This window comes from Saccoglossus kowalevskii, chromosome 12 (genome assembly GCF_978046115.1).
Source record: "Saccoglossus kowalevskii chromosome 12, keSacKowa6.1, whole genome shotgun sequence".
Taxonomy (NCBI): Eukaryota; Metazoa; Hemichordata; class Enteropneusta; family Harrimaniidae; genus Saccoglossus; species Saccoglossus kowalevskii.
The window spans coordinates 25,162,209-25,234,297 of record NC_140652.1 but is presented as its reverse complement, the minus strand read 5'-3'; the positions used below and the strand labels follow the sequence as shown (position 1 = coordinate 25,234,297).

The 72,089-nt window shown below is 41.6% G+C and overlaps 1 protein-coding gene across 2 annotated transcripts; it reads left to right on the top strand.

Annotated features, from left to right (window-relative positions):
* Positions 1-21,540: 21,540 nt before the first annotated feature.
* LOC102803234 (uncharacterized) lies at positions 21,541-48,765 on the top strand. Of its 2 annotated transcripts, XM_006821535.3 has the most exons (3): positions 21,541-22,245; positions 35,934-35,996; positions 47,043-48,765. In XM_006821535.3, the coding sequence occupies exons 2-3, from the start codon at positions 35,955-35,957 to the stop codon at positions 47,790-47,792; spliced, it is 792 nt and encodes a 263-aa protein (XP_006821598.1). In that variant the 5' UTR covers positions 21,541-22,245; positions 35,934-35,954; the 3' UTR covers positions 47,793-48,765. The 2 variants fall into 2 exon arrangements, with proteins under 2 accessions (XP_006821598.1, XP_085362660.1); XM_085506534.1 differs by lacking the exons at positions 21,541-22,245; positions 35,934-35,996 and adding an exon at positions 41,968-42,061.
* The last annotated feature ends 23,324 nt before the right edge of the window (positions 48,766-72,089 follow it).

Below are 72,089 nucleotides of genomic sequence, written 5' to 3'. Positions count from 1 at the left end.
GCAAACACCCTTTGTTATGCAAATCACATGCACACCTGGTATATTCCAACTGTCTTTTCAAAGTTGAAAACAAGTATGACCTGTCAATCACCTTTCACACAGTTGAAATTGATGAGTAAATATGTTGTTACTGTTACAGAAAGTAAGTAAAAATGTATTACTGCAAAAGTGAGAGAGTAGTTATGTTACTGCAGGAGCGAGTGAGTAGTTGTGTTACTGCAGAAGCGAGTGAGTAGTTGTGTTACAGCTGAAGCGAGTGAGTAGTTGTGTTACTGCAGGAGCGAGTGAGTAGTTGTGTTACTGCAGAAGCGAGTGAGTAGTTGTGTTACAGCTGAAACGATTGAGTAGTTATGTTACTGCAGGAGCGAGTGAGTAGTTGTGTTACTGCCGAAGCGAGTGAGTAGTTGTGTCACTGCAGAAGCGAGTGAGTAGTTGTGTTACTGCTAAAGCTAGTGCGTAGTTGTGTTTCTGTAGAAGCGAGTGAGTAGTTGTGTTACTACAGAAGCGAGTGAGTAGTTGTGTTACTGTTGAAGCAAGTGAGTAGTTGTGTTACTGTTGAAGAAAGTGAGTAGTTGTGTTACTGCTGAAGCGAGTGAGTAGTTGTGTTACTGCTTAAGCGGTTGTGTTACTGCAGAAACGAGTGAGTAGTTGAATTACTGCAGAAGCGATTGTGTAGTGTAACTGCAGAAGCGAATGAGTAGTTGTGGTAGTACAGAAGCGAGTGAGTAGTTGCGTTTCTGTAGAAGCGATTGAGTAGTTGTATTACTGCTGAGGCTAGTGAATATTTGTGCTACTTATGAAAAGTGTGAGTAGTTGTCTTTCTGCAAAAGCAAGTGAGTAGTATTGTTACTGCAGAAGCGAGTGAGTAGCTGTGTTGCTCCCCGAGTGAGTGAGTAGTTGTGTTACCCCTGAAGCGAGTGAGTGGTTGTACTACCGTAGAAGTGATTGAGTAGTTGTGTTACAGCTGAAGTGAGTGAGTATTTTTGTTACTGCTGAAGCGATTGCGTTACTGATTTAGCGTGTGAGTAGTTGTGTAACAGCTGAAGCGTTTTTTTTACTGCAGAAGCGAGTGAGTAGTTATGTTACTACAGAAGCAAATGAGTAGTTGTGTTACTGTTGAAGCAGGTGAGTAGTTCTGCTACTGCTGAAGCGTGTGAGTAGTTGTGTTACTGCTTAAGCAAGTGAGTAGTTGTGTTACTGCAGAAGGGAGTGAGTATTTGTGTTACTGCTGAAGCGAGCAAGTAGTTGTGTTTGTACAGAAGCGAGTGAGTAGTTGCGTTACTGCTGAAGCGTGTGAGTAGTTGTGTTACTGCTTAAGCAAGTGAGTAGTTGTGTTACTGCAGAAGCGAGTGAGTATTTGTGTTACTGCTGAAGCGAGCAAGTAGTTGTGTTTGTACAGAAGCGAGTGAGTAGTTGTGTTACTGCTGAAACGAGTGAGCAGTTTTGTTACTGTAGAAGTGAGTGAGTATTTGTGTTGCTGCTGAAGCGAGTGAGTAGTTGCGTTACTGCTGAAACGATTGAGTAGTTATGTTACTGCAGGAGCGAGTGAGTAGTTGTGTTACTGCAGAAGCGAGTGAGTAGTTGTGTTACAGCTGAAACGATTGGGTAGTTATGTTACTGCAGGAGCGAATGAGTAGTTGTGTTACTGCTGAAGCTAGTGAGTACTTGTGTTACTGTAGAAGCGAGTGAGTATTTGTGTTGCTGCTGAAGCGAGTGAGTAGTTGCGTTACTGCTGAAACGATGGAGTAGTTATGTTACTGCAGGAGCGAGTGAGTAGTTGTGTTACTGCTGAAGCGAGTGAGTAGTTGCGTTACTGCTGAAACGATTGAGTAGTTATGTTACTGCAGGAGCGAGTGAGTAGTTGTGTTACTGCAGAAGCGAGTGAGTAGTTGTGTCACTGCAGAAGAGAGTGAGTAGTTGTGTTACTGCTAAAGCTAGTGAGTATTTGTATTACTGCTGAAGCGAGCAAGTAGTTGTGTTTGTACAGAAGCGAGTGAGTAGTTGCGTTACTGCTGAAGCGTGTGAGTAGTTGTGTTACTGCTTAAGCAAGTGAGTAGTTGTGTTACTGCAGAAGCGAGTGAGTATTTGTGTTACTGCTGAAGCGAGCAAGTAGTTGTGTTTGTACAGAAGCGAGTGAGTAGTTGTGTTACTGCTGAAACGAGTGAGCAGTTTTGTTACTGTAGAAGTGAGTGAGTATTTGTGTTGCTGCTGAAGCGAGTGAGTAGTTGCGTTACTGCTGAAACGATTGAGTAGTTATGTTACTGCAGGAGCGAGTGAGTAGTTGTGTTACTGCAGAAGCGAGTGAGTAGTTGTGTTACAGCTGAAACGATTGAGTAGTTATGTTACTGCAGGAGCGAGTGAGTAGTTGTGTTACTGCAGAAGCGAGTGAGTAGTTGTGTCACTGCAGAAGCGAGTGAGTAGTTGTGTTACTGCTAAAGCTAGTGAGTATTTGTGTTACTGCTGAAGCGAGCAAGTAGTTGTGTTTGTACAGAAGCGAGTGAGTAGTTGCGTTACTGCTGAAGCGTGTGAGTAGTTGTGTTACTGCTTAAGCAAGTGAGTAGTTGTGTTACTGCAGAAGCGAGTGAGTATTTGTGTTACTGCTGAAGCGAGCAAGTAGTTGTGTTTGTACAGAAGCGAGTGAGTAGTTGTGTTACTGCTGAAACGTGTGAGCAGTTTTGTTACTGTAGAAGTGAGTGAGTATTTGTGTTGCTGCTGAAGCGAGTGAGTAGTTGCGTTACTGCTGAAACGATTGAGTAGTTATGTTACTGCAGGAGCGAGTGAGTAGTTGTGTTACTGCAGAAGCGAGTGAGTAGTTGTGTTACAGCTGAAACGATTGGGTAGTTATGTTACTGCAGGAGCGAATGAGTAGTTGTGTTACTGCTGAAGCTAGTGAGTACTTGTGTTACTGTAGAAGCGAGTGAGTATTTGTGTTGCTGCTGAAGCGAGTGAGTAGTTGCGTTACTGCTGAAACGATGGAGTAGTTATGTTACTGCAGGAGCGAGTGAGTAGTTGTGTTACTGCTGAAGCGAGTGAGTAGTTGCGTTACTGCTGAAACGATTGAGTAGTTATGTTACTGCAGGAGCGAGTGAGTAGTTGTGTTACTGCAGAAGCGAGTGAGTAGTTGTGTCACTGCAGAAGCGAGTGAGTAGTTGTGTTACTGCTAAAGCTAGTGCGTAGTTGCCTTACTGCTGAAACGATGGAGTAGTTATGTTACTGCAGGAGCGAGTGAGTAGTTGTGTTACTGCTGAAGCGAGTGAGTAGTTGCGTTACTGCTGAAACGATTGAGTAGTTATGTTACTGCAGGAGCGAGTGAGTAGTTGTGTTACTGCAGAAGCGAGTGAGTAGTTGTGTCACTGCAGAAGCGAGTGAGTAGTTGTGTTACTGCTAAAGCTAGTGAGTATTTGTGTTACTGCTGAAGCGAGCAAGTAGTTGTGTTTGTACAGAAGCGAGTGAGTAGTTGCGTTACTGCTGAAGCGTGTGAGTAGTTGTGTTACTGCTTAAGCAAGTGAGTAGTTGTGTTACTGCAGAAGCGAGTGAGTATTTGTGTTACTGCTGAAGCGAGCAAGTAGTTGTGTTTGTACAGAAGCGAGTGAGTAGTTGTGTTACTGCTGAAACGAGTGAGAAGTTTTGTTACTGTAGAAGTGAGTGAGTATTTGTGTTGCTGCTGAAGCGAGTGAGTAGTTGCGTTACTGCTGAAACGATTGAGTAGTTATGTTACTGCAGGAGCGAGTGAGTAGTTGTGTTACTGCAGAAGCGAGTGAGTAGTTGTGTTACAGCTGAAACGATTGGGTAGTTATGTTACTGCAGGAGCGAATGAGTAGTTGTGTTACTGCTGAAGCTAGTGAGTACTTGTGTTACTGTAGAAGCGAGTGAGTATTTGTGTTGCTGCTGAAGCGAGTGAGTAGTTGCGTTACTGCTGAAACGATGGAGTAGTTATGTTACTGCAGGAGCGAGTGAGTAGTTGTGTTACTGCTGAAGCGAGTGAGTAGTTGCGTTACTGCTGAAACGATTGAGTAGTTATGTTACTGCAGGAGCGAGTGAGTAGTTGTGTTACTGCAGAAGCGAGTGAGTAGTTGTGTCACTGCAGAAGCGAGTGAGTAGTTGTGTTACTGCTAAAGCTAGTGCGTAGTTGCCTTACTGCTGAAACGATGGAGTAGTTATGTTACTGCAGGAGCGAGTGAGTAGTTGTGTTACTGCTGAAGCGAGTGAGTAGTTGCGTTACTGCTGAAACGATTGAGTAGTTATGTTACTGCAGGAGCGAGTGAGTAGTTGTGTTACTGCAGAAGCGAGTGAGTAGTTGTGTCACTGCAGAAGCGAGTGAGTAGTTGTGTTACTGCTAAAGCTAGTGCGTAGTTGCCTTACTGCTGAAACGATGGAGTAGTTATGTTACTGCAGGAGCGAGTGAGTAGTTGTGTTACTGCAGGAGCGAGTGAGTAGTTGTGTTACTGCAAAATCGAGTGAGCAATTGTGTTACTGCAGGAGGGAGTGAGTGAGTAGTGTTACTGCTGAAGAGAGTGACTACTACTTGTGCTGCTGTAGAAGCGAGTTAGTGATTTTTAATAAGCAGTTTGACAAGGACAAGTAACGTAAATAAGAGTTAAAAAAAAACGAAAAAAAAAAACCCACACAACATTAACTTTGGGACCCTGCAAGTAGGCCAGTCTCACTGATTCTCACCACAAGGGGTTACGACCCCCCCTACCAGTCCCAAAACAGAAATAAAACACACAACAAAGTTTAAAAACTACGTGATAATACTACCAGTTGATTTATTCGTGATGAAAAGTGGACATGATATAAAATGACAGTAGGCGGGTTCAGTGTGTGAAAAAACAATGTTTTATTTGAGATTTGACAGTCACCCGTGACACGACGTGGCGGAGCGTACTCAGGCCACCCAACGTAGCTAACTGGAAGCTTGGTGTTTATAGCACCGTACCAGCAAAATGTGTGCAGAGAATAAAAAAAATAAACACTGTGAAAACCATCATTGCCACCTAAAGGTGTGAACTAGTCACGTGACATTAGAACAGCGAAACAAGACGGCCAGCCTTAGGATATCAAAATATCCGATTATGCATTCATGTTTGTTAGACAAGTGAGTTAGTAGTTGTGCTACTGCAGAAGCGTGTTATTATTTTATTACTGATGAAACGAGTGAGTAGTTCTGTTACTGCAGAAGCGAGTGAGTAGTTCTGTTACTGCTGAAACGATTGAGTAGTTGCATTGCCGCTGAGGCTAGTGAGTATTTGTGCTACTGATGAAGCGAGTGAATAATTGTGTTATTGTAGAAGCGAGTGAGTAGCTGTGTTACTGTTGAAGCGAGTGAGTAGTTGTATTACTGCAGAAGCGAGTGAGCAGTTTTGTTACTGCTGAAGCGAGTGAGTAGTAGTTTTACTGCTGAAGCGAGTGAGTAGTTGTGTTACTGCAGAAGCGAGTGAGTAGTTGTGTTACTGCAGGAGCGAGTGAGTATTTGTATTGCTGCTGAAGCGAGTGAGTAGTTGCGTTACTGCTGAAACGATTGAATAGATATGTTACTGCTGGAGCGAGTGAGTAATTGTATTTCTGTTGAAGCGATTGAGTAGTTGTATTACCGCTGAGGCTAGTGAGTATTTGTGCTACTGATGAAGCGAGTGAGTAGTTGTGTTACTGTAGAGGCGAGTGAGTATTTGCGTTACTACAGAAGCGAGTGAGTATTTGTGTTATTGTAGAAGCGAGTGAGTATTTGTGTTACTGCAGAAACGAGTGAGTAGTTGTGTTACAGCTGAAACGATTGAGTAGTTATGTTACTGCAGGAGCGAGTGAGTAGTTGTGTTACTGCAGGAGCGAGTGAATGAGTAATGTTACTGCTGAAGAGAGCGACTACTTGTACTTGCTACTGTACAAGCGAGTTAGTAGTTGTGCTACTGCAGAAGCGAGTGATTATTTTATTACTGATAAAGCGAGTGAGTAGTTCTGTTACTGCTGAAACGAGTGAGTAGTTGTGTTAGTGCTGAAACGAGTGAGTAGTTGTGTTACTGCTGAAGCGAGTGAGTAGTTGTGTTACTGCTGAAGCAAGTGAGTAGTTGTGTTACTGCTGAAGCGGGTGAGTAGTAGTTTTACTGCTGAAGCGAGTGAGTAGTTGTGTTACTGTAGAAGCGAGTGAGTATTTGTGTTGCTGCAGAAGCGAGTGAGTATTTGCGTTACTGCTGAAACGATTGAGTAGTTATGTTACTGCAGGAGCGAGTGAGTAGTTGTGTTACTGCAGGAACGAGTGAGTAGTTGTGTTACTGCTGAAGCGAGTGAGTAGTTGCGTTACTGCGGAAACGATTGAGTAGTTATGTTACTGCAGGAGCGAGTGAGTAGTTGTGTTACTGCAGGAGCGAGTGAGTATCTGTGTTGCTGCTAAAGCGAGTGAGTAGTTGCGTTACTGCTGAAACGATTGAGTAGTCATGTTACTGCAGGAGCGAGTGAATAATTGTGTTACTGCAGGAGCGAGTGAGTATTTGTGTTGCTGCTGAAGCGACTGAGTAGTTGCGTTACTGCTGAAACGATTGAATAGATGTGTTACTGCTGGAGCGAGTGAGTAATTGTATTTCTGTTGAAGCGATTGAATAGTTGTATTACCGCTGAGGCTAGTGAGTATTTGTGCTACTGATGAAGCGAGTGAGTAGTTGTGTTACTGTAGAGGCGAGTGAGTATTTGCGTTACTACAGAAGCGAGTGAGTATTTGTGTTATTGTAGAAGCGAGTGAGTATTTGTGTTACTGCAGAAACGAGTGAGTAGTTGTGTTACAGCTGAAACGATTGAGTAGTTATGTTACTGCAGGAGCGAGTGAGTAGTTGTGTTACTGCAGGAGCGAGTGAATGAGTAGTGTTACTGCTGAAGAGAACGACTACTTGTGCTACTGTAGAAGCGAGTTAGTAGTTGTGCTACTGCAGAAGCGAGTGATTATTTTATTACTGATAAAGCGAGTGAGTAGTTGTGTTACTGCTGAAGCCAGTGGGTAGTTGTGTTACTGCTGAAGCGAGTGAGTAGTTGCGTTACTGCTGAAGCGAGTGAGTAGTAGTTTTACTGCTGAAGCGACTGAGTAGTTGTGTTACAGCTGAAACGATTGAGTAGTTATGTTACTGCAGAAGCGAGTGAGTAGTTGTGTTACTGCAGGAACGAGTGAGTAGTTGTGTTACTTCTGAAGCTAGTGAGTACTTGTGTTACTGTAGAAGCGAGTGAGTATTTGTGTTGCTGCTGAAGCGAGTGAGTAGTTGCGTTACTGCTGAATCGATTGAGTAGTTATGTTACTGCAGGAGCGAGTGAGTAGTTGTGTTACTGCAGGAGCGAGTGAGTAGTTGTGTTACTGCTGAAGCGAGTGAGTATTTGAGTTACTGCTGAAACGATTGAGTAGTTATGTTACCGCAGGAGCGAGTGAGTAGTTGCGTTACTGCAGGAGCGAGTGAGTAGTTGTGTTACTGCAGGAGCGAGTATTTGTGTTACTGCTTAAGCGAGTGAGTAGTTGCGTTACTACTGTAACAATTGAGTAGTTATGTTACTGCAGGAGCGAGTGAGTAGTTCTGTTACTGCTGAAACGATTGAGTAGATGTGTTACTGCTGGAGCGAGTGAGTAATTGTGTTTTTGTTGAGGCGATTGAGTAGTTGCATTGCCGCTGAGGCTAGTGAGTATTTGTGCTACTGATGAAGCGAGTGAGTAGTTGTGTTACTGTAGAGGCGAGTGAGTATTTGAGTTACTACAGAAGCGAGTGAGTATTTGTGTTATTGTAGAAGCGAGTGAATAGTTGTGTTACTGTTGAAGCGAGTGAGTAGTTGTATTACTGCAGAAACGAGTGAGCAGTTGTGTTACTGCATGAGCGAGTGAGTGAGTAGTGTTACTGCTGAAGAGAGTGATTACTTGTGCTACTGTAGAAGCGAGTTAGTAGTTGTGCTACTGCAGAAGCGAGTGATTATTTTATTACTGATAAAGCGAGTGAGTAGTTCTGTTACTGCTTAAGCGAGTGAGTAGTTGTGTTAGTGTTGGAGCAAGTGAGTAGTTGTGTTACTGCTGAAGCCAGTGGGTAGTTGTGTTACTGCTGAAGCGAGTGAGTAGTTGTGTTACTGCTGAAGCAAGTGAATAGTTGTGTTACTGCTGAAGCGAATGAGTAGTTGTGTTACTGCTAAAACGAGTGAGTAGTTGTGCTACTGCAGAAGAGAGTGAGTAGTTGTGTTACTGCTAAAGCAAGTGCGTAGTTGTGTTACTGCTGAAGCGAGTGAGTAGTTGTGTTCAGAATGTGATGAGTAGACATCTTGTTACTGTTACAGAAAGTAAGTAGACATGTATTACTGCAGGAGCGAGTGAGTAGTTGTGTTACTGCAGGAGCGAGTATTTGTGTTACTGCTTAAGCGAGTGAGTAGTTGCGTTACTACTGTAACAATTGAGTAGTTATGTTACTGCAGGAGCGAGTGAGTAGTTCTGTTACTGCTGAAACGATTGAGTAGATGTGTTACTGCTGGAGCGAGTGAGTAATTGTGTTTTTGTTGAGGCGATTGAGTAGTTGCATTGCCGCTGAGGCTAGTGAGTATTTGTGCTACTGATGAAGCGAGTGAGTAGTTGTGTTACTGTAGAGGCGAGTGAGTATTTGAGTTACTACAGAAGCGAGTGAGTATTTGTGTTATTGTAGAAGCGAGTGAATAGTTGTGTTACTGTTGAAGCGAGTGAGTAGTTGTATTACTGCAGAAACGAGTGAGCAGTTGTGTTACTGCATGAGCGAGTGAGTGAGTAGTGTTACTGCTGAAGAGAGTGATTACTTGTGCTACTGTAGAAGCGAGTTAGTAGTTGTGCTACTGCAGAAGCGAGTGATTATTTTATTACTGATAAAGCGAGTGAGTAGTTCTGTTACTGCTTAAGCGAGTGAGTAGTTGTGTTAGTGTTGGAGCAAGTGAGTAGTTGTGTTACTGCTGAAGCCAGTGGGTAGTTGTGTTACTGCTGAAGCGAGTGAGTAGTTGTGTTACTGCTGAAGCAAGTGAATAGTTGTGTTACTGCTGAAGCGAATGAGTAGTTGTGTTACTGCTAAAACGAGTGAGTAGTTGTGCTACTGCAGAAGAGAGTGAGTAGTTGTGTTACTGCTAAAGCAAGTGCGTAGTTGTGTTACTGCTGAAGCGAGTGAGTAGTTGTGTTCAGAATGTGATGAGTAGACATCTTGTTACTGTTACAGAAAGTAAGTAGACATGTATTACTGCAGGAGCGAGTGAGTAGTTGTGTTACTGCAGGAGCGAGTATTTGTGTTACTGCTTAAGCGAGTGAGTAGTTGCGTTACTACTGTAACAATTGAGTAGTTATGTTACTGCAGGAGCGAGTGAGTAGTTCTGTTACTGCTGAAACGATTGGCGATTGAGTAGTTGCATTGCCGCTGAGGCTAGTGAGTATTTGTGCTACTGATGAAGCGAGTGAGTAGTTGTGTTACTGTAGAGGCGAGTGAGTATTTGAGTTACTACAGAAGCGAGTGAGTATTTGTGTTATTGTAGAAACGAGTGAATAGTTGTGTTACTGTTGAAGCGAGTGAGTAGTTGTATTACTGCAGAAACGAGTGAGCAGTTGTGTTACTGCATGAGCGAGTGAGTGAGTAGTGTTACTGCTGAAGAGAGTGATTACTTGTGCTACTGTAGAAGCGAGTTAGTAGTTGTGCTACTGCAGAAGCGAGTGATTATTTTATTACTGATAAAGCGAGTGAGTAGTTCTGTTACTGCTTAAGCGAGTGAGTAGTTGTGTTAGTGTTGGAGCAAGTGAGTAGTTGTGTTACTGCTGAAGCCAGTGGGTAGTTGTGTTACTGCTGAAGCGAGTGAGTAGTTGTGTTACTGCTGAAGCAAGTGAATAGTTGTGTTACTGCTGAAGCGAATGAGTAGTTGTGTTACTGCTAAAGCGAGTGAGTAGTTGTGCTACTGCAGAAGAGAGTGAGTAGTTGTGTTACTGCTAAAGCAAGTGCGTAGTTGTGTTACTGCTGAAGCGAGTGAGTAGTTGTGTTCAGAATGTGATGAGTAGACATCTTGTTACTGTTACAGAAAGTAAGTAGACATGTATTACTGCAGAAGTGAGTGAGTAGGTGCGTTACTGCAGAAGTTAGTGAGTAGTTGTGTTACTGCAGAAGCGAGTTAGTAGTTGTGTTACTGCAGAAGCGAGTGAGTAGCTGTGTTACTATTGAAGCGAGCAAGTAGTTGTGTTAGTGCTGAAACGAGTGAGTAGTTGTGTTACTGCTGAAGTGAGTGAGTAGTTGCGTTACTGCTGAAACGAGTGAGTAGTTGTGTTACAGCTGAAAGGATTGAGTAGTTATGATACTGCAGAAGCGAGTGAGTAGTTGTGTTACAGCTGAAACGATTGAGTAGTTATGATACTGCAGAAGTGAGTGAGTAGTTGTGTTACAGCTGAAACGATTGAGTAGTTATGATACTGCAGAAGTGAGCGAGTGAGTGAGTAGTTGTGTTACTGCAGAGGATAGTGAATATAGGTGTCGCTGCTGAAGCAAATAAATAGACATGTCACTGTTGGAGATAACGAGTAGTGATTTGTTGTTGTTGATTGTGGAGGGGGTAAATTAAGAGTTCACGCAGTGTATTTTAGAATACTGATTAGCCTTACCCGATTTTAAAGCTAAATATATTAATACAATGGGCAGACATTATCGTTTCAATGTAACGCTTCATTTCGGTCGAGATATTTGCAATTACTGCATGCTATGGTCACTTACCCACTTAATTCCTAGCATGCTTTTCAAAGATTCATCTCACCAATATCAAAAGGAAAACATATTATCATGATAATTGTTGAAAATATATAAATCAGCGAATATTTAAAGGTTTTTCGTGGCTAACCCGGCGATAACGCGTGGTATTGTTGGAAGAAGTGCTGATATTGTTCCAGCGCGTTGCTTTACTTTTTTATGTTATGCGAACTACGAGAATCACGTGAGAAATAGAGTAGGCGAGAAAAGTGAACATAGTGGCAGCGCAGCGGTAGAGTACCAAGTCAGCGAACTTCGGAACGTGCACTCGTTATTTTTGTCGAATAGCCAACGCATATGCATGTTAAATTTGTAAACAATTTTAATTTGAATGCGCATATAGATAGAATATCCGCATTAGGAAATGGAATCATATCACTGACTCCACGTTTAGTGTTGGTTCTTTGCCGAAAACGAATGAAATATGCCGAATATTGCAGAAGAATGTTGTTTTTTTTTTTTAATTTGGTTTGCCGTTGTTAAAAAAAAAATAACACTGGGATAGATATCTCGTGGACTGGAATATATTATTGAGATATTACCTCTAGTCAGTTCAAGGGCGTGGCGCCACGCATGCGCGAGATATGAGACTTATATAAACAAAGATGGCTACTGTGTCTGTTGTGCAGATCAACAAATACAAACTGGGAAGTTATCAAGCTTAATTAGAAAATTAATTAGGCGATTGGAAGGTATCAAATGAGTCACTGGCGGTAATAAGTGCGCGTCGCGCCCATTGGCAAAACTCAATTTCCATTAGAAGAGCCCATTGAACTTTGAGCGCATCGACACAAATGTCGCACATGCGCGGCGCAACGACCACTACCCTTTAAAACAACAGGAACACGCTCATATCATAAGGATTTATATACATTTGTGATGGTGTAGGTAGATAACAATCTGTTAACAGGGCGGTATGATTCGGGGAAAACAAATTCAAGGGTAAGTGATCTCAAGGCGACGGTCACGTGATCATTAAAGTGTGTGATTCGATTGTCAGTTTACTGGTTCTCGGCGTTGTTTTCGAAGACGACGTTTCATTTCGCTCACAAGCAGCGAACGAACGGATCTCACTAGTAGACGGAAAAACAACGTATTGTACACGCGTCGAAGAAGTCACACGGGACTCATATCAACACGCGTTGTGAGTTTTTCAGTACAAATGGAATTCATGTCAACGAAAATAAATCGTCCTCGCGAACATTTTGAATTCGCGATATTCAAATATACCATAATATGAAATACTTCGACCTCAAGAAAGCAATTAATGGTCTCGTACCTGTAAACGAAAAATGGCTACTCCTAACAGTTCAGGAAAAGTGAAGGTAATAACGATACAACGTTACGTGAGATTTAAAGTCGCTGAAATTAAACCATATACAAATATAATTCAATCAGTTTCCTCATTCTATGTATAATCGTCTGGGACACACTGAAATGCCCGTGGCAGTATGCTAATCTTCGTCGGCGAGGGCGCAATAACCATAGTGAGGGGGAGCCAACGAAAATTGGAACGATGATAAAATAACCAGAATGCTTGACGAATTTGTTACCGTCTGTGAAGATTGTCATAACGTATTCAACATATATGTAAGTAAAATATTCTATGCTATACAGAAAAAAATAACACAGATACCAATTTGAGATAAATTTTAACGCTAGGCATTGAACAAATCCATGTAAGTAAGAAGGTTTTCAATACAGCACACCCTTTTATACACAGCTATAACATGTATGATTTAATACAAACAGCCTGGTATCTAATTTACGTGTCTCTTTTTTTAAGTGAAACAAGTGAAACCAGTGACGTAGTGTATCACGTGGCGTGAAAGCGACTTCGGGCTTCTAAGGAAATTACCCACATTATCAACAGTATTACAGAAATGAAATGTAATTATAAGCATAATATTGTATATGACCGGAACGCCACGGGACGGGCATGAATTAAAATATATCTATCCATAACAACAAAAAGTGACAATTATTTTCTGTTAAAAGTATGAATCAATTTCGAAATGTCAGCCGAGTTTATCGCACGTAGACATGTGCCGTTGATTCATGATTCATTGTGGTAAACACCCGCCGATAGTATATTCTATCGTCCCGGTAGTGTGCTGGGTAATCACCAGAAAAAAAGCAAAAGACAACCGTGGGCGGAAGCAAATAACTCAAGTAAGAAATGATTAAACTCATCATAGTTGACTTATGGTTGACTAATGTTGCAAATTATATGATACGTCGATCGTGACTGGCTGGTAAAAGGCGCGTACAATGGCACGCGTTGTATCACAATAGAGTATAACTTTTACGTTTACCAATTCAAAAAGCGCACCGTGAAAGGAAGATATTGATTGCGTTATAAAGTCAGCTAACAACTGAAAGAATGAGAGGTGTAAATATGACATCACACATAGGACAGGTAGAATGAATGTACTGCAATAAGTACTAAAGTACGGATCGGATGTTAATCCATTTATTTGACAAATATCATCCCTTTTAAGGGCTAATCCCGCCCACGTCACGACCATAGATTCTCTGTAATGTGCATGTTTGTATAAATACAATACTCCGTCTATCTGGTTTCAAATTGCAAGATCTTTCGAATGAAATTATAGCCGACACAATGAAGGAGAGAGATATTCGCATTTAGCATGACGTCACAGGTTAGGACAAGATACAATGATAACGATCATTGCGCGTTATGTTTATTTTCTTATCCAATGGGGGATTGTTATTTGGATTTTTACGGTAAATATGAGCACATATCCAATTTGGTTAGAAGCAAATAATTATTGGCAGGGTTGTCATGGGGATAAGTTTGACAAAGGAATTAAAGAATCAACCTCGTAGTCGGACACCGCACATCGATCATCAATTTCCGAATCTTCATCCGATGAAGTGGGATTAATCATTTTTTTAAAAAGAAATACACCTTTCCCGCGCACATGTTAACATTGATGGACGCACCTCGTGGTACTGACCACATTTCCGGAAAGCTATATGAATAAGCGGAAGTGTGTACAAACACGCGACAGGCGCATATCGCTAATTTACTGGTATTCTCGAAAACTGACTTTTGTTACTTTATTTATGTGTCGTTGGCAGGAAGTGTAATAATCTCGGTCAAGAAGTTCGTATTATTTGTAATTTCAGAGGATTGAGTGCACGTGCTTAGTTGTAGCATGATAACATGTGACTGACTATATGTCTATCGAAAACAAAACCACAAATTAAATAAGGTTTGCTGATTGATCTGAATTGGACAACTTAAAAGTTGTCTCCTAGTTAATTGTGACCTGTGGAGTCTACGTCATGTTGAAGTATGTTTATTTTTGAAATGTGTTTAGGCGAATATTTAAATCCAAACGGTTTGAACGTTGCTGTTTTTCATCTGAATCGGTAATGAGAGTCACCTGCGGCCATTTTTATGTTCCCACTAGCGTACTATTCACAACTGCCTTCGACGCAAATGGCCGCCGAAATCTCGTTGAGAGGGAAGAGTCACGTGACTAATTTCTGCACCTTAAACAGTGTTTCACCCCCCGTCATTTTGTCTACTGTTTTTCGTGGTCTTTGTTACCCTGGTATTGATTTGGAACAGTGGAGGTGATAATGAAAGCGAATGGAATACTACATTTCTGGTTCAAAATTCTCGTGTCTATCTCGTTTTCTACGAGTTCTCGGCAGCCATTTTGCATCTAAGGTCTATTGTCGGCAACTGACACCATTTTGACTCAGTGTGTTGAATCAATGATATTCACCCAAATTAAATTATTCGTCTCTTTCATCCACGCTAACGGACAATGTGTGCAAATTACACGGGCAAACTAATTTTGTTTACCGTTTTTTTTTTGCTTGATAGCTTCTGAAGCAGTAAGTGTGTCGTATATGTGCTTAGAAAGGTACAGAGTACGCTTCCTGCCCACGTGTTGGCCTGCCATTCTTGACATTCTGTTTTGAGGGGGGAAGTAAAGGCGGTAATTTACATAATGTGTATAGGTAATAACATCCTGAAAATTGCTGCGTTGACTTGCCGTTCAATATATGGTCGTCGCTAGCTTTGATAACGATGACTACACACAGGCTGTGTGACTACAGACACGCACACTCAAGCGGCTTGTTGGCCGCCATCAGCGGAGCCACGCTATCACAACGGCCAACTAATCGTGACTAGGTGTTTATATCCTTGAACAAAAAATATTTTAATACTTTCAGACATCAAAAAGTATCTTGTAAGACACTATATACCATATGTCACTGGGCCAAATTTTGATATATATATATTTAAATAGTCAATATTCAATAGTGAAATGTATATGAAATAGACAAAATATGCTATTTCACTGTATTTTATCGACCGATTTTCCCCCAAACTGAGTACGGTGACCCAATATTTTTAATTTATTTTTTTCATCCTTGTAACATGATATTTAAAAAAAATGGACAAGAATGAATGCATTACGATAGTTCAAACAGGGTTATCAAAAAACAATGTCTTCTGGGGAGTGCTTAGTATGATGTACCTCGATATCGGTTTTGTTGTAACTCAACTGGATCTCAGCATCACAGAGAGAGATATGCTATCCGCCTTTATTGTCTTACTACCATTATGGAACACGTGACCTTCAGCGCATGCGATCATCTGATATTCATAAATTTATTCATAACAATATTGCGATTACGTAAATGTGTTTTATTGTTCACTTATTAACATTGTGAATGTCAAATAACACGCGATATTTATTCTCAATACGTAAATACATTCACTAGCATAGAAATGACCCTATATATTTTGTAATTTTTCAACAACCGTAGAATAATAATGATAACAACAAATATATTTTTGTCCAGTACCAAATTAAATATCAACGAGTTTTATCAACAGTGAACTGCCACATATTCGCCATAGCGCCATTTTTGATTGAAGACAACAATGATTTCCTCAACACAACCATATTCCGGCGATTCAGAGAGAATACTGCATTTGCCATAGCGCCATGTTGGGTTGTTCGCCCACACAATCATATTCGACTCGAATAGACTACTGGATTTGAATCTACAATGAATTCCCCAACACAATCATATTCGAATCGAAGAGAATACTAAATTCGCCATAGCGCCATATTGGATTGGAGACAACAGTGAATTCTCCCAGACAATCATATTCGATTCTGAGAGAATTCTGAGTTCGCCATAACGCCATATTGGATTGGTGACAACAGTGAATTCCCACAGACAATCATATTCGATTCTGAGAGAATTCTGAGTTCGCCATAGCGCCATGTTGGATTGGAGACAACAATGAATTCCCCCAGACAATCATATTCGATTCTGAGAGAATTCTGAGTTTGCCATAGCGCCATACTGGATTGGTGACAACAGTGAATTCCCACAGACAATCATATTCGATTCCGAGTTCGCCATAGCGCCATATTGGATTGGATCAACATTGAATTCCCCCAGACAATCATATTTGATTCTAAGAGAATACTAAATTCGCCACAGCGCCATATTGGATTGGAGACAACATTGAATTCCTCCGCACAACCATACTCGATTCTAAGAGAGTACTGAATTCGCAGAGAATAATGAATTCACAATATTCTCGATATTGGGTTTGATCATAAACCTTAGAAATGATTTGATGAGTGTACTTTTCGTCACGGCGCCAGTGACTTGAATTCTCTCACAATTTCCTTCAGAGACAATAAGGAATTTGATTTGGAGTGACCAACTGCACTCACTCGCAACCCCAGTCAGACCGCAACGCACGTAACGCGAACTCGCACACAGAGCCGGCTTGACTAACTTGGTGAACAATCGTTATGAGTGGTTTTAATTGGTTCTGTGTTCATACGTGAATAAAGACTAAACTGAGCAGGCGTTGACGTCATCAATTTTGCGCCCTCAAGCGCTCAGATTCCAAATTATTATGTCTTTGCTTGTTTTCTGTATGTTTTTACAGACCAGACGCTTTCGGCGACGCTAAAATGCTATTTCATCGGGATGAACGTCATTCTCTGACAATATGCCACTGGAATTTCAGTTGCAACGCGAAGCCTCTCCAACTTCAATTTCACTATCGTCACTAGAAATTACACTTTTTTGAACCATTTTTCTATTGGGGTTCACACCAGGGCGATCGCCAAGTATCTCGAGAAGGTCGTTGTAAAAATCCATAGCGATCCGATCATTTCCACTTTGTTTGTTGTGGTCCAAAACGTTTGTTTAAATTGAGCACGTAGTCCTTTCATTTTTCCATGGCATTGGCTCGGCGACCTGTCCAGTCCCATTTCTCTGTCCTTGTTTACTATAATTTCGTGAAAACGTCTGTCTCTCGGCTTGTTGTACCATCCATCAAAGTTGTTGTTTTTCCATTTCTTCAAATTCCTAATAATAACTTCATCTCAAGACCAAGTACTACCACGTTTGTTGTAATTGACCGTCATGTTTCTTTAAAATACTTGAATGAAACTCACGAGCGAGGCTGACATTGAGCGCGTGCCTTTAAGACGGCGTTATAATAATTGTACATAAGTGCTAAAACCGTTTCTGTAAGTACGGGGTGCCGGCTGAGACTTGCCATTTTAGAAAGTCTTAAACTAAATCGACATGGCGCTGGCCTATCTTGTTCATACGTGTTTCAGCGCTGGCTTCAACTATAAAACTGACCAAACCGGGTTTTTGGTACAAGCTATAACACTATATTCCCCACAATACCATTTTGGATTTAGATAATAGTAATTCGAAGACAGACAAGAGCTCCCAATATTTCAATAATGTGCTCGATAATGTCAGTGGCATGGGTTGGGTACTAAATTCAAAGAAATAATAGCAATAATAACAATTTATGCATAAATCACAAAGTCATGTATAATTCTCACTCGTGTGACAATCAATTCGTAGGTGGCATCGTATTTATTTGTTTTCGACGGATAGTTTCGACATTCTGAGCTGGCAGGCGGCTCAAGCAATGCTGACACCTGGATCATTAAAAATAAACCGTCCAGGGGCCAAGAAATGATTCAGCCCGAGGTCCATCCGGTGACCATCTGAGCTCACTGCAAATTAATAAAAATATCCGTGATTCATTTGTGATGAAGATCGTTATAATACATTCACTCAGTTCAATTTTTGAAATAGGCATCCCGCGCTCCCGCCACACCAGCGGAAATATTGCTGTACCAATATAAATCCACAAAAATGAGCATTTATTAATGTTATTAAGCACCCCAAGAGGCACTGAGCATATCCAACCATTCTAGTTAGGCCTAGATACGAAACGAAGTAATCATACACCAGGGTAGGTCACGTGCCTCTGGTGACAGGCAAATGAAAATTGCTACATGACTTTACTGTATTTGATATGATTGGCTAATGATTATAGAATCCAATTATAGCACATCATATACGCTAAAATTAATATTTGTATATACAATTAATGTTGCTTAGTGTCAGCGCGCGGATGAATACAAACACGATATGATGTATATATATATACTTGAATGGCTCTATACTACATGCACCGGAAACACCCACTCACTCCTATACGAATGATACTGAAATGAGTCCGTAGAGTAGCGAGGATGGAAGATCTCACCCTGTCGCGATCTTTTCATGACATTGTGACTCCCAATGCAAGACCCTAAAGGTCACATACCCTGACACTTTCAACCTACCCAAATAACAGATAGCTATCACATTCGACGATCACAAACGACACAGTTGTCGTGCCATGTATCACTTAGTGCACGACGCATATAGCGAACACGATGCGGTATGACGACCGTGGCGCTTAAAGCGTGGTGGTCGTCGCGCAGCGCGTGTTCGAATTTAATGTAAATAAACAATGTATTTTACACGCGTTGTATATGTCGTTATGAATCCCATATCGAACAGGACGCGGCACGACGACTGCCGCCCTTTAAACATTTTCCCATCTTATGATTCAATGACAACTTCTTGCGTTTTCTAAAAGAAACCAGGATGTACGACCTTTAGAGGTCATACATTAAGCCGATTAAGATAAGAGGGGCTGTACATTTATTTCCCGGGAGTACCCCTTTTTCAACTGTTTGGAGATGCTTAATAGCCATTTTTTTGGAATTTTAAAATACTCCATATTCTCGGTCAGACATCCGGGCATTTACACCACCTGGCAACGGGTGAAAACAAAGGTCGAAAACTCTCAGAAAAATATGCTTTGGTATAGTCGTTGACAAAAACTATGCTTTGGTATAGTCGTTGAGACTCTTCAAAAAAGTGTAACAAGAATTTCCTTACATGTGCAATATATATCAATTGACCAAGATTACCGCTCTCTTTCCGACTTTAGCTGTTTCTATCACCAGCTATTTGACCAGCGCTCCACAACAGCTCACACAGAACCAATAGAAACAATACATGTCCAAGCAACATACCAGTAGAACGTTCTGTAACGTACCCCCGCCGACAGAGAATTGATGCATTTCTCTTCCCAGAGACGAAGACTCAACTTGAAATAAATCAATTTCCAGGAAATCCTGCATGCCACGCCGTATGTATAGTTGTAAGTTACTGACCTAAACAATATCCTTTGACCCTAAGTGATGACCCCTTTATACCACGGCACTCCCCAAATCATCATTACCACATCTGCTAATAACATACTTTATATCCGGATTTAACCGCGAATTACCTGCAATAATCCGTGGGATTGTCTCCTAGAAGTATTGTCACGTGGTTCGTTGGATGAAATTCGATTGTTTTTTCTCTTTTTTTTTATATATTAGGTGGAAATAAAGAGTATACGTTTCCATGGAGATACTTTCCATCAAATTGAATGCGAATTCAGCTCATAATGCACATTCCAATAAGTATGCACAGACAAATGCAAAGTTTGAATCCACTTGAAATCACCCACAGCCTGTGTTGAACCAACTACAATTCGAGTAAGAATTTACGTCTAATCTATATAGTTTGGCGATTGTGAGTTAGTGTTCTTCTATATCTCCATGGCATTGAATTTAAAGGGCGGTGGTCGTCGTGCAGCAGCGCGCGTCCGAATTCCATGTAAAAAAGCAATGTATTTACACGCGTTGCGTACGTCGCTATGAGTCCCATATCGAACAGGACGCGGCGCGACGACCACCGCAAGGCAGTGTAGTTCATAGGTTGTACACTATATCGAAAACCACGAGGCTTGTGTGAAACTAAAGTGATGACCCGCAATCATCGACTGGTGTAAACTAAACCATGGACGTTTCTCAATAAACTTGCGGTATGCAGTCGGAAAAGCCTCCCAACCCCTGTACTGTACGTCACTTTTGTTTCTGTTAGGTTAGTTATATACGGAAACTAATGTATAGCGAGGATAATGTTGTGACTCAAGGAGTGCATAAATGATTGACTATTAGTTAAAAATAGTCGTCGTTCAGCGTGCGTACGAATTTGTATACGTACAAACTATGTATACGGTGCATGGGACATGGCGAAAACGATGCGCCGCGACGACTGCCACCACGGAGGGCGCGTCGCGCAGCGAGTGTATACATTTTGTGTAAAAAATAATGTATTTTACGCGTGCTGCTACATTGTATTCGTCGCAAGGGGCGTCTATCGAACACGACGCGTCGCCGCGACGACCACCACCCTTTATCAGCACCCTATACGATGTGTACAAGTTACTATACAGGAGTCGGGATTATCGGGGTTTTCTAATATTAATAGTGTGGCTACTGAATTTGAATACGGAATCTAATCGAAGACATACAACGAAGCTAAGTAACTTTCATAAAAGGACGGGTTTACTAAAAAAATAATCAACGACTAAAAAAAATAAACCATTGACCACAAATTAAACTCTTCATTTTGATTGAAATTGTGAAATCGACAAAAAGACACGTCCTAGCATACGCGTTTTATGTCATACGTTTTACGAGTGCCCCCCCTCTCTCTCGGGTTTTAAAGATTTACACAATTCGTCGGGGCGCGTCAGGTACCGTCATGGTCACGTAACAGTTCCTATTCCTTCCCCGTTTTCCCTGTGCAGTCAACGTATAAGGTGAAATAAATTTATTATTTTATTATCCTACTCAAATGAACACCTCGCGATTCCCGTTATTTGTATTTCTAAACTGGTTGACGCATTGTAAACGCACTCAATGACTCACATTATATTGTTTCTTCTTGTTTTTTGTTTACTGTCTGAGAGTTTTTCTCGCCTCGATAAAAAATAAATAAATTGAAAAATGACAATGGTAAATCATGACATTACTTTAGTGACTATTTGATATCGATCCACTCTGTACTCGCTATCTCTAGAGTGGTATTGTTATTGTTGACACTGTGAAGACGGCATCGTTTGAACTACGTTTTCATATAAACAAACGAGTACACACTACTTTATAGCCACTATACGCGACTCATTCACTCAGCGCAGCGCTCGCGAAACTGTCTGTTCTCCTGAATTTGGCTCAATTAATGCCTGGTCGACCTTGTGTCCAGCCTGATTTATCCTGCACTTGTGGTATTCCCTTCTATCGTGGGTGTGTCATTTTTGGGTCGGCGGATGTGGTTTAGGTGTTTCCCGGTTGTAAAGGAATCGTATTTTGCTACTGGCTTCTGACGCGACGGAATCTGTTAGCGTTTTGGTATTCTCGTTAGCCAAATACCTCTTGCATCTACCTTGAATTATCAATGCGACCCGGAAGCTGAATGCCACCGGGGCGTAACTACTAACGCACGCACGTGGCGGCACGCTTGTTTTAGACTGTTTTAACGCGATGTGATTAGCTGCGTTTGAGAAGTATGGGGATTGAGATGACACAGTGGAATGTGAATTATAACCGTTTCATATGACATGTACGTGCTACTTTCACCGGGTTCAATTGACTTGGCGTAAAGCAAGCATCGGCTGTGAATGCAACCCGAAATCGTGTTTTTGTTTGTACCCCTGTAACCAAGTACCCACAGTATATGTACACCGCGCGTAATCTTGTGGGGAATCGTTTCATTCGTACGTGTTGTTTAATCGCGTTTGGACCAACATACCCAAGAATATTGCACTGCACCTTGCTAGACCGACAAGATACGGATCGAGTATCGGCAGTGCTGTAACTGGTGATAGATAATTGATGCGGAGCCGATATTGTCACGCGTCTTCGACTGGTGCGAGGGATACAGTCTTGGGAAATTTAGTTGCAGATACAAGCACTGAGTTTACGCGAGTATTGCGGAGGCAAGATATGTGTAGGCGGTGCCGACCAATGAAAACATAGCTAGCTGTATTCTACAACCCTGAATGTCGAAGTTGACTTGTATTGCTATCTTAGTATGAGTGAGTAGCGACAGAGACAGTCCGATCCGAACGACTCACGATTAATCTCGCATACCGCACGGTACGATTCCCATAGCTATCATCGTAGTTCCGTACTACAACAGTTCTTGGCATCCATGCATGCGTGTACGTCAGCCGTGGGACGACGACACGGACGGCACTGAAAAACTTCAAAACACGATGAAGGTAAGTCAGTACTCGACTTTTTTTTCAACTCGGCCCCAGTGACATCACTGTGATATAACGTCTACACAAATGCTGACAGACTGGCAATTTATTGTTCTCCGTGTTCGTATTGTTTCGGTTGTGCATGCAATGGGACGAGATATACGCCGTGGCTGTTCTTCCTGGGGGGAGCGGATGGCAGCAATGTCTTAGTAACCTATCACAATCTGTCAAATTTACGCGAACATCTATATTAAGCGTTTCAATTGATTTTCTTCTATTTTTAGTATATACACTAGTATTTTATTGGATTGACGATATACGCAGAATCTATAAACATTCGACCACAGCTATTCCACCCCGCGCAGTGCTTTTACTCAGCACAGAACAAAGCTTAAGAGCCATCCCAAATAGTTTTTAAATCGATTTTGCCGACAAAAAACTAATAGGAGTGTACCATTAGGTTTGTATAAATATCCCCAATCTTTTATTATCACGCAATAACAATCACAGTATCTGCTACCCGTTTTGGAATTTGACGTTTTTTTTTTTTTTTGTTGGAATTTTTCTATTGTGGAATAGCAGTCGTTAAAATTGAACTGCGCGCTTTTGTTTGTCAAACTGTAAACACGTTTACGCCCATGCGGCGAGGCTCTATGAATGGCGAGGCGGACGAGGGCGGCTGGGTACCTGTAAACTGACTCGAATTCACAACAGGGCTTATTAGAAGATAACACGTGTGAGACTATACTATCGCAGCACTGTGCCTTCACAATGGGTAATATTTGGTTCCGAATGGTTTAACACGAATGGCATACCGGTGGATGGTTGACTTTCTACATGACGGGGCAGCTCTAAACGCTGACAGTGAATTTGTCAAATGTATACAGTAATCAGTATGCGAAAAGGACGCACGCGTACAAGCTATCGGAAATACGGCTTTGTCATCGTGTCGGAAACCAAGGACGAACTTTTTGACGAAAAATGAATGGTTCATGGGAAAGAAGATGATGAATCATTTATATCTGAATCATACATGACTTTGCTAATTTCATTTTTTTTATCGAGCGTCATCGTCACAGATCTAGTGTAAATCTATGCCGTTCATAATACGGCCCGGATTGAGTAATTGCATATCTTTGATCACTTGTGATTGGTTTTTCTTTATTACTACCGCATGCCACGAATTCTCGTCTTTGTTTGGGTCTATAGTTTTCTACCAATGGTCCTGTCAAAACGTTTTTCTCATGTGTGGTCTGGCGTGACCCGGCTGAGTTCACTGAGTCCGACCGGGCGTTCCAATCCAAAAACAATGCGGGATCTGCCTCCGTTCGTACAGAGGAGGGTAGAAATCAGACTAGTTTGGCGCCTATATTCTGCCCCAAACAATGTAGTTCATGCCGAATTTCCCAATGACATTGCCGTAAACATGGGGAGCGGAATAATAGTGACAAGATAGGTGTTAGTGCTGTCACGATTTCAGATGGTACACAATGCTGTTGATCAAAACAAGAAGGGCAGTACGTCGTTACACTACAGATATTCAAACTACGCCTCGGGACCGAGACGGAGACATATTTCACCCCTCCACCCCTCCCCCGAAACACGCTTGTACTACACGTATTAGGCATGTGCCAATCAAGTATGGATTTACAAGAATTCTCACGATAAAACGCCGATTTGATAAAAAAAAAAGCAAAAAAAAAAAAAAAAAAAAAAAAAGCACACATACACTTTAAATTAATTTTTGGCGGGAATATTTTAATTAAAGCAACACCAGGTGTAACTTTTGTATCGTGTTTTGTCGCCAACAACAATATGAGTCAGTGTGTCATTGAGTACAGTCAATTTATTATTTCATGTACAACTATAAATAAATTATAAATTAATCGCGATAAAGAAAGCTGTCTTTTTCTGAACATAAAAGATTGTATGATTTAACAGTCCCAGTGCTATTGGTTGAAATCCCACTTGCGGTTACCTGTAATAATTGGTTCACATAGACCTCGTGATGTCGACTGATTTGCGTCGTAAAACGCAGTGGGTAAAACTACTAATGAAATAAAAAAAAAGAAAATACTTTTTTGAGAATCATGACGTCACGAGTAGTAATAACATCATCAGATTACAAAGATGTTCCACTCAATCAGAATCTATAAATTATGACGTCATAATCTTGTGCCTTGTCATTTAATGGAAATACTATATTTTAGATACCTTGCACAATATAATCGAAGAATGTAGCGGTGTTGCCATGGTAATAACAAGGCAAGTATAGTCAATTACCCGAACCTGACTAGTTTAAAGTCACCCGTTGCCATAGTTTTTTTTATCAAGATGACTAAAAATTTGAATATTTGCTTTTTTATTTAAATTTCAGTAAATCATGACTGTTTTGATAATTTTGCTGTTTACATTGATTCACTGTTCTGAAAGCACGGGTGGCATCTGGTATCATGCAAAGGGATTGTTATGAGACAAAGATTCCCCGATATTATAGTATGTATATTAATATCAACCAAGGCCACTGGTGGAGCAGATTCGACCAAGACGCTAGTGGAACTGTACCGTTTGTAGTCATGACAACCCGTGCTTCATTTGAAATTAAAGAAATTATAGCAAATAAAAAACGACTTAACGGCATTCCGTGAATGAACGGAATTCCGTTCTCTTCTTTTTCTCGTTATGTTTTCCAGTACAGCTCTATTTATTCAATTATTCTCAGTGAAAGTGGCAACGTTTCCGATCTGCCAGTTATTTTTAGACCCCCAAGCCACGGTAGTTGTTTAGGTTGGCCAGTTAGCACTCAAATACTACCTGTGACATACAGCGTGAGTGGACGACTCGTTCATTTCAGCTTATGGTCACGTGATTGTCTAACTCCCGCCACCGTACATGGCTATAAGAATCAGTCTGGAATTTCGTCCAGTAGACATTTTGGTGCCAAAAGATAAAACGAGGAAAATCAATCAAGAAAATTCTCTAACCTAGTTTTCCTACTAGAAAACAACCCTTATAGCTTCGATTGTGGCAGCATAAGAAGGACATATAAGGTTCGTTTCTTTAGGGAGAAAAGGAGGCGTTTTTGAAAATACACCCATGGCTAGTGATATTGCATGTTGTGCTTTGATCTGATTGCCTGGACCTAAAGAATATCACAGCGTCAGGACGGTCACTTGGCACTGAATAGATGGTTTTGTAAACCTTTGTCGACAATAGTCAATATAGACCATTGTAGCCTTGAATGAAGGGCCAGCCCAATGGCAACTAAAAGACTTGAACCAAAACAAGCCAGCCCAAAGACAGTGACTAGGACGAACCAGCCCAGGGATAGTTACAAAACTTAAACCAGGGCGGACTAGGCCAGCCATTGTCAGTGACAAAGCTTATACCAAAGACGGACCAGACCAATGGCTGTTACTAAATTCAAACTTTGGTAAACCTGTTAGTACCGCGAATCAGGCTAAACCAAGACTGACTAGCCAGATTTCAGGTGACAGTGGTTATGATTAGGACAGGACGGACTAGCTCAGTGATAGTCGGGTACTCATCAGCCCAGTGACAGTTAATAGGCCTAAACCAGGACGGACCAGTCCAGTGACAGTTAATAGTGCTAAACCAGAACAGACCAGTCCAGTGACAGTTAATAGTGCTAAACCAGAACAGACCAGTCCAGTGACAGTTAATGGGCCTAAACCAGGACGGACCAGTCCAGAGACAGTTAATAGTCCTAAACCAGGACGGACCAGTCCAGTGACAGTTAATAGTCATAAACCAGGACGGACCAGTCCAGTGACAGTTAATAGTCCTAAACCAGGACGAACCAGTCCAGAGACAGTTAATAGTCCTAAACCAGGACGGACCAGTCCAGTGACAGTTAATAGGCCTAAACCAGGACGAACCAGTCCAGAGACAGTTAATAGTCCTAAACCAGGACGGACCAGTCCAGTGACAGTTAATAGTCCTAACCTATAACGGACCAGTCCAGTGGCAGTTAATAGTCCTAAGCCAGGACGGACCAGTCCAGTGAAAGTCAATAGTCCTAAACCACGACGGACCAGCCTAGTAAAAGTTAATAGTCTTAAACCAGGATTGACCAGTCCAGTGAAGTCAATAGTCCCAAACCAGGGCGGACCAGTCCAGTGAAAGTCAATAGTCCCAAACCAGGACGGACCAACTCAGTGACAGTTAATAGTCATAAACCAGGACGGATCAGTCCAGTGACAGTCAAAAGTCCTAAACCAGAACGGACCAGCCCAGTGACTGTTAATAGCTCTAAACCAGGACGGACCAACTCAGTGACAGTTAATAGTCCTAAACCAGGACGGACCAGTCCAGTGAAAGTCAATAGTCCCAAACCAGGGCGGACCAGTCCAGTGAAAGTCAATAGTCCCAAACCAGGGCGGACCAGTCCAGTGAAAGTCAATAGTCCCAAACCAGGACGGACCAACTCATTGGCAGTTAATAGTTCTAAACCAGGACGGACCAGTCCAGTGAAAGTCAATAGTCCTAAACCACGACGGACCAGCCTAGTAAAAGTTAATAGTCCTAAACCAGGACGGACCAGTTCAGTGACAGTTAATAGTCCTATACCAGGATTGACCAGTCAAGTGACAGTTAATAGTCCTAAACCAGGACGGACCAGTCCAGTGAAAGTCAATAGTTCCAAACCAGGGCGGACCAGTCCAGTGAAAGTCAATAGTCCCAAACCAGGACGGACCAACTCAGTGACAGTTAATAGTCCTAAACCAGGACGGAACAGTCCAGTGACAGTCAATAGTCCCAAACCAGAACGGACCAGCCCAGTGACAGTTAATAGTCCTAAACCAGGACGGACCAGTCCAGTGGCAGTCAATAGTCCTAAACCAGAACGGACCAGTCCAGTGAAAGTTAATAGTCCTAAAACAGGACGGACCAGCCCAGTGACAGTTAATAGTCCTAAACCAGAACGGACCAGTCCAGTGACAGTTAATAGTTCCAAACCAGGGCGGACCAGTCCAGTGACAGTTAATAGTCCTAAACCAGGATGGACCAGTCAAGTGACAGTTAATAGTCCTAAACCAGGACGGACCAGTCCAGTAAAAGTTAATAGTCCTAAACGAGAACGGACCAGTCCAGTAAAAGTTAATAGTCCTAAACGAGAACGGACCAGTCCAGTAATAGTTAATAGTCCTAAACGGGAACGGACCAGTCGAGTAAAAGTTAATAGTCCTAAACGAGAACGGACTTGACAATCTTTTATGATGTAATTGTTCTTGTCCAAATATGGTATATAACTTCCGTATTTGAGAATGTTTGACCATCCAATAGACGAGTTTCGATTTATAGCGCCATCAGTCGGTTTCCGTGCGTGAATGGGGGACTTGAAATTTAGCTCGCGCAATGTATTCGCTAGTTTTCCTGGTTTCTGGCGTTCTGATTACGCGGCAAAATAAACCGCTCCGCGCAGACCAAATTGGAGCCAGGGCGCGCAAGTTTCTAAGGTAACAGCGAAACTCGAAACGTGTCTATTGGGTGTGTATGTGTGTTCTATGCCCTTGTACTTAATAGTGAAGGCCATTATTAGCGTTTTAGCAAGTTGCAGAAAACCCCAGAGTTATGAGAAATTAATTTTTTGCTGTGCACAAACATCAAAAAGCAGTGAGATAACAACATTTCGAAATTTCAAGGCTTTCCTGTTAAGCCATAGCCTAGAACGTGTCTACTACCCTGGATATTCAGAGAGAAGCTGCGTCTTTCTTTCGGATATTAAATAGTAATCCTATTACGCCTGCTTCTGGTTTCCATAACTGTTAGTTCATGCCCGTATCCAAATGTTCCCAATTAAGCCTTGTTACGATTAAACTGGTGCCTGGACGAGGAAGATTAATTATTTCTAATATCATTCAGAAACCGTCACTATCCCATCCGAAAGTGCCCATTATGATGCCAGCTTCCCACAGTCGTGAGATTGGCATATCTGCTTTTAGCTGGAAGGTAATCATCCCACGTTTTATTCTAACTGCAACTTTACTTTACTATAGTACGGAAGTCATTGGAAACCTTGAAAATCATTAATAAATAAATGAGTATTCAAATTGTGCGTGGTATCCCACACAACAATGACACGCAGTTTTGCAGAAGCCGTTCCAGATAACGATGTGACGTTCGTGCTTGGATCTGACGACTAGTTTTACATGAATAAAATTTCATGCTATTTTGTTGAACCAAAGATTGGTTAATGCTATCGTAGTGTGCTCAATTTACTCGGTAAATTTATCAGATATATAAATGCACTGAACGCCCCACTGCGTCTGACGCAAAGTGGCTTATTAGACGGGCTGGCATGTGACATATTGCACAATGTTTGGCGGACTATGGAAGCTGCTTTCAGTAATTTAATCATACGAGTGTGTGTGTTTGTTTAACGGACTTCGGTCTCGCCGATTATTAAAGAACGGAGGTATCCGCTGTCCGCGTTCGAATTTCGCGTAAACGCACAATGTATTTTACACGCGTTGTATGCGACCCATGTCGAATACGACGCGCCGCGACGACTTAACGAGCGCCTGTTATGTTAAAATACGTAAATCGCCTTTACGATTCTCAAAATGTATTTTTTTTCTCAATTCAGTCTCCCCCCCCACAAAAAAAACGGCAGAACATTAAAAAAACAGGTCATTCATTCCGGAAGTTGTCCGTCTCATGTAATCAAGCTGAATTTTGGGTAACACGAAACGCCAAATTTGCAAACAACCAACGTTTGTGGCGTATCGGGAATGATTTTAAAACAGAATAACATTACTTAAAAAAAAAACATTGAACCCCACAAGCAATAGGTAATTTTCCAGAGGGGAATATAGCGTTAAGATTACTTACTTCATCAAAACTGACCACCATCAAATATGTATAGCATATTATTAAAGCGCGGTAGTCGTCGCGCAGCGCGTATTCGAATTTCATATAAACATATTTTACACGCGTTGTATACGTCGCTATGAGTCCCATATCGAACAGAACGTGGCATGACGACTGCCGTCCTTTAAGCGTGGAAATAACTTAGTAACTTAGTACTTTTAAAGTGACTGAACAGTGGGCGAGCTAGATTCAGACGATAACCCACGTGGTGGTTATACTTTCTTTGACTAAAATCCACGATAAGCAAACATGTACAGGGATTGAACAACTTTGTAATGGACACGGGTTCATAAAGGACAAAGTGAAAACCATTATCAGTGAACAAAAAGTCGAGCTTAGATGTCTCTGCACATTTGGGCAGCTTCGTGAATTTAGCATTATCAGCTTCTCGTGAGAGAGAGAGAAAAAAACACGAATTCACGTTAAACGGCAAATTGATTTATTGTGTAAAGTGTTGAAATGAGAGCAATAACTAACCATAGCGGTAATTGGACGTTAACGTAGAGCATGCTTATTGACTTAAGAGTGGGTTTTCATTGTGGGAGTTTTCATTGTAAGTTTGGTTTTGCATTACCAAGAATGAACTTGCACTTCAGTTGCGAGAGAGTGAATTCATAATCTGCTACTAAAGCACCTCGGACGTCGCGCTGCGTCGTGTTCGATATGGATATGACGAGAATCGATCACAAGCCAATATGAGTAAGGAGACTAACCTGACTACGACCGGAATGTAATAAACATGCGTGCTCTAGAAATATCGCAATATTGTCAGTTGTCAAACAATATTTGTCATGCGAAGTTATCATGCAAACATGCACGTGGCAAGTCTTATTCCATTGCGCACTCTGCCTTGTGTATTTTTTCTGTTTTTTGTAACATGCTTTTTAGTTGATTCATCGCAAGTAATAAAACACTTAGTTGTAAAATGTAAGTTTCTTCGTCAAATGTTTTTCAAATTGATTCGTGGACAATAATTAGATGTGTCGTTCAAAACGTGAATATGCCTTGATTGTCCGTTCATTCGACAATTGCACCGTGTTCTGCAATACGTAAATCCGTCAAACCGTTGGAAGTTATAACAATTTGGTCAACGACCACGATCAAGTTTCTGGTCTGCAAATAATTTCAAAAGTAATTCGCATTGCCTTTAAAAGGAATAAGTCAATGCCCCGTGAATTGTAAATAATTTAAATCTATTTGAGACCCCTTACGTCTATCACGAAGCTGCGTGAAATTAATGCTTGCCATACGTTTGTAAAGTGAGGCGCGAACGATGGTACTAATTTCTTCCAAATGTCTCCAGAATGCATGTTGACGTCGAGTACGCCGGCGACAGAGACCTCGATGATTTGGAAACTCATTGTTTCTAGCGTGTTCACTCATGCGTAGCCGAATACAACATTCCAGTAATCAAACGGTAGCCAGTCAGCGATTGAAGCGATAAGTGTTTTACGTCGCTAGTAAGCCGGAGACTACGACGTGCAGAAGGCGGTGAAGCGCAGACATACAGGAGACAACGTAAAATTTACTGGCCTTCGTACAATTCGTTGAAATCACGCGCCAATCAGACATTACGTGGTTATAATTTATACAAGTGATTAGTCTGACCGTACCCTGAACGCTACAAACAAGCGACTATGAGTGTCTATTTTGTTGAAACAAAATTACGTGAGCGCTTGCAAAAACGGAAATTCTTCCATAAATGAGACTAATTTGCATAAAATTCAAACTCAATCATCGCGCTAACGCCATTGTGATTGTCATAATAGATATATTTACCAAGGTATTTAGATCGTGAATGTCGTTGCCATAGCAATGCAATGTGTAACACGTGCTTTGTAAATTGCATCTCGGTCACCGACAGAAGAAATAAATAGTATTTCATCGCGAATGGAAATGATTTAAACAGACCGTGAGCATAAACAAGTATCGACAAATCAGTGAATTGTACAACTGACATTGCATTAAAAACTGATAAGACTATTATCACGATGACGTCACATGGACAACGTATATATTTTCTGAGAGGAGTGGGCAATATTTTTCGCATCATGCGATGATTAAAGATACAGTAGACAGAAAGATTACAAAAGTATGTGTAAGCGAAGAACCATTAGAAATTCCGGGCGGATTTTGAAAATAAAAGAAATCTGCAGAGAAAAAAAAAAAGTTTTAAAAGGAAACATTTCAGACAAAAAATATATCTATAAATTAAGTCTCACACTTGATAAAGAAATGCAAACTGAAGAAAAAAAGGTCTCTTATGGTCAATCCAATTTCAATTAGTAGTACGTATCAGAAATTGAAATCGCATGCGCGTTTGCGTAGGTCAGTGTCAGTGTAACCGTTTTCCATTCTGAACGGTCATATTTGCCATGACAATTGAATGCACTATCTCGGCAGTAACCAAGCCAGGTCGAACACGTACTTGCGGAAATTTCGTGTAAACATACAAAATATTTTCCACGTACTTTTCCCATCGTATGGCATTCATATTTAACACGATGCGGTACGACGCCTGGAGCGGTTTAACCAACCATTCTATTTATGTGAGAGGTTTATTCAATTGCGGCTCCACAGTGGTCGATGTGTCAGAAATCTCAATATTGACCACTGATGAACATTGATTTTATGCGCTCCAGATAAAATGTATATCAGCGCATGTATCGACACAATCAGGTCCCTGTTCTACCTTATATTATGGTGTTATTAATAGTTATTTACGCGCTCAATAAATCCTCATCTGTCCTTGTCCACGTGGCACGTAAGAACGCTCGTACCGGAAACGAAGATAAATCGACTGGGTGCGCGACTTCATGCCATCGGATATAGAGAATAAACAAACAAAATATTTAGTGCGAACTTTACCCCTCACTGAAAACCAAAAATCTTAAACATCCCATTTGTGTAATTATTATATATTTTATTGACCCGGTGTATTTACTTTTGTCACGTCCAGACTCAATGCCAACGTACTTTAATCGAGATGTCATCGTTTCCAGGCACCAGAAGTCGATTGCGCCGTCACGTCGGAGGTGGATCGTGTGAAAGGGGTCGATCGAGAAATTGTTGCAATGTCCTTTACAACACGGCTCGTTTTTCATTTACTACTGTGTGGTTGTTTCAAGTTTCAACACAAAGTGCGGTGAGCAAATTACTACACGCTGCGCCGTCCACACTACTAAGAACCCCAGTAGTTTACCGAGGCTAACAGTATCAAGTACGCTTTAATATGAACAGCTTGTCGCTCCAACGCAGTGCACTTACGCGGTGCCCGTAGCTAGATACATCGCTGTTTAACGACGGAATGATAAATCCGTGTTATGAGTTAAAGTTCTTCGTAATTGAGAATACCGCGTAAACAACACTGGCATGATGGGGCTGTAGTGTCATCAGTTCGGCGAGGCGGTGGGCACGGACTACGGAATGTACCGGTCATAATATACGCATAACTTTACATAACACATTGACAGAAATAGTTTGAAGTTCAAAACAATATATTTTATCCGACCCGCGTGTAAGGATGACTTGCGGTTGATTTATTTAAGGCGTGTATATGGCAGATGCCAGTCGTTGACCACGAGGCGACCCGGGGGACGTTCTTACGTGTTCATACAAGATCCTACGTTGTTACAAAAATATAAGTTGAATATTATTAAACAATTGTAACAATTGCGTAAAGAAATTATTTAGTTTGGTAAAATTACAAAGTACCTTCTAGTGTATTTCATCTGTGTTAGAGTATGAAGGGGACCACGTGTTTGTTACTACTAACATTCAGTACTTGTTTGTTGGCGTCATTCCGGAAATTCTTTTTATGTAGGTCACACTCATACCGTAGTACTTTAGCGTAACTGACAATGATGTGGCCACAAATAGCGGCTGCACTGAAGCCATTATCAAGTTGCACCTGGAGCTGGAATTGAACGTCAAGTTCGCTTACGGATGCGACATTGGGGCGAACAATGGTCTAGGTACTAGTAAACGTACGTAAGTGTCTGTGTTCTGTGGTTTTGGGCCCGCATGGCTGACGCCTGAGAGGCGCATTCTATTCAAAGTTGGAATAATGACACTAGGGTGCTAAGATAATCACAGAACTCTGTCACATAGTCTCCAAACATGAAATACGCTTTCAGCGGAAAAGACAAAACCAAAAAACATCCGTTATACTGTATATTGTTAGCACTCGCCTTTTCAACTTGCAAGCCAAGATAGACAACAAAGATACTCAAAAAAAAAAAAAAAAAAAAAAAAAAAAAAAAAAAAAAAAAAAAAAAAAAAAACGTTCAGATTTGGGGGTTACACTGGACCGTGTCCTACCATAACCAACCGAGTAAGATGAGATATACTTAATATAAAAAAAAACTTGGAGATCTTATTATCCAAGATTTTGATGAACGAGCTTCTTTGTATACACGTGAATCGGGGTCCCATTTACGTACGCGGTCCTACACGCGGTATTCCACTGCCGTTAGAATTCTGTATTAAACTGAACATCAACCAATACGCACAATATGAGTTGGCATGTTGGCATTTAGCGATTTAAATTGCTAATAAGGGAAAAGGGTTGCAGTGTGATTTAAAGTGAACGCGTGATTGATGTGGAAACGAATCTTTCACTTTTTTGTGAAGATCTTATTAGTGCGATTACATTCAGAGATTTGTTAAAAGGAATTACTTTTCAGACACGTGCATTCTCACCAGCACCAGAACCAGGTACATAAATCGTGGTCAAATTGACTTTTTTTTTTAGACATGGAGAACTATTTTGCAGTTTTGATTTTAATGAGAACAGAAATTTCACGATACGATATAGACAAGTTTATCACTGTATGGCGCATGCGCAATTCGGGTTCAATTGGCCAGGTAGCCTGGAGCGCACACTTGTTAAAACAGAAAAGGGGAAATGTTTCATGTAGCTGTGCTCTCGCTAGCAATGACAAAATAAATTCAGATATTCACAGCTTTTCAGCGAAATGTTAGCAACATATGTCATCATATATAAATTTATTAATGCTAACAATCACAAAACGAGCATTTTCACGGCTTTTGTGAGATTATTTTTATAATATACGTGCACTAAAATTGAAACGATGCTCACATAATTCAAACTAGACTAGACTATGTAACGAGAGTAATTATACACGACGGAAACGAGGGAGCGTTCAATGATTGGGAACGAGGCTGAATCTACGGAGCCACGAGTTCTCGGATATTTGCCATAGGCACGTTCCGTCAGGTCATTCCGAAAAAAACTGACTATGTAAATTAACGCTGTTACAGAAATCACTGCGTAATTGATTCCATGTCAATAACGTTTATGCGCGCTATTTTATCGTCGACGTTCTGTATTTTCTTACATCAATCCGGTGTGTAAAATGAGTGAAGCGAACACAGTTTCCTCATCTAAATATGAAATGTCACTGTGCACACTGGCATATCATAATAATTCCGATCATTATCCAAATACATCGTGCTTAACCCACGAAGGTCACACATCCGGGCACTGTACTGTAAGTTGATTTATAACAGCAATCGTATATACATCTATAATATTACATATTATACCTATTTTTTTAATTACTAAAATAGCGATTATTTGCATTGTTGCTGAAAAATAATTAGCAATAATAGTGATTTTATACGGTAAAAAGTCATGCACGAATCATGTATAAGATGTCTATGTGAAACGTGAGATCTAATCAACTAGTATATTGATTGATTTCTAATCGTAATACCAGGATATAATAATCGCGTTAATAATACAGTGCGAGCAAACCGATGCGTGGATTCTTGTATTATAACCATGGTTATCCAAGGTTGACTATTGCTTACGAGAACACGTGACAAACGCTCTGCACTAATGCACCTGCGGATATTGTTAGCAAAGACATTAACGGTGTATATAATTGCAATTAGAAAGAATGTGGACATAAATTAAGGGATCACTTGTTTATATTCCAATTGAGTCGATGCCTCATTAGTCCCCAACACGCGACTTTATGCTGAAGGATTCCTACTTAGTTTACTGTTTGTATAATACAACTGTTAAATAACATAACATGTAATGGTTTAAAAAAAAAAATTAAACATTAACATTTAAGATTGGGTTAATCTATACATATGTCATTCCGTCTGTCATTCCGTGTGTCTGTCTGTCTGTCTGTCTGTCTGTCTGTCTGTCTGTCTGTCTGTCTGTCTGTCTGTCTGTCTGTCTGTCTGTCTGTCTGTCAAATTTCAACGAAGATGGATGGTGCGACAATAGTTTCATTTCTTAGTCGTCGAACTTAGTATTAATACTATTGTGTGTAACTAGGCTACTGTAGTCGCAATATTGTTGGTTTATTGTCTTTGCAGGGCACATTGATAAATTTGTTGCCGTTATCATATACACTACATCTCGCGGGAACTCCAACCCTCGCTCGTTCTAGTGTACCCCGTACACTGTATCATAGTGTCTCATATTTCCAGTCTGTTTTCCAGCACAAGACAAAATTCACGCTGTTGTGGACTGGCTCAAAATGGCCCCTGAGACATATTATCAGCCTTAATATGCGCTGAAATACCATTTATTTAAAATTTATTTTAAAGCGAGGAAGTCGTCACCTGCGCATGCGTGTCAAATGCTCTCAGCGTGTCATTGTTTACAAACCATGAGCCTTTGCGTTTTTAGTGTGTGTTATCGTCGCTTGTGACCCAATTCCCGCGCGTGCGCACGTGACGACCCTCTCGCTTTAATATAGCAATTTCTTTGTTTGCCCTGTACCCCGTAATTACGATCATACATAATTAATATGTTTTTAATTCAACAGAAAAAAAGATAATTATTTAAGATGAAGCACTGTTTGGAGATGATGGACGAAGCAACCTATCGGGTAAGGAATGGCTCATTATTCTTCTGGGATGGAATATGTTTTTGTGGTAGATTGTCATTTATTTTATTTTTATCTCAAAGTGAGTGATGTGGGTTTTTCTGTAACAAATTCTAATAAATTTATATTATCTCAAATATGCACTGCTCGTAATAGGACATTTAATAAAATACAGCCATGTAAACCTCAACAACACTCATAAATCCAAATAAATGTATGGTAGAACAAAAATGCGAGCGCGTTTAATTCAGCAGTGTTGTAAATTTATTTCTCATCTATTCACAAGTTTGAATTCCTTTCATTTCCTTCCAGAAACGGGTAATTTCCGCCATATTTTACAACAAAGCGTGAAATGCGACTCATAATTCATGATGCATTTATGTTCTCATTTCGTTGTATTATTAATCACGCGAGTAGTACAGAGGGATAGGAAGAGAGACTAAACAAAGTAATGCACTGGAATCTGAACGCAAAATAAACAAATATGACGATAATAATATTACCAGATAAAAAATAAGCACTCAATAATCACCGCTTCAGGTCATGAATAAGGAAAACAATGAAATCTGTAACTCAACACACCCAGACTCAAATATATAATCTACATACATTTCTTAGGCGATGTGAGTTTCATTGTTTTAAAAAATCATAATATTAATAGATACACTTAAGATTAATTAACTTCAATCTCGTTCAGTTCGATTCACTTCCAGCTAGGTCAATTTGATCCACTTCCATCTAGGTCAATTTGATTCACTTCCGTCTAGGTCAATTTGATTCACTTCCATGTAGGTCAATTTGATTCACTTCCGTCTAGGTCAATTTGATTCACTTCCGTATAGGTCGATTAGATTCACTTACACCTAGGTCGATTTGAGTCACTTCCATCTAGGTCGATTTGATTCACTTCCAACTAGGTCGAATTGATTCACTTCCAACTAGGTCGATTTGATTCACTTCCAACTAGGTCAATTTGATTCACTTCCGTCTAGGTCAATTTGATTCACTTCCGTCTAGGTCAATTTGATTTACTTCCATCTAAGTAGTTTTGATTCACTTCCGCTCAGGTCAATTTGATCCACTTTCATCTAGGTCAATTTGATTCAATTCCATCTAGGTGAATTTGATTCACTTCCATCTAGGTCGATTTGATTCACCTCCAACTAGGTTAATTTGATTCCCTTCCAACTAGGTCGATTTGATTCACTTCAAACAAGGTCGATTTGATTTCCTTTCAACTAGGTCAATTTGATTCACTTCCAACTAGGTCAATTTGATTCACTTCCGTCTAGGTCAAGTTGATTCACTTCTGTCTAGGTCAATTTGATTTACTTCAATCTAAGTCGATTTGATTCACTTCCGCTCAGGTCAATTTGATCCACTTTCATCTAGGTCGATTTGATTCTCCTCCAACTAGGTTAATTTGATTCACTTCCACCTAAGTCAATTTGATTCACTTCCATCTAGGTCGATTTGATTCACTTCCAAGCAGGTCGATTTGATTTACTTCAAACAAGGTCGATTTGATTCCCTTCCAACTAGGTCAATTTGATTCACTTCCAACTAGGTCAATTTGATTTACTTCCGTCTAGGTCAATTTGATTCACTTCCAACTAGGTCAGTTAGAATCACTTCCACCTAGGCCAGTTAGACTCACTTCCACCTAGGCCCGTTAGAATCACTTCCACCTAGGCCTGTTAGAATCACTTCCACCTAGGCTAGTTGGTTAGACTCACTTGCACCTAGGCCCGTTAGAATCACTTCCACCTAGGCCCGTTAGAATCACTTCCACCTAGACCAGTTAGAATCACTTCCACCTAGGCCCGTTAGAATCACTTCCACCTAGGCCCGTTAGAATCACTTCCACCTAGGCCCGTTAGAATCACTTCCACCTAGGCCTGTTAGAACCACTTCCACCTAGGCCCGTTAGAATCACTTCCACCTAGGCCCGTTAGACTCACTTCCACCTAGGCCCGTTAGAATCACTTCCACCTAGGCTAGTTAGTTAGACTCACTTCCACCTAGGCCCGTTAGAATCACTTCCACCTAGGCCCGTTAGACTCACTTCCACCTAGGCCCGTTAGACTCACTTCCACCTAGGCCCGTTAGAATCACTTCCACCTGGGCCCGTTAGAATCACTTCCATCTAGGCCCGTTAGAATCACTTCTACCTAGGTCCGTTAGACTCACTTCCATCTAGGCCTGTTAGAATCACTTCCACCTAGGCCCGTTAGACTCACTTCCACCTAGGCCCGTTAGAATCATTTGCACCTAGGCCCGTTAGAATCACTTCCACCTCGGCTAGTTAGTTAGAATCACTTCCACCTAGGCCCGTTAGACTCACTTCCACCTAGGCCCGTTAGACTTACTTCCACCTAGGCCCGTTAGAATCACTTCCGCCTAGGCCCGTTAGAATCACTTCCACCTAGGCCCGTTAGAATCACTTCCACCTAGGCCAGTTAGACTCACTTCCACCTAGGCCCGTTAGAATCACTTCTACCTAGGCCCGTTAGAATCACTTCCACCTAGGTCAGTTCGATTCACTTTCACTTGTTTCGTTTTGAATCACTTCCGCTCAGGTCAGTTCAATTAATTTATTTTTCCCAGATCAGTTTGATTCACTTCAATCCAATCGCTCCCATTTAGGTCAGTTTGATCCACTTCTATTTAAGCCATCTCGATTAATTTCTTCCTATATCAATTTTATTGACTTTCATCGAGTTCAGTTCGATTCAATTCGACTTACGTATGTTCAAGCTAACCTGAATGTGTCACCGTTATAGACATCGATGCAATTCACTGTATGGTATACACATTTCCGCTGATTTAAAAATACGGACCTGACATCACGATTGTCCAATACCATGGTGAATCATCCCGAGACGTCGATAACTATAAAACTAACTCAAAACATTAAATTGTTAATTTCCCACGACAAGTTGTCGCCCAGACGTTGTGATTTCCTAAAGTGTTGCGCTATCAAGTCACTGAAACAGCCAGGGGAGATACGATAAAATCCATTAAAAATTGCATGTCGGGAAGTGTTAACGATCATGTTTGTAACTAACCTAATTTTATGACAATAACTCAAAACATAGCCTGAAACATTGATATAGATGTTATGATATATTTGTGCGCAACTTTGCTGTACTTGTGCGCATGTAACGCACATGTTTTCATCTCATGTCCAAATACAAGTACGTGTTAAATCCTACTTCACTTGAAAAGCAAACGTGCCGGTGCGAGTGACTGCGAAACCGCCCATCTCCTGTGCGGGGTGTAAATTCCACAGTTTGACTAGAGTAGAGTTAATCGCTAAATAATAAAAATAATATACATAATATTTTATATTTAACAAACTTTTCATTTAATTCCACGAAATCAAGCATCAAATGTCATGCATGCGTAATTACATTTGCATATATCCCCATCATAGACATTATATTGGTTCAGTTTTCGGTCTCCAGAGTCAATGGAAATCACAGTTGAGTTCTACATGACCCTAAAAAAAAAGGGGGGGGGGTTAATTCTACATCATTCTGAAAAAGAGGACTCACAGTTCCGTAAAATGTTTAGAAAAGCACGTCGGAGCCGATATCAGTACTTCTTCTATGCGAGTACTCTCCCCGGAGACGGAGACCATCTTCACCACCGCGATATTGATGAATATATTATTGTGATTGTAATCGAGAAGAGCCATTTACCTATTTTTGTAACAAACGAGAGTAATAAATAAGATAAACGCAAGATTATATGGTTTTAACATTAACAGCTATCGAAGTATGCATATTCATACATCAACTATGATAGCTCTAATAATGAGGAAGGCTTTAGATCTTCGAGCCGCATTTAATGATCCACATTTACATAGTCAATTATACTAAAAGACGGTACAAGGTAAATGTCAGTATTAAGCTAGGCTATATATCAACGTCACTCTGCTAACCATGTGTTTAGATGTGAAACGCCCATGTGTCCTGCCCGTGGGAATACCGTAATGCGTCCTGTATTTTATTCGAAAGGTCATAAATTTGAACTTGTCCAGTTCTTCGCACGTGAACAACTGTTGCTAGGAACAATGCACGTACCTTGACAGGAATAGGGTGGGCTGCATTACAAGTGACGTAGCCCAGACTAGACTTGAATTGGGACCAGGATGCTAACAAATTGGGTGTCTGAGTGAATTTTGGCAACAAATACTTCATTCCCCGTCGCGCCCTCTAGCGATTAAGCACGTCTATTACGTGAATGGAAGTCTATTTAAAACGTCCATATTGTTTTGATCAATGCAGATAGAAAATTATTTTTTTGAAGGATTTACCATAGTCTATGTAACTAACGACTACATAACTACGCTTTGAAGGATTTACCTTTCACAAATTTACGTCATTTTACGTCACTTAAGCGCTTTGTCGCTAGAGGGCGCGACATCTCTTCGACCAATCAGTGAATACGTCAATGATACTTCCAGTATTGTCAGTTAAAAAAAATAAAACACAGTTGTTCACACAATGGTAAGAATTACTTTTAAAAGTGACGCATAATGAATCATGTGTAAACAAACCATGTATTTTACATGCGATGTAATCGTCGCATGGGACCCACATCGAACACGACGCGGCATCGCGACGACTGTGGCGTTTGAATTCGTGAATCCGCATTTGTTTATTTATCTTGAGCACGTTTTCACTTACACAAATATTTTTAATAAACCTGGTAGTCACTTTAAAGCAACATCATGAAAAGTCTAAAATATGTACTTCCCATTAAAATGTTTTACAGCATCGTCGTCAGCCGATCCCTGATTTGTTTTTGTAAATGAAACAACGCCGTCTCCTCCACTATTGGAATTTGTGCAATATTCATATAACCAACACACACTATTTTCTCGTAACTGGGAATATAAAGTCACGTTTTGGGAAAATATCGTACAAGAAGAAAAAAACATATCATGATGGACGGGGATGGGCGACACCATGACGTCATGTAATCGTCATTTCTCACGTGGGATGACGACTTTGTTCTAATTGTCTTACATGCCCAGTAAAAAAAAAAGAAACGAGTACGTTGCTGACAACATGACCCCCAGGCCAAATGATCTCAATTTTACTTCTGTGGTTATTTACTAGCTTTCAAATTAACTTTTAATAGGGTTGAAGTGACTGGAGACAGATTGCGATTAGAACTCGAGCATAGCTACTCTAATTAGGACATTGTAGCAATCTATGTTTGACGCGTTTGCGTTAGACAAAAGTCGGGACGCTACGTCATAGCTGCTTCATTAAATATTCATCAACGTGTAGCAAATCAATTACGCGAATCATGTCTATGATTCGAACTGCGTGTTCTTTTATTAGTAAATGTACATTTGGTCAGAGTTTAAGTCCCATCTACGTCATCAAATAGCAAGGCACTATACAGGTCAATTCAGAAAGACAATCTCGTCAAATTAATGCCTAATTATTTGGGAATTTGAACAAATTGTGATTAAAATGTGATTAAGGGTCCTATAATATATATTCGTTTATAGTATGTCTATCGTATCGTCCAGGACCTGTTGATGTCACAACCAGTACTGGCATGAACCTTGCCATTTTTGTGTGTTAACTGAAGATTACATCTTCGCCCAATGTGGGACAGTCTACATTGTGAGACTTTTATGCGATAAAATAGGTTTTTCGAGCCGTTTTTTCAAACCGCACCCGATTTTCTTTAGGAAATATGTTAGTTAATTGATCGTTTCGAGGTAAACTTGACAGACTATATGTTTTTTGGTAGTTCTCATCAATATTTACATTATTTAATACTGTATACGAAATCGGGACGCCGAGTTAATAGAATTATTTCTGGAAATGGCCTCCTCCGAGTCGGTGTTGTGACTAACACTACTGTCCGAGGCAGTCTGTTGCAACGTACTGGCAGCGTGGGTGGTTGTCAGTGTGCAAATAACATATAAATTGGATTGTGGTTTTGCTGGGATAGTGCTATGCATACATCGACTTTGATGTGTTGGCAACCGACAGTACGGATAGCATGAAGTATTTCGCGGGATAATCTCGAAGGGCTGCGTGAGTGAATATGTTTTTTACATATATATATATTTATATATTCACATTTTATAGATTTTATTTAGTAATATTTAATTGTTCGAATAATTTTTGTTTTTCTTTGTGTATATTTTTTTTATATGTCAGAACAATTTCTTCAAATCAAGTATGTAAATTAGGTAATTAGTATGCAAACTAAGGTTATACATTCAAATACACAGGCGATGTTCATGTGTTTAGTTTCAATAGGGGATTTTCCGTACAATTGCGAGATCTCGCGAGATGTATGAAAAACGCGCGTCGAACGTCTGCCGCAAAAATCGAACGATTTGATTTTGAACTAGAATTTCTTTATTTCGTAACTCACATCGACCGGCCGATCTTCGACAGAGGAATATTGCTTCCGAATACCTTTACTTAATCAAAATTGCTTATCATCAAATGTGGACAGCACATTATTAAGCATGGAAATGTCCCCAAAATACTTCGCGTTTGTCGAATCCCACGCGATGTTTGACGCCACTACGACGCTATGACCTTTGTTTGTCCTGTTTTTACGTTCGATTTCACGCATAACGCGTGATTCTCGCAGTCAACGGAAAATGGTCTATTGATTTGAGCAATTTGTTGTTACGCTACAAATAAACAATTATAAACATATTTAAATATTAGGTTAATTTGCCCAATCAAAATGTAGATATTAATGATAGATACAACTACACAAACACCCATGCGTGTATGTTGTTTTTTTATTGTGAAGCGCGGGACGCAGTCGTTGAGTAGCGCGTTCTAATTACGTGTAAACTATGTATTTGTTTACGCGAGTTGTATACGATGCATGGGGCGCATGTCAAATACGACGCAGTATGACAGCTGTGACACATTAAATACTGGCCCAAGCAATAATATTGAAAACAAATATGTTTAAATAAACCCTCTAAATGCCTGTATAATTGTTTATATATATATATATATATTTAAAATATGTAGCTTATAGAAAATTACGTCTATCTGAGAAAAATATGGAAACATACATCAACTATTGCGCCTACTAGACATTTTGGCGGGAAAAATATGAAATTCTAGTTCGAAATTTGTTATTTATATGACACACTCCATGAGAAGAATGAGGGTTGTGACCTTCTGACAACAATCATGTAGTTTTTATTATAATTCTCATTGTTGCGTTATTAATTTAATTTGTTGGTGATATATTAATAAATTATTCAAAATTATATTTTGCTATTTAAATGGCGTTTGAAGGTCGAAACCGTGTCAGCATAATTATTATCTGTGATATTGGATGATTAGGAACCACACGTTCTATTGTTTGGCGCCTCGCGCGACATGTATAATGCTGAAAAGAACATATCATTTTGATAAGTGCGTTTTATAAGAGTTTTAATATGAATATCGCGTTGATAACAATATTCCATACTTATTCACGGAATCCGTGACAGCTATAGCTTTACGTCTTAGTTATTCTGTCTAATAAAAAGATCATTTACAAGCTACGCTCTCAGATCATTCCTATAGATTTGGGGGTATTTCGAATAGTATTAATGTGTAAATAGCGGGGATTGTATGTATTCAACTTTATATTAAATGATTGTTTTACTTCACATTTCATTTGACAACACCTTTTCCTTAAATCAAATAAAGGTATAGAAATTACTTCAAAATGCAACTTCATAAGACCATAGTTTGCAGCATGAAGAAAAAAATAAATTTATTGGTTATTTATGAAAAATTTCATTAATGAAATATAAAACTGTGTGACGCACAGGCGTACACAATAAGAAAGCCGTGAATCTTTTTTTAGTCCATTCAATAAAGGTGTTTAATAATAGCATCTTATCAATAGTTTCCATTTTTAGAGTATATTCCGTAAACTAGAGGTCGAAGGTCATAATATTTTCAATATCTTCAAATCATAATAACGAGCTGTTGGGGTAAAAGCAAACTGTACCCACTGCGTGCCCTGTCATGAAATACGTTCAGTCAACATGGCAGAGGAAGCAAAAATAGATTGGGTCTTATTTATTGATCGCGTTACTGTTATTGAAAATCCAGTTTCACTAAAATCGCTGAGATTAAAGTAACCTATTGGATTAAACTTATCACACTACTTATTTGCGGGCTCGGGTTATTAGACTCTCGCGCTACTCTGATCATCTGCTTTCAAGTTTGTGGAATCGAATTTCTCGAGTCTGACTTACGACATACAGCTTATCGTACATTGTGCGACATGATTCGTTGTCATTGCCTGCGATTTAGAATCTCACTAACCCAAAATAGAGTCCCCGTTATGGTACCAATAATTCGCGAGACGTAATTACCGCAGCGTCGTTTCTCGGAATGTTTTCGAATTACGACGGTGATCAAACAAACACCGACGAAAACGCAGCAAACCGAACAACACAAATCTCACGCATAGTTGGCAGTCAATTCGCCTTTTGTACCACACACATTGCGTACGGTAGCCTGTTTCCGGTCATGGTACGAAATTAAAGTGAGCGTTTTCATTGCCGCCACCTCAAGCATTAACAATGTCGACCACTGGCAGCGATATCCCCTGCTTCATTGGATTTCGACAAAATCTGTCAGTTTCAAGTATCTTGATCCGTACTTTTTCGATTCTGGCGCCACCTCTACATTGTGGCCAAATAACCGGAAGGTATCGTTTAATTATTTCGTAATTTCCTTATAAAGAGGTATGAAAATATTCATTGTCTGCCGGCCGCCATCTTGAGCATCTCAAATGCCACTGGTTATATTGCATGACGGGATAGGCAAGATCTACTTATGTATACGACAGTTTTGTTATATCGTTACCATAGGGCATTGCGTTTATCTGACTTGTTAAACCTAATTTGTCATTCAGAACAACCACTGCACTTTTCAGGTATTGACTGTTTGACGTACAAACAACGGCAGCTCATAGCCGCTAAAGTTTTATTCACCGAAATGACCGATATGAAGAAGGCCCTTCAGACGCGGTTCTCATCCGAAATCACGTGACCGCTATGCAATTTACTGTGACTTCCGGGCAAATATAGAGAGCCGAGAGTTTATGTGCGTATACGCTAGCCTGAAATAAGCTGTGACGCACATAGTGGTATGGCGCAGCAAATATCAATGTATTAGGTTTTATTAAAGGACTTAACACGAGTAAGCTCCCATCAAGTATCCAAATATGACCGACTCACCCCGTTACTGCCTCCGTCTTTATTAATCATTCATTGACAAATAAATTAATCAATCGATGACGTCATTCTCCATTTCCTGGAAGTCAGAAAAAATAATCCCAGTCATTTTTGTAATCGGCTGGTCACGAAATAACGTCGTGGTTGAATCGGCTTGATCGGGAGCAAGATACCTTAGGGGTAAACATTTGAAATAATGAGCTGTGGCTTGAAGAGTGTGGGCATAGCATTTTTTTTCGTATTTTTTTTAATTAATGTGCTGACATCATTTTCCTTGCAGCACCTGATATGCAATTTACTGTTTCTCTTGGTGTCTCGCTTGCAGTTTTTTTTTTACCAAATCTTCTTTCCTCCCTATGTTTTCATGTGGCCAGCCCCTTACTACAATTTATTAGGTATAGGATTTGGAGACTGGAAGTTCACGGAAAGTCCCGGAACAAACAAATGTCTATGACGTCACCGCGACGACGAAATCGGAAACGTGTAAGTAGCGTGTGTGTAATGTGCGTTAATCCACCGGGGCACCACAGTGATGGGTTAATGTAACTAACCATTGCGAGGCTCCACGTTAAGTGGTAGCGACACCGGTGACCTTTAACCCTTGTGGTTTACCCAAGCGCGTAATGCACGTGACATGTGAGCTTGTTCAAATTGAATAACCGTACACCGGTATGCCTATATTTAGTCTGCGAAGAAATATTGAAATCAATAATTTGCGTCTTAATAAAGCCGGAATATGGATTGTGTGCATTGTTAAACGATGATGCACGTGGCGCTATAATTGGGCTTTGTTTAAATACGGTTATAGTCACAGTTGCCAGCTGCGGCGTTCAAACGGAAGGCGATCGTAGATAATGTTATTTATGTAATCATAACACAATACGTGTTAAAATAACGTTAATGTTTTTATCATGTTGCTGAATACGCCGTGTATGGTCTACGGTTGCCACATTGATGATATGGGTACCCGTGGCTCTTAGCGTAAACTAAGCCAATAACAATGTAATTGTAGTCACCCTGGACCCCACGTAAAAACATAACTACTGTATTCGGGATCCTTCAGCTGAATACATTACCAGGGTTTGTCTATATCTCTCTGTACACCCGTGGTTACATAGAACTCTTTAAAAAAACGTCATTTTTGAAGGTTCCTTCATTCGAATCCTGGAATCAATTTAGTAAATGCATGCTATCAATATTTTATTGACCAACTCAGATCGAGTTTCGGACGGTGGCAGAAACGGATAGTTAGGAAATTTCACAAGACTTTCGATTCAATGTTTCAAAATGTCATGTTTTTTACTTGTGAGATTTAGTATGATTCACACTCAGCACTAACGATATCATTCAACAATTCATTCATTTAGTCTAGAGTACGTATTTCTTTTTTGTAATGAGAATTTATCAACAAATGCATCATTTCATTTTGCCAGGTGGTTATGGAAACATTAAGAACACGAATATCAGGTCGTTCGGTTTTGTCGAAACAGAACTCGCTGCGAAATTCCGTAACCAAATTCATACATCAGACATTAAACCCAATTTCGAAATCTACGGAATGAAGTTGATAAAAGAATTGTTCTCAGAACTGAACAGTGTTAGGAAATTGAGGAACAAGTATATACGAGACTCGCGTCTGCGAACGCTCTGGTAAATCGCCCTTACTGGCCGCCCGACGACTTTCGTTTTCTGAACGAAGCAATGGGATGATTTCTCGTTTGCAAAAGTAGCGGTATTTCTTCAGTGTAGATGTGTAGATGCATAGATAATGATACACTCGTTTTTTTTTCTTACAGAGAATGGTGAAATTATTCTGTAGTTTGCTGATATTGATGTTGATGTGTTTGGAATCAGTGGACACTGCGTCCAGGTCGCCCAGGACATATCGGTATATATTTAACGACAGAAAAGATACGGAAGATGACGATATTCATGTGGGGCATCACATACCCCATACTAACTATGAAAACATTAATGACATTTCAAATCAAAATCCTGCCTTGTTGTCGAACTTAGTGACTTTTTCTACCGCCAGGCCAACAACGCCTCCATGGCACGTAACGTCATTTCCGGATCCGAACACATACGACGACGACACGGAAAAGTCCGAGTCTCATAACCGTGATAAACGACGGGTGATGATACACCCTGAAATGTCGGTCTGTGACAGCAAGAGTGGGTGGGTTACTAAAAAATGGGCTACAGATATTTATGGACAAAATGTTACAGTTTTATCGATGTTTAAAATTAGGGACAACACAACAATTGGGCAATATTTTTATGAAACGTCCTGTAAGACAACGGGCGAAACAGCGCCCCCTGAAAACAACTGTCGAGGAATTGACACGCACGAGTACAGTTCGGTTTGTAAAGAGAAGAAAACGTGGGCATATGCCATGATACAAACAACATATGGAACCGAAGACTGGGACTGGATTGCCATCAAAACGTCGTGTGTTTGTGCACTACAAAGAAGAGAAGAGCCGTTGATACGGTCAACCAGGGATGCCTTATTATTTGCTCTACTTAGAAAGTTGAGAAAATAAATAACGAGCATAAAACACGCTTCTGAAATATGACGAAAAAAACAGAGTTTTGTACAAATAAGAGGTTTTATAAAAAAGAAAGAAAAATACACTTCTTTAATTTGTTCTTTCTAGGTGCGGTGAAAACTAACGGCTGCAGCACGGTCGTGTGGTCAGCTGTCATTTTAGAATCGGGACTCGGAATTCAAGGTTGGCGCGAATGAAGCTTTCACCACTATGGTTCTATCAAGTGTCACTCTCAATTAGCTGAGTGGACCATTTTCACGTTTATCTGTACACCAACGAACTTATGATATATCCTCATTTTGATTAAGATGTTTTGCAAAGCATAGACCGCGTCTGTGCATCTCCTTAATTAGTATTGACGTTTCATCTCATTTGGTTAGTTGGGCAACCAATCACAGAATCTGATACTAGTGCGTCATACTAGTATTTATTACGATTGCATTAATTGGACGTCAAATACATTCCGGTCATGCGCAATCAAATGTATAATTAAAGAAATGTGTGTAATTGCAGTCCAACACTTTACAATACATCTTATCTTAGCAGTTTGACATGAACTCACCTGTTATGACTAAATCACGCGAGAACAGTTGTATATACAAGTTATAATATAATAATTATTTAATGTATTTATATTCTTTTTATCTTATCATTGACGCAAAGTGGAATAGTTTGTGACGTAAATAGCTTTCCATCTGCGCATGTCATATCACTGTGATTCACGCCATATTGACTCAAGATTACGTTATACCTACCCTCATTTGAGTATAGGTATGACGTAACGTGCTTACTGATGTGCCATGGCGTAATGCGTAGACAGGTGTTGAATTTGTGGGCATTTACGATTGTGTACCGAGTACTGTTTATGTTAAACTATTGTATTTTAGCTTTTATCTGGACTATGTAGGATGTGACGTCACGTGCCTATTTTAGAACATTTTATGGAATACACGTGTTTCTGACTATGCGTTTCATTGTGGTCCAGTTTGTCCTAACTCGTACAACTTAAATGCACTTTTCTAATATATCGCGCCCTCTAACGACATATTGTTCATGTAATTTCAAAATGAAGACATAAAAAATTCGGGCGTCGTTCTTGCACCCCAGTCTCACTACTTCCGGAAAAAGTCGCTGTGAAAGGCGCCCCTTATATTAATTAACGTCATAGAAGCGATTCGACGCTAGAGGGCGTGCATTAGAGAGACGGTGTAGTTAGGTTCATTTCTGAATCTATCCTCGGGGCGGACATCCGGGCATTTTCACAGCCTGGCAACCCTCGCGGTGAAAACAAAGGCCAAAAACTCGCAGGAAACGGTATCTTCGAATGGTTTTTGAGACTCCCCTGAACAGTGTAACAAGATTAGCCGTACGTGTGTAACATATATAAATTTGGTTGTTCAGGATTACTTCAAAGTTGAGTTTGTTTTGTTTTCTCGAATTTTCACCGGCTCGACCGGCGTTCCACAGCAGCGCCCACAGAGCCCATAGAAATGCATGTACAGTGGTGTGCGTATTAGCAACGTGGAACGTCTTGTGACGTAGCTCCGCCACCGAGGATACTGTAATACTAGTAATTGGCGAGCGGGTGTGTTTTTGACAGGTTTATCTTATCTCCAAATGAACGGATAACCGAAATATGTTGATTCATATTCTGTTGTCACGTGAGATCTGTCAGCCAATTACGTCGGGTTTCGAGTAAGAGCCAATCAAATTGCCGATAGCATATCGGGGAAAATCACTGTCTCTGTATTGTGGGATATGCTTAATAAGATGCACTTTTATTGCTTGAAGATGGTGAAGATAACGATTGAAATGTAACCGAAAACAAGGTCGCTGGAAACGTCAGTAAATAATATTTTGAAATCAACCAATCATCGCCAATATTCTTTACTGCTGGACATTTTCCTATTATTTTCTCAGCTTGTATAAATAATGGACTCAGTCCTGTCATCCCTATATAAATAATGGATCCAGCCGTGTCACTCCTATATAAATAATGGTTCCAGCCTGCCACATTATGTACATATTGGCCTTAGATCTGTTACCCCTTTACAAATGATCGACCAAGCCACTGCCACTCCTGTATAAATAATGGTCTTAGCCTTGCCACCCCATCACAAATGATGGTACCAGCCACTGCCACCCCTGTATAAATAATGGTCTTAGCCTTGCTAGCCCTTTACAAATGATGATCCTAGCCACTGCCACCCCTGTATAAATAATGGTCTTAGCCCTGCTACCCCTTTACAAATGATGATCCTGGCCACTGCCACCCCTGTATAAATAATGACCATAGTCTTGCTACCACTTTACAAATGATTGTCCTAGCTACTGCCACTTCTGTATAAATAACGGTCTAAGCACTGCTACCCCTGTACAAATAATGGTCTTATCCTTGTTACCCTTTTATAAATAATGGTCCTAGCCCTGCTACCATTTTACAAATGATTTTCCTAGCCACTGCCACTTCTGTATAAATAATGGTCTTAGCCTTGCTACTCCTGTATAAATAATGGCCACAGCCTTGCTACCACTTTACAAATGATTGTCCTAGCCACTGTCATCCCTGTATAAATAATGGTCTTATCCTTGCTATCCCTTTACAAATGATTGTCCTAGACACTGCCACCCCTGTATAAATAATGGTCTTATCCTTGCTATCCCTTTACAAATGATCGACCAAGCCACTGCCACTCCTGTATAAATAATGGTCTTAGCCTTGCCACCCCATCACAAATGATGGTACCAGCCACTGCCACCCCTGTATAAATAATGGTCTTAGCCTTGCTAGCCCTTTACAAATGATGATCCTAGCCACTGCCAACCCTGTATAAATAATGGTCTTAGCCCTGCTACCCCTTTACAAATGATGATCCTGGCCACTGCCACCCCTGTATAAATAATGACCATAGTCTTGCTACCACTTTACAAATGATTGTCCTAGCTACTGCCACTTCTGTATAAATAACGGTCTAAGCACTGCTACCCTGTACAAATAATGGTCTTATCCTTGTTACCCTTTTATAAATAATGGTCCTAGCCCTGCTACCATTTTACAAATGATTGTCCTAGCCACTGCCACTTCTGTATAAATAATGGTCTTAGCCTTGCTACTCCTGTATAAATAATGGCCACAGCCTTGCTACCACTTTACAAATGATTGTCCTAGCCACTGTCATCCCTGTATAAATAATGGTCTTATCCTTGCTATCCCTTTACAAATGATTGTCCTAGCCACTGCCACCCCTGTATAAATAATGGTCTTAGTCTTGCTACCCCTTTATAAATGATTGTCCTAGCTACTGCCACTTCTGTGTAAATAACGGTCTAAGCACTGCTACCCCTGTACAAATAATGGTTTTATCCTTGTTACCCTTTTATAAATAATGGTCCTAGCCCTGCTACCCCTTTACAAATGATGCTCCTAGCCACTGCCACCCCTGTATGAATAATGGTCTTATCCTTGTTACTCCTTTATAAATAATGGTCCTAGCCCTGCTACCCCTTTACAAATGATAGTCACAGCCACTGCCATTCCTGTATAAATAATGGTCTTAGCACTGCTACCCCTTTACAAATGATGGTCCCAGCCACTACCACCCCTGTATAAATAATGGTCTTAGCACTGCTACTCTTTGCAAATGATGGTCCTAGCCACTACCACCCCTGTAAAAAAAATGGTCTTAGCCCTGCTATCCCTTTACAAATGATGGTCCCAGCCACTGCATGCCACCTCTGCACAAATAATGGTCTTAGCACTGCTACCCTTTACAAATGATTGTCCAAGCCACTGCTACCCCTGTATAAATAATGGTCTTATCCTTGCTACCCCTTTACAAATGATGGTCCTAGCCACTGCTACCCCTGTATAAATAATGGTCTTAGCCCTGCTACCCCTTTACAAATGGTGGTCCCAGCCACTACCACCCCTGTATAAATTATGGTCTTAGCACTGCTACCCCTCCACACAAATGATGGTCCCAGCCACTACCACCCCTATATAAATAATGGTCTTAGCCCTACTACCCCTTTACAAATGATTGTCCAAGCCACTGCCACCTCTGTATAAATAATGGTCTCAGCCATGCTACCCCTTCACAAATGATGGTCCTAGCCGCTGACACCCCTGTGTAAATAATGGTCTTATCCTTGCTATCCCTTTACAAATGATGGTCCCAGCCACTTCCAACCCTGTATAAATAATGGCATTATCCTTGCTACCCCTTCACAAATGATGGTCCTTGCCACTGCCATCCCTGTATAAATAATGGTCTTATCCTTGCTACCCCTTCACAAATGATGGTCCTAGCCACTGCCACCCCTGTATAAATAATGGTCTTATCCTTGCTATCCCTTTACAAATGATTGTCCTAGCTACTGCCAGCCCTGTATTAATAATGGTCTTAGTTTTGCTACCCCTTTACAAATGATGATCCTAGCAACTGCCAGCCCTGTATAAATAATGGTCTTATCCTTGCTATCCCTTTACAAATGATTGTCCTAGCTACTGCCACCCCTGTATAAATAATGGTCTTATCCTTGCTACCCCTTTACAAATGATGGTCCTGGCCACTGCTACCCCTGTGTAAATAATGGTCTTAATCCTGCTACCCCTTTACAAACGATGGCCTAAGCCACTGCCTTTCTTATATAAATAATGGTCTTAGTCTTGCTATCCCTTTACAAATGATTGTCCTAGCAACTGCCACCCCTGTATAAATAATGGTCTTATCCTTGCTATCCCTTTAGAAATGATTGTCCTAGCTACTGCCACCCCTGTATAAATAATGGTCTTAGTCTTGCTACCCCTTTAGAATTGATGGTCCTAGCAACTGCCAGCCCTGTATAAATAATGGTCTTATCCTTGCTACCCTTTACAAATGATGGTCCTGGCCACTGCTACCCCTGTATAAATAATAGTCTTAATCCTGCTACCCCTTTACAAATGATGGTCCTGGCCACTGCTACCCCTGTCTAAATAATGGTCTTATCCTTGCTATCCCTTTACAAATGATTGTCCTAGCCACTGCCACCCCTGTATAAATAATGGTCTTATCCTTGCTATCCCTTTACAAATGATGGTCCTAGCAACTGCCAGCCCTGTATAAATAATGGTCTTATCCTTGCTACCCTTTACAAATGATGGTCCTGGCCACTGCTACCCCTGTATAAATAATAGTCTTAATCCTGCTACCCCTTTACAAATGATGGTCCTGGCCACTGCTACCCCTGTCTAAATAATGGTCTTATCCTTGCTATCCCTTTAGAAATGATGGTCCTAGCAACTGCCAGCCCTGTATAAATAATGGTCTTATCCTTGCTACCCCTTTACAAATGATGGTCCTGGCCACTGCTACCCCTGTATAAATAATGGTTTTAATCCTGCTACCGCTTTACAAATGATGGTCCTAGCCACTGCCACCTTTGTATAAATTATGGTCCTAGCCACTGCCACCCCTTTACAAATGATTGTCCAAGCCACTGCCATCTCTGTATAAATAATGGTCTTAGACATGCTACCCCTTTACAAATGGTGGTCCTAGCCACTGCCACCCCTGTATAAATAATGGTCTTATCCTTGCTACCCCTTTACAAATGATGGTCCCAGCCACTACCACCCCTGTACAAATAATGGTCTTAGCCCTGCTATCTCTTTACAAATGATTGTCCTAGTAACTGCCACCCCTGTAAAAATTATGGTCCTAGCCACTGCCACCCCTTTACAAATGATTGTCCTAGCCACTGCCACCTCTGTATAAATTATGGTCCTCGCCACTGCCACCCCTTTACAAATGATTGTCCTAGCCACTGCCACCCTTTTAAAAATGATGGTCCTAGCCACTGCCATCCCTCTATAAATAATGGCATTATCCTTGCTACCCCTTCACAAATGATTGTCCTAGCCACTGCCACCCCTGTATAAATAATGGTCTTAGTCTTGCTACCCCTTTATAAATGATTGTCCTAGCTACTGCCACCCCTGTATTAATAATGGTCTTAGCACTGCTACCCCTTTACAAATTATGGTCCCAGCCACTACCACCCCAGTGCAAATAATGGTCTTAGCCCAGCTATCCCTTTACAAATGATTGTCCTAGCTACTGCCAGCCCTGTATTAATAAAGGTCTTAGTCTTGCTACCCCTTTACAAATGATGATCCTAGCAACTGCCAGCCCTGTATAAATAATGGTCTTATCCTTGCTATCCCTTTACAAATGATTGTCCTAGCTACTGCCACCCCTGTATAAATAATGGTCTTATCCTTGCTACCCCTTTACAAATGATGGTCCTGGCCACTGCTACCCCTGTGTAAATAATGGTCTTAATCCTGCTACCCCTTTACAAATGATGGCCTAAGCCACTGCCTTTCTTGTATAAATAATGGTCTTAGTCTTGCTATCCCTTTACAAATGATTGTCCTAGCCACTGCCACCCCTGTATAAATAATGGTCTTATCCTTGCTATCCCTTTACAAATGATTGTCCTAGCTACTGCCACCCCTGTATAAATAATGGTCTTAATCCTGTCACCCCTTTACAAATGATGGTCCTGGCCACTACCACCCCTGTATAAGTTATGGGCTTAGCACTTCTACCCCTTCACAAATGATGGTCCTAGCCACTGCCACCTCTGTATAAATAATGGTCCTAGCCACTGCCACCTCTGTATAAATAATGGTCTTAGCACTGCTACCCCTTCACAAATGATGGTCACAGCCACTGCCACCCCTGTATAAGTTATGGTCTTAGCACTGCTACCCCTTCACGAATGTTGGTCTTGGCCACTACCACCCCTGTATAAGTTATGGTCTTAGCACTGCTACCCCTTCACAAATGATGGTCACAGCCACTGCCACCCCTGTATAAGTTATGGTCTTAGCACTGCTACCCCTTCACAAATGATGGTCCCAGCCACTACTACCCCTGTATAAGTTATGGTCTTAGCACTGCTACCCCTTCACGAATGATGGTCCAAGCCACTGCCACCCCTGTATAAGTTATGGTCTTAGCACTGCTACCCCTTCACAAATGATGGTCCTGGCCACTGCTACCCCTGTATAAATAACGGTCTTATTCTTGCTACCCCTTTACAAATGAATGTCCTAGCCACTGCCACCCCTGTATAAATAATGGTCTTATCCTTGCTATCCCTTTACAAATGATTGTCCTAGCTACAGCCACCCCTGTATAAATAATGGTCTTATCCTTGCTATCCCTTTACAAATGATTGTCCTAACTACTGCCACCCCTGTATAAATAATGGTCTTATCCTTGCTACCCCTTTACAAATGATGGTCCCAGCCACTGCTACCCCTGTATAAATAATGGTCTTAGTCTTGCTACGCCTTTACAAATGATGGTCCTGGCCACTGCTACCCCTGTATAAATAATGGTCTTATTCTTGCTACCCCTTTACAAATGATTCTCCTAGCCACTGCCACCCCTGTATAAATAACGGTCTTATCCTTGCTACCCCTTTACAAATGATGGTCCTGACCACTGCTACCCCTGTATAAATAATGGTCTTAATCCAGCTACCCCTTCACAAATGATGATCCCAGCCACTACCACCCCTGTACAAATAATGGTCTTAGCCCTGCTACCCCTTTACAAATGATTGTCCTAGCCACTGCCACCTCTATATAAATTATGGTCCTAGCCACTGCCACCCCTTTACAAATGATTGTCTTAGCCACTGCCACCCCTGTATAAATTATGGTCCTAGCCACTGCCACCCCTTTACAAATGATTGTTCAAGCCACTGCCACCTCTGTATAAATACTGGTCTTAGCCATGCTACCCCATTACAAATGGTGGTCCTAGCCACTGCCATCCCTGTATAAATAATGGTCTTATCCTTGCTACCCCTTTACAAATGATGGTCCCAGCCACTACCACCCCTGTATAAATTATGGTCTTAGTACTGGTACCCCTTTAGAAATGATTGTCCTAGCAACTGCCAGCCCTGTATAAATAATGGTCTTATCCTTGCTACCCCTTTACAAATGATGGTCCCAGCCACTACCACCCCTGTATAAATAATGGTCTTAATCCTGCCACCCCTGTACAATTAATGGTCTTAGCCCTGGTACCCCTTTACAAATGATTGTCCTAGCAACTGCCACCCCTGTATAAATAATGGTCTTAGCCATACTACACCTTTACAAATGGTGGTCGTAGCCACTGACACCCCTGTATAAATAATGGTCTTAATCCAGCTACCCCTTCACAAATGATGATCCCAGTCACTACCACCCCTGTACAAATAATGGTCTTAGCCCTGCTACCCCTTTACAAATGATTGTCCTAGCCACTGCCACCTCTATATAAATTATGGTCCTAGCCACTGCCACCCCTTTACAAATGATTGTCCTAGCCACTGCCACCCCTGTATAAATTATGGTCCTAGCCACTGCCACCCCTTTACAAATGATTGTTCAAACCATTGCCACCTCTGTATAAATACTGGTCTTAGCCATGCTACCCCATTACAAATGGTGGTCCTAGCCACTGCCACCCCTGTATAAATAATGGTCTTATCCTTGCTACCCCTTTACAAATGATGGTCCCAGCCACTACCACCCCTGTATAAATTATGGTCTTAGTACTGGTACCCCTTTACAAATGATTGTCCTAGCTACTGCAACCCCTGTATAAATAATGGTCTTAATCCTGCCACCCCTGTACAATTAATGGTCTTAGCCCTGGTACCCCTTTACAAATGATTGTCCTAGCAACTGCCACCCCTGTATAAATAATGGTCTTAGCCATACTACACCTTTACAAATGGTGGTTCTAGCCACTGACACCCCTGTATAAATAATGGTCTTATCCTTGCTACCCCTTTACAAATGATGGTCCCAGCCACTACCACCCCTGTACAAATAATGGTCTTAGCCCTGATACCCCTTTACAAATGATTGTCCTAGTAACTGCCACCCCTGTATAAATTATGGTCTTAGTGTTGCTAACCCTTTAGAAATGATTGTCGTAGCAACTGCCATCCCTGTATAAATAATGGTCTTATCCTTGCTACCCCTTTACAAATGATGGTCCTGGCCACTGACACCCCTGTATAAATAATGGTCTCAATCCTGCTACACCTTTACAAATGGTGGTCCCAGCCACTACCACCCCTGTACAAATAATGGTCTTAGCCCTGATACCCCTTTACAAATGATTGTCCTAGTATCTGCCACCCCTGTATAAATTATGGTCTTAGTCTTGCTACCCCTTTAGAAATGATTGTCCTAGCAACTGCCAGCCCTGTATAAATAATGGTCTTATCCTTGCTACCCCTTTACAAATGATGGTCCTGGCCACTGCTACCCCTGTATAAATAATGGTCTTAATCCTGCTACCCCTTTACAAATGATGGTCCTAGCCACTGCTACCCCTGTATAAATAATGGTCTTAATCATGCTACCCCTTTACAAATGATGGTCCTAGCCACTGCTACCCCTGTATAAATAATGGTCTTAGCCCTGCTACCCCTTTACAAATGGTGGTCCCAGCCACTACCACCCTGTATAAATTATGGTCTTAGCACTGCTACCCCTCCACACAAATGATGGTCCCAGCCACTACCACCCCTATATAAATAATGGTCTTAGCCCTACTACCCCTTTACAAATGATTGTCCAAGCCACTGCCGCCTCTGTATAAATAATGGCCTCAGCCATGCTACCCCTTCACAAATGATGGTTCTAGCCGCTGACACCCCTGTGTAAATAATGGACTTATCCTTGCTACCCCTTTACAAATGATGGTCCCAGCCACTTCCAACCCTGTATAAATAATGGCATTATCCTTGCTACCCCTTCACAAATGATGGTCCTTGCCACTGCCATCCCTGTATAAATAATGGTCTTATCCTTGCTACCCCTTCACAAATGATGGTCCTAGCCACTGCCACCCCTGTATAAATAATGGTCTTATCCTTGCTATCCCTTTACAAATGATTGTCCTAGCTACTGCCAGCCCTGTATAAATAATGGTCTTATCCTTGCTACCCTTTACAAATGATGGTCCTGGCCACTGCTACCCCTGTGTAAATAATGGTCTTAATCCTGCTACCCCTTTACAAATGATGGCCTAAGCCACTGCCTTTCTTGTATAAATAATGGTCTTAGTCTTGCTATCCCTTTACAAATGATTGTCCTAGCCACTGCCACCCCTGTATAAATAATGGTCTTATCCTTGCTATACCTTTACAAATGATTGTCCTAGCTACTGCAACCCCTGTATAAATAATGGTCTTATCCTTGCTACCCCTTTACAAATGATGGTCCCAGCCACTACCACCCCTGTATAAATAATGGTCTTAATCCTGCCACCCCTGTACAATTAATGGTCTTAGCCCTGGTACCCCTTTACAAATGATTGTCCTAGCCACTGCCACCCCTGTATAAATAATGGTCTTATCCTTGCTATCCCTTTACAAATGATTGTCCTAGCTACTGCCACCCCTGTATAAATAATGGTCTTAATCCTGCCACCCCTTTACAAATGATGGTCCTGGCCACTACCACCCCTGTATAAGTTATGGGCTTAGCACTTCTACCCCTTCACAAATGATGGTCCTAGCCACTGCCACCTCTGTATAAATAATGGTCCTAGCCACTGCCACCTCTGTATAAATAATGGTCTTAGCACTGCTACCCCTTCACAAATGATGGTCACAGCCACTGCCACCCCTGTATAAGTTATGGTCTTAGCACTGCTACCCCTTCACGAATGTTGGTCCTGGCCACTACCACCCCTGTATAAGTTATGGTCTTAGCACTGCTACCCCTTCACAAATGATGGTCACAGCCACTGCCACCCCTGTATAAGTTATGGTCTTAGCACTGCCACCCCTTCACAAATGATGGTCCCAGCCACTACTACCCCTGTATAAGTTATGGTCTTAGCACTGCTACCCCTTCACGAATGATGGTCCAAGCCACTGCCACCCCTGTATAAGTTATGGTCTTAGCACTGCTACCCCTTCACAAATGATGGTCCTGGCCACTGCTACCCCTGTATAAATAACGGTCTTATTCTTGCTACCCCTTTACAAATGAATGTCCTAGCCACTGCCACCCCTGTATAAATAATGGTCTTATCCTTGCTATCCCTTTACAAATGATTGTCCTAGCTACAGCCACCCCTGTATAAATAATGGTCTTATCCTTGCTATCCCTTTACAAATGATTGTCCTAACTACTGCCACCCCTGTATAAATAATGGTCTTATCCTTGCTACCCCTTTACAAATGATGGTCCCAGCCACTGCTACCCCTGTATAAATAATGGTCTTAGTCTTGCTACGCCTTTACAAATGATGGTCCTGGCCACTGCTACCCCTGTATAAATAATGGTCTTATTCTTGCTACCCCTTTACAAATGATTCTCCTAGCCACTGCCACCCCTGTATAAATAACGGTCTTATCCTTGCTACCCCTTTACAAATGATGGTCCTGGCCACTGCTACCCCTGTATAAATAATGGTCTTAATCCAGCTACCCCTTCACAAATGATGATCCCAGCCACTACCACCCCTGTACAAATAATGGTCTTAGCCCTGCTACCCCTTTACAAATGATTGTCCTAGCCACTGCCACCTCTATATAAATTATGGTCCTAGCGACTGCCACCCCTTTACAAATGATTGTCTTAGCCACTGCCACCCCTGTATAAATTATGGTCCTAGCCACTGCCACCCCTTTACAAATGATTGTTCAAGCCACTGCCACCTCTGTATAAATACTGGTCTTAGCCATGCTACCCCATTACAAATGGTGGTCCTAGCCACTGCCATCCCTGTATAAATAATGGTCTTATCCTTGCTACCCCTTTACAAATGATGGTCCCAGCCACTACCACCCCTGTATAAATTATGGTCTTAGTACTGGTACCCCTTTACAAATGATTGTCCTAGCTACTGCAACCCCTGTATAAATAATGGTCTTATCCTTGCTACCCCTTTACAAATGATGGTCCCAGCCACTACCACCCCTGTATAAATAATGGTCTTAATCCTGCCACCCCTGTACAATTAATGGTCTTAGCCCTGGTACCCCTTTACAAATGATTGTCCTAGCAACTGCCACCCCTGTATAAATAATGGTCTTAGCCATACTACACCTTTACAAATGGTGGTCGTAGCCACTGACACCCCTGTATAAATAATGGTCTTAATCCAGCTACCCCTTCACAAATGATGATCCCAGTCACTACCACCCCTGTACAAATAATGGTCTTAGCCCTGCTACCCCTTTACAAATGATTGTCCTAGCCACTGCCACCTCTATATAAATTATGGTCCTAGCCACTGCCACCCCTTTACAAATGATTGTCCTAGCCACTGCCACCCCTGTATAAATTATGGTCCTAGCCACTGCCACCCCTTTACAAATGATTGTTCAAACCATTGCCACCTCTGTATAAATACTGGTCTTAGCCATGCTACCCCATTACAAATGGTGGTCCTAGCCACTGCCACCCCTGTATAAATAATGGTCTTATCCTTGCTACCCCTTTACAAATGATGGTCCCAGCCACTACCACCCCTGTATAAATTATGGTCTTAGTACTGGTACCCCTTTACAAATGATTGTCCTAGCTACTGCAACCCCTGTATAAATAATGGTCTTATCCTTGCTACCCCTTTACAAATGATGGTCCCAGCCACTACCACCCCTGTATAAATAATGGTCTTAATCCTGCCACCCCTTTACAAATGATGGTCCCATCCACTACCACCCCTGTACAAATAATGGTCTTAGCCCTGATACCCCTTTACAAATGATTGTCCTAGTAACTGCCACCCCTGTATAAATTATGGTCTTAGTGTTGCTAACCCTTTAGAAATGATTGTCGTAGCAACTGCCATCCCTGTATAAATAATGGTCTTATCCTTGCTACCCCTTTACAAATGATGGTCCTGGCCACTGACACCCCTGTATAAATAATGGTCTCAATCCTGCTACACCTTTACAAATGGTGGTCCCAGCCACTACCACCCCTGTACAAATAATGGTCTTAGCCCTGATACCCCTTTACAAATGATTGTCCTAGTATCTGCCACCCCTGTATAAATTATGGTCTTAGTCTTGCTACCCCTTTAGAAATGATTGTCCTAGCAACTGCCAGCCCTGTATAAATAATGGTCTTATCCTTGCTACCCCTTTACAAATGATGGTCCTGGCCACTGCTACCCCTGTATAAATAATGGTCTTAATCCTGCTACCCCTTTACAAATGATGGTCCTAGCCACTGCTACCCCTGTATAAATAATGGTCTTAATCATGCTACCCCTTTACAAATGATGGTCCTAGCCACTGCTACCCCTGTATAAATAATGGTCTTAGCCCTGCTACCCCTTTACAAATGGTGGTCCCAGCCACTACCACCCTGTATAAATTATGGTCTTAGCACTGCTACCCCTCCACACAAATGATGGTCCCAGCCACTACCACCCCTATATAAATAATGGTCTTAGCCCTACTACCCCTTTACAAATGATTGTCCAAGCCACTGCCGCCTCTGTATAAATAATGGCCTCAGCCATGCTACCCCTTCACAAATGATGGTTCTAGCCGCTGACACCCCTGTGTAAATAATGGTCTTATCTTTGCTACCCCTTTACAAATGATGGTCCCAGCCACTTCCAACCCTGTATAAATAATGGCATTATCCTTGCTACCCCTTCACAAATGATGGTCCTTGCCACTGCCATCCCTGTATAAATAATGGTCTTATCCTTGCTACCCCTTCACAAATGATGGTCCTAGCCACTGCCACCCCTGTATAAATAATGGTCTTATCCTTGCTATCCCTTTACAAATGATTGTCCTAGCTACTGCCAGCCCTGTATAAATAATGGTCTTATCCTTGCTACCCTTTACAAATGATGGTCCTGGCCACTGCTACCCCTGTGTAAATAATGGTCTTAATCCTGCTACCCCTTTATAAATGATGGCCTAAGCCACTGCCTTTCTTGTATAAATAATGGTCTTAGTCTTGCTATCCCTTTACAAATGATTGTCCTAGCCACTGCCACCCCTGTATAAATAATGGTCTTATCCTTGCTATACCTTTACAAATGATTGTCCTAGCTACTGCAACCCCTGTATAAATAATGGTCTTATCCTTGCTACCCCTTTACAAATGATGGTCCCAGCCACTACCACCCCTGTATAAATAATGGTCTTAATCCTGCCACCCCTGTACAATTAATGGTCTTAGCCCTGGTACCCCTTTACAAATGATTGTCCTAGCAACTGCCACCCCTGTATAAATAATGGTCTTAGCCATACTACACCTTTACAAATGGTGATCCCAGCCACTACCACCCCTGTACAAATAATGGTCTTAGCCCTGCTACCCCTTTACAAATGATTGTCCTAGCCACTGCCACCTCTATATAAATTATGGTCCTAGCCACTGCCACCCCTTTACAAATGATTGTCCTAGCCACTGCCACACCTGTATAAATTATGGTCTTAGTACTGGTACCGCTTTACAAATGATTGTCCTAGCTACTGCAACCCCTGTATAAATAATGGTCTTATCCTTGCTACCTCTTTACAAATGATGGTCCCAGCCACTACCACCCCTGTATAAATAATGGTCTTAATCCTGCCACCCCTGTACAATTAATGGTCTTTGCCCTGGTACCCCTTTACAAATGATGGTCCCAGCCACTACCACCCCTGTACAAATAATGGTCTTAGCCCTGATACTCCTTTACAAATGATTGTCCTAGTATCTGCCACCCCTGTATAAATTATGTTCTTAGTCTTGCTACCCCTTTAGAAATGATTGTCCTAGCAACTGCCAGCCCTGTATAAATAATGGTCTTAATCCTGCTACCCCTTTACAAATGATGGTCCTAGCCACTGCTACCCCTGTATAAATAATGGTCTTAGCCCTGCTACCCCTTTACAAATGGTGGTCCCAGCCACTACCACCCATGTATAAATTATGGTCTTAGCACTGCTACCCCTCCACACAAATGATGGTCCCAGCCACTACCACCCCTATATAAATAATGGTCTTAGCCCTACTACCCCTTTACAAATGATTGTCCAAGCCACTGCCGCCTCTGTATAAATAATGGCCTCAGCCATGCTAGCCCTTCACAAATGATGGTTCTAGCCGCTGACACCCCTGTGTAAATAATGGTCTTATCCTTGCTACCCCTTTACAAATGATGGTCCCAGCCACTTCCAACCCTGTATAAATAATGGCATTATCCTTGCTACCCCTTCACAAATGATGGTCCTTGCCACTGCCATCCCTGTATAAATAATGGTCTTATCCTTGCTACCCCTTCACAAATGATGGTCCTAGCCACTGCCACCCCTGTATAAATAATGGTCTTATCCTTGCTATCCCTTTACAAATGATTGTCCTAGCTACTGCCAGCCCTGTATAAATAATGGTCTTATCCTTGCTACCCTTTACAAATGATGGTCCTGGCCACTGCTACCCCTGTGTAAATAATGGCATTAATCCTGCTACCCCTTTACAAATGATGGCCTAAGCCACTGCCTTTCTTGTATAAATAATGATGGTCCCAGCCACTGCTACCCCTGTATACATAATGGTCTTAGTATTGCTACGCCTTTACAAATGATGGTCCTGGCCACTGCTACCCCTGTATAAATAATGGTCTTATTCTTGCTACCCCTTTACAAATGATTGTCCTAGCTACTGCCACCCCTGTATAAATAATGGTCTTAGTCTTGCTACCCCTTTACAAATGATGGTCCTGGCCACTGCTACCCCTGTATAAATAATGGTCTTAATCCAGCTACCCCTTCACAAATGATGATCCCAGCCACTACCACCCCTGTACAAATAATGGTCTTAGCCCTGCTACCCCTTTACAAATGATTGTCCTAGCCACTGCCACCTCTGTATAAATTATGGTCCTAGCCACTGCCACCCCTTTACAAATGATTGTCCTAGCCACTGCCACCCCTGTATAAATTATGGTCCTAGCCACTGCCACCCCTTTACAAATGATTGTTCAAGCCACTGCCACCTCTGTATAAATACTGGTCTTAGCCATGATACCCCATTACAAATGGTGGTCCTAGCCACTGCCACCCCTGTATAAATAATAGTCTTAGCACTGCTACTCCTTTACAAATGATGGTCCCAGCCACTACCACCGCTGTATAAATTATGGTCTTAGTACTGGTACCCCTTTAAAAATGATTGTCCTAGCTACTGCAACCCCTGTATAAATAATGGTCTTATCCTTGCTACCCCTTTACAAATGATGGTCCCAGCCACTACCACCCCTGTATAAATAATGGTCTTAATCCTGCCACCCCAGTACAAATAATGGTCTTAGCCCTGGTACCCCTTTACAAATGATTGTCCTAGCAACTGCCACCCCTGTATAAATAATGGTCTTAGCCATACTACACCTTTACAAATGGTGGTCCTAGCCACTGACACCCCTGTATAAATAATGGTCTTATCCTTGCTACCCCTTTACAAATGATGGTCCCAGCCACTACCACCCCTGTACAAATAATGGTCTTAGCCCTGATACCCCTTTACAAATGATTGTCCTAGTAACTGCCACCCCTGTATAAATTATGGTCTTAGTCTTGCTAACCTTTTAGAAATGATTGTCCTAGCAACTGCCAGCCCTGTATAAGTAATGGTCTTATCCTTAATACCCCTTTACAAATGATGGTCCTGGCCACTGCTACCCCTGTATAAATAATGGTCTTAATCCTGCTACACCTTTACAAATGGTGGTCCCAGCCACTACCACCCCTGTATAAATAATGGTCTTATCCTTTCTACCCCTTTACAAATGATGGTCCCAGCCACTGCCACCTCTGTATAAATAATGGTCTTAGCCCTACTACCCTTTACAAATGATGGTCCCAGCCACTACCACCCTTGTATAAATAATGGTCTTAGCACTGCTACCCTTTGCAAATGATGGTCCTAGCCACTACCACCCCTGTACAAAAAATGGTCTTAGCCCTGCTATCCCTTTACAAATGATGGTCCCAGCCACTGCATGCCACCTCTGCACAAATAATGGTCTTAGCACTGCTACCCTTTACAAATGATTGTCCAAGCCACTGCTACCCCTGTATAAATAATGGTATTATCCATGCTACCCCTTTACAAATGATGGTCCTAGCCACTGCTACCCCTGTATAAATAATGGTCTTAATCATGCTACCCCTTTACAAATGATGGTCCTAGCCACTGCTACCCCTGTATAAATAATGGTCTTAGCCCTGCTACCCCTTTACAAATGGTGGTCCCAGCCACTACCCCCCCCCTGTATAAATTATGGTCTTAGCACTGCTACCCCTCCACACAAATGATGGTCCCAGCCACTACCACCCCTATATAAATAATGGTCTTAGCCCTACTACCCCTTTACAAATGATTGTCCAAGCCACTGCCACCTCTGTATAAATAATGGTCTCAGCCATGCTACCCCTTCACAAATGATGGTCCTAGCCGCTGACACCCCTGTGTAAATAATGGTCTTATCCTTGCTACCCCTTTACAAATGATGGTCCCAGCCACTTCCAACCCTGTATAAATAATGGCATTATCCTTGCTACCCCTTCACAAATGATGGTCCTTGCCACTGCCATCCCTGTATAAATAATGGTCTTATCCTTGCTACCCCTTCACAAATGATGGTCCTAGCCACTGCCACCCCTGTATAAATAATGGTCTTATCCTTGCTATCCCTTTACAAATGATTGTCCTAGCTACTGCCAGCCCTGTATTAATAATGGTCTTAGTCTTGCTACCCCTTTACAAATGATGATCCTAGCAACTGCCAGCCCTGTATAAATAATGGTCTTATCCTTGCTACCCCTTTACAAATGATGGTCCTGGCCACTGCTACCCCTGTGTAAATAATGGTCTTAATCCTGCTACCCCTTTACAAATGATGGCCTAAGCCACTGCCTTTCTTGTATAAATAATGGTCTTAGTCTTGCTATCCCTTTACAAATCATTGTCCTAGCCACTGCCACCCCTGTATAAATAATGGTCTTATCCTTGCTATCCCTTTGCAAATGATTGTCCTAGCTACTGCCACCCCTGTATAAATAATGGTCTTAGTCTTGCTACCCCTATAGAAATGATGGTCCTAGCAACTGCCAGCCCTGTATAAATAATGGTCTTATCCTTGCTACCCTTTACAAATGATGGTCCTGGCCACTGCTACCCCTGTATAAATAATGGTCTTAATCCTGCTACCCCTTTAGAAATGATGGTCCTGGCCACTGCTACCCCTGTATAAATAATGGTCTCATCCTTGCTATCCCTTTACAAATGATTGTCCTAGCCACTGCCACCCCTGTATAAATAATGGTCTTATCCTTACTATCCCTTTACAAATGATTGTCCTAGCTACGGCCACCCCTGTATAAATAATGGTCTTAGTCTTGCTACCCTTTAGAAATGATGGTCCTAGCAACTGCCAGCCCTGTATATATAATGGTCTTATCCTTGCTACCCCTTTACAAATGATGGGCCTGGCCACTGCTACCCCTGTATAAATAATGGTCTTAATCCTGCTACCGCTTTACAAATGATGGTCCTAGACACTGCCACCTTTGTATAAATTATGGTCCTAGCCACTGCCACCCCTTTACAAATGATTGTCCAAGCCACTGCCACCTCTGTATAAATAATGGTCTTAGACATGCTAACCCTTTACAAATGGTGGTCCTAGCCACTGCCACCCCTGTATAAATAATGGTCTTAGCCCTGCTACCCCTTTACAAATGATTGTCCTAGCCACTGCCACCTCTATATAAATTATGGTCCTAGCCACTGCCACCCCTTTACAAATGATTGTCCTAGCCACTGCTACCCCTGTATAAATAATGGTATTATCCATGCTACCCCTTTACAAATGATGGTCCTAGCCACTGCTACCCCTGTATAAATAATGGTCTTAATCATGCTACCCCTTTACAAATGATGGTCCTAGCCACTGCTACCCCTGTATAAATAATGGTCTTAGCCCTGCTACCCCTTTACAAATGGTGGTCCCAGCCACTACCGCCCCTGTATAAATTATGGTCTTAGCACTGCTACCCCTCCACACAAATGATGGTCCCAGCCACTACCACCCCTATATAAATAATGGTCTTAGCCCTACTACCCCTTTACAAATGATTGTCCAAGCCACTGCCACCTCTGTATAAATAATGGTCTCAGCCATGCTACCCCTTCACAAATGATGGTCCTAGCCGCTGACACCCCTGTGTAAATAATGGTCTTATCCTTGCTACCCCTTTACAAATGATGGTCCCAGCCACTTCCAACCCTGTATAAATAATGGCATTATCCTTGCTACCCCTTCACAAATGATGGTCCTTGCCACTGCCATCCCTGTATAAATAATGGTCTTATCCTTGCTACCCCTTCACAAATGATGGTCCTAGCCACTGCCACCCCTGTATAAATAATGGTCTTATCCTTGCTATCCCTTTACAAATGATTGTCCTAGCTACTGCCACCCCTGTATAAATAATGGTCTTAGTCTTGCTACCATTTAGAAATGATGGTCCTGGCCACTGCTACCCCTGTATAAATAATGGTCTCATCCTTGCTATCCCTTTACAAATGATTGTCCTAGCCACTGCCACCCCTGTATAAATAATGGTCTTATCCTTGCTATCCCTTTACAAATGATTGTCCTAGCTACTGCCACCCCTGTATAAATAATGGTCTTAGTCTTGCTACCATTTAGAAATGATGGTCCTAGCAACTGCCAGCCCTGTATATATAATGGTCTTATCCTTGCTACCCCTTTACAAATGATGGTCCTGGCCACTGCTACCCCTGTATAAATAATGGTCTTAATCCTGCTACAGCTTTACAAATGATGGTCCTAGACACTGCCACCTTTGTATAAATTATGGTCCTAGCCACTGCCACCCCTTTACAAATGATTGTCCAAGCCAATGCCACCTCTGTATAAATAATGGTCTTAGACATGCTACCCCTTTACAAATGGTGGTCCTAGCCACTGCCACCCCTGTATAAATAATGGTCTTATCCTTGCTACCCCTTTACAAATGATGGTCCCAGCCACTACCACCCCTGTACAAATAATAGTCTTAGCCTTGCTACCCCTTTACAAATGATTGTCCTAGTAACTGCCACCCCTGTATAAATTATGGTCCTAGCCACTGCCACCCCTTTACAAATGATTGTCCTAGCCACTGCCACCTCTGTATAAATTATGGTCCTCGCCACTGCCACCCCTTTACAAATGATTGTCCTAGCCACTGCCACCCCTTTAAAAATGATGGTCCTAGCCACTGCCATCCGTCTATAAATAATGGCATTATCCTTGCTACCCCTTCACAAATGATTGTCCTAGCCACTGCCACCCCTGTATTAATAATGGTCTGAGTCTTGCTACCCCTTTACAAATGATGGTCCTAGCAACTGCTCCCCCTGTATAAATAATGGTCTTAATCCTGCCACCCCTTTACAAATGATGGTCCTGGCCACTACCATCCCTGTATAAGTTATGGTTTTAGCACTGCTACCCCTTCACAAATGATGGTCCCAGCCACTGCCACCTCTGTATAAATAATGGTCTTAGCACTGCTACCCCTTCACAAATGATGGTCCTGGCCACTACCAACCCTGTATAAGTTATGGTCTTAGCACTGCTACCCCTTCACAAATGATGGTCCCAGCCACTACTACCCCTGTATAAGTTATGGTCTTAGCACTTCTACCCCTTCACAAATGATGGTCCTGGCCACTACCACACCTGTATAAGTTATGGTCTTAGCACTGCTACCCCTTCACAAATGATGGTCACAGCCACTGCCACCCCTGTATAAGTTATGGTCTTAGCACTGCTACCCCATCATAAATGATGGTCCCAGCCACTACTACCCCTGTATAAGTTATGGTCTTAGCACTGCTACCCCTTCACAAATGATGGTCACAGCCACTACCACCCCTGTATAAGTTATGGTCTTAGCACTGCTACCCCTTCACAAATGATGGTCCCAGCCACTACCACCCCTGTATAAGTTATGGTCTTAGCACTGCTACCCCTTCACAAATGATGATCCTGGCCACTGCTACCCCTGTATAAATAACGGTCTTAGCCCTGCCACCCCTTACAAATGATTGTCCTAGCCACTGCCACCCCTGTATTAATTATGGTCCTAGCCACTGCCACCCCTTTACAAATGATTGTCAAAGCCACTGCCACCTCTGTATAAATAATGGTCTTAGCCATGCTACCCCTTTACAAATGATGGTCCTGGCCACTGCTACCCCAGTATAAATAATGGTCTTATTCTTGCTACCCCTTTACAAATGATGGTCCTGGCCACTGCTCCCCCTGTATAAATAATGGTCTTAATCCTGCCACCCCTTTACAAATGATGGTCCTGGCCACTACCACCCCTGTATAAGTTATGGTTTTAGCACTGCTACCCCTTCACAAATGATGGTCCCAGCCACTGCCACCTCTGTATAAATAATGGTCTTAGCACTGCTACCCCTTCACAAATGATGGTCCTGGCCACTACCACCCCTGTATAAGTTATGGTCTTAGCACTGCTACCCCTTCACAAATGATGGCCCCAGCCACTACTACCCCTGTATAAGTTATGGTCTTAGCACTGCTACCCCTACACAAATGATGGTCACAGCCACTGCCACACCTGTATAAGTTATGGTCTTAGCACTGCTACCCCTTCACAAATGATGGTCCCAGCCACTACTACCCCTGTATAAGTTATGGTCTTAGCACTGCTACCCCTTCACGAATGATGGTCCAAGCCACTGCCACCCCTGTATAAGTTATGGTCTTAGCACTGCTACCCCTTCACAAATGATGGTCCTGGCCACTGCTACCCCTGTATAAATAACGGTCTTATTCTTGCTACCCCTTTACAAATGATTGTCCTAGCCACTGCCACCCCTGTATAAATAATGGTCTTATCCTTGCTATCCCTTTACAAATGATTGTCCTAGCTACAGCCACCCCTGTATAAATAATGGTCTTATACTTGCTATCCCTTTGCAAATGATTGTCCTAGCTACTGCCACCCCTGTATAAATAATGGTCTTAGTCATGCTGCCCCCTTACAAATGATTGTCCTAGCTACTGCCATCCCTGTATAAATAATGGTCTTATCCTTGCTACCCCTTTACAAATGATGGTCCCAGCCACTGCTACCCCTGTATACATAATGGTCTTAGTATTGCTACGCCTTTACAAATGATGGTCCTGGCCACTGCTACCCCTGTATAAATAATGGTCTTATTCTTGCTACCCCTTTACAAATGATTGTCCTAGCTACTGCCACCCCTGTATAAATAATGGTCTTAGTCTTGCTACCCCTTTACAAATGATGGTCCTGGCCACTGCTACCCCTGTATAAATAATGGTCTTAATCCAGCTACCCCTTCACAAATGATGATCCCAGCCACTACCACCCCTGTACAAATAATGGTCTTAGCCCTGCTACCCCTTTACAAATGATTGTCCTAGCCACTGCTACCTCTGTATAAATTATGGTCCTAGCCACTGCCACCCCTTTACAAATGATTGTCCTAGCCACTGCCACCCCTGTATAAATTATGGTCCTAGCCACTGCCACCCCTTTACAAATGATTGTTCAAGCCACTGCCACCTCTGTATAAATACTGGTCTTAGCCATGCTACCCCATTACAAATGGTGGTCCTAGCCACTGCCACCCCTGTATAAATAATAGACTTAGCACTGCTACTCCTTTACAAATGATGGTCCCATCCACTACCACCGCTGTATAAATTATGGTCTTAGTACTGGTACCCCTTTAAAAATGATTGTCCTAGCTACTGCAACCCCTGTATAAATAATGGTCTTATCCTTGCTACCCCTTTACAAATGATGGTCCCAGCCACTACCACCCCTGTATAAATAATGGTCTTAATCCTGCCACCCCAGTACAAATAATGGTCTTAGCCCTGGTACCCCTTTACAAATGATTGTCCTAGCAACTGCCACCCCTGTATAAATAATGGTCTTAGCCATACTACACCTTTACAAATGGTGGTCCTAGCCACTGACACCCCTGTATAAATAATGGTCTTATCCTTGCTACCCCATTACAAATGATGGTCCCAGCCACTACCACCCCTGTACAAATAATGGTCTTAGCCCTGATACCCCTTTACAAATGATTGTCCTAGTAACTGCCACCTCTGTATAAATAATGGTCTTAGCCATGCTACCCCTTTACAAATGATGGTCCTGGCCACTGCTACCCCAGTATAAATAATGGTCTTATTCTTGCTACCCCTTTACAAATGATGGTCCTGGCCACTGCTCCCCCTGTATAAATAATGGTCTTAATCCTGCCACCCCTTTACAAATGATGGTCCTGGCCACTACCACCCCTGTATAAGTTATGGTTTTAGCACTGCTACCCCTTCACAAATGATGGTCCCAGCCACTGCCACCTCTGTATAAATAATGGTCTTAGCACTGCTACCCCTTCACAAATGATGGTCCTGGCCACTACCACCCCTGTATAAGTTATGGTCTTAGCACTGCTACCCCTTCACAAATGATGGCCCCAGCCACTACTACCCCTGTATAAGTTATGGTCTTAGCACTGCTACCCCTACACAAATGATGGTCACAGCCACTGCCACACCTGTATAAGTTATGGTCTTAGCACTGCTACCCCTTCACAAATGATGGTCCCAGCCACTACTACCCCTGTATAAGTTATGGTCTTAGCACTGCTACCCCTTCACGAATGATGGTCCAAGCCACTGCCACCCCTGTATAAGTTATGGTCTTAGCACTGCTACCCCTTCACAAATGATGGTCCTGGCCACTGCTACCCCTGTATAAATAACGGTCTTATTCTTGCTACCCCTTTACAAATGATTGTCCTAGCCACTGCCACCCCTGTATAAATAATGGTCTTATCCTTGCTATCCCTTTACAAATGATTGTCCTAGCTACAGCCACCCCTGTATAAATAATGGTCTTATACTTGCTATCCCTTTGCAAATGATTGTCCTAGCTACTGCCACCCCTGTATAAATAATGGTCTTAGTCATGCTGCCCCCTTACAAATGATTGTCCTAGCTACTGCCATCCCTGTATAAATAATGGTCTTATCCTTGCTACCCCTTTACAAATGATGGTCCCAGCCACTGCTACCCCTGTATACATAATGGTCTTAGTATTGCTACGCCTTTACAAATGATGGTCCTGGCCACTGCTACCCCTGTATAAATAATGGTCTTATTC

Coding starts and splice junctions, on each gene's coding strand:
- LOC102803234 (XM_006821535.3), top strand. CDS start 35,955: ATGAAGCACTGTTTGGAGATGATGGACGAAGCAACCTATCGG. Junction 35,997..47,042: donor TGGACGAAGCAACCTATCGG/GTAAGGAATGGC, acceptor TTTTTCTTACAG/AGAATGGTGAAATTATTCTG.